The following is a 58,232-nucleotide window of genomic DNA, read 5'->3' as shown; positions in this document are numbered from 1 at the left end:
AAACTTTTTATGTGTTTTTCTTTTCTAAACACGAAGCAAATGATTTCCGTAGACTACGTTACTTTTTCTGCACCCTTTGCAAGAAAACAAGAATGAGTGACAGATACTTTGCAAAGAAAAAATAAAAGGCTAATACGAAGTAACTGAACCCGTGACTGAACGGGCATATTAACCACTAGACCAGGAGTCTTTCAAACTGGGTGCAAGATTTCAACGAAGCATCAAATGTAGTGAAGTAAAAGTATGAAAGTCTAATTTTAGTCAAATCTAAAGTAGAAGTCTAATCTTTTTTTTTAAATCTAGTAGCCTACATTTAAGAAACTTAAAAAAAAAGTATTTAATTGCAGAATATTTGAGATGATGGCAGTGTAATCTGCTGGTGTGAACTGATGCTCTTGGACTCAATGGTTGTTAAACTTTTTGAGTCCGACTCAAAGTTTGGTGAACACCTCGCGATCCAATATAGGCCTACTCAGATAAATTCAATACTCCCTAGGCTACTATGCTTTCAACCTATGGCTGCTGTACAGTAGACAAAACACCCACAACCCGACTGATTTTGTTTATTTAGCCTATGCCATATGTTTAATCGTTTCGCTTGTATCACAAATGGAAAAGGATCCTTGAAAAATGTTTCCTCCTCAGTAACATCGATGAACCAAAAAAGAGGTTAAGAGACATCATTAGGCTATCTATTTCTTTACTTATAGCCTACCGGTAACCGGTTGTAGGGTGGTCTATTATAGCTCGATTTGCTGAGAGGCTATAAGTAAAAATGCTGGATTCATTGCAGAGACGCAGGCTTCTATTTTGTTCCATTTCTTGGGGCTTGAACATTGAACTAAACGCTCGTTTTTTGCATGCTCCAGGTGCTTTGTCTTCAGATGTCTGTTTGGCTTGTTTTTATTTAAGCATTCGTTCGGCAACATTTCATAGTACAGCCCATATTGCGACTTCACAGCAATAGGATCGCAGATAAAAATGAAACCCAAATTTAAAAAAAATAGTTCAGAAATCCTGAATTGTGAACATACAGAAAGCTATAATTTACATTTGCTGTGATTTATTAAAAGAAGTTACATGAATGCCGGCAAACTGCTTATTAAAGCAATAATTTATTTTGATGAGGAACCAAATAAATAGGCTCTGTATGATATAATAATCCAGTCGATTTTGGGATTGAAACGACTTGATAAAAGAAAACACAAAGTTCATTAATAAATTAATTTGCAACCGTCATATTTTCACAGATTTGAATCATCCCTGCACGACCCATTGTTTCACCCTTTGGGACCCATGTTTGCGACCCATGTTAGGGAACCGCTGTTTCAGAGCATAATATTGTTTACTATCAGCACCTAATATGAGAGCTTTGTGGTTTTGCTACATTATGAATCCAAATTTGCTTCTGTTTTGACTTTTGTTGCTAGTGAAGATATTTTAGAATACAGTAAGATACATTAAATGTTTCTCATCGACTTGGTAGGAATGGCTGCTGGACTCGAAGACCGTCATGGTCACTTCGCAGCTTCCGGTTGTGCTTTTGGAGCATTTTCTTGCTTGAAAGATGCTGTGTAGCCTACATTTAACTACACAGAAAATTCATAATTTTCTACGCTCCTGTACTGCACCTTCCGCAACTATTGTGATCAAGTAGCACTCCTTGCCGCTGTAGAATTGAAATATGCATGTAGATTTGCGTTATATTACGTTACGTTCTCTTATGCGCACCACAGCGATCCTTTAGTTGGCCCGCGTTTGAGCTCGAAGCGTGAAGCTGTTTCTTCTTTCTTCACTTAGTTAAATGATGCTGTAAAAGAGTGTGAAATTTTTATTTAAAACATTTCGGGGGAAGGGTGGCAATTTCTCTCCCTGACTATGTTTATGTGTACGAGGTGTGAATGTTGTCGACTTCTCTTTCTCGAACAACCATCTGGGCAATTGTCGCGCTGGTTCAACACAAACAAGGGAAAATCGAAGCATTTCAGTAAAACGTAATCAATCGCAAACTTTTACTCAACTTATTTTACATATTTTGTATGTCTTGAAATGGTGTTACAAAGTTTATGATTGGAATTAAGATTGGATGATGGAAGACTGTCTTTTATCTATCATCCGAACCTCCTATCTTTGATATTTTTTATTTTCTATCTCAAAATTTGTCTTGTAGCCACTCTTTCACTCCATTTCATTCCATTCCTTGCACAAAGGAAGTCCACGCAAATCAAAAAAAAGTTTTAAGAGCCCGTGTTAAAAAAAAGTTAAAAAAGCCAGCACTAGACCAAGGCAACAGAAAAGTTTTACCCTGTGAAACACCGCACCTTATTGCAAACTAAACTTATCGCCAGCCTTAGTTTCTGAACAGTCAATATGCGATCTTCTACTCGACAGCAACAGCCTTGTTTTCTATGATAAAACACTGACAAACACACGTTTTTATGTTAATAGCTGAACTAAACGGCACTGAAAACTTCTTTTCTAGTTTTTTACATGTCAATGAGATGTTCTAAACCAGGGAGCTAGGGCTATGTCCTGACTTGAAAACGATCTGAGATCTACCATCAGCACTAGCTTATAGAGCCGAAAGCGATAACCACTCGGACACTAAGCTAGTTACTGATTTGTGATATAGCCTACTGTAGAAGGGTGTCCGGTAATTTCATCGCAGTAATTTCATCGTGGTAATATCATCGTGGTAATTTCATCGCATGGTAATTACATCGCAGTATATCACATCGTCAGGTAATTACATCGCAGTGTGAGAGCTGCGTAAGCTACCAGCTGCTGAGCGACGGGAGCACCGCCGGCGGGGCTGCGCCCTGAAAGGGCCGGTTCCGGCAAGAGCACAGTCGTCGGGACCCGAAAGATGGTGAACTACGCCTGGGCAGGCTGAAGCCGGAGGAAACTCTGGTGGAGGGCCGTAGCGATTCTGACGTGCAAATCGATCGTCCTACCTGGGCGTAGGGGCGAAAGACTAATCGAACCGTCTAGTAGCTGGTTCCCTCCGAAGTTAGGGTTAGGGTGGGTGGACGTTAGGGTTAGGGTGGACGTTGACGAAGACGATTAAATTACTGACGATGTGGTGTCTTGCGATGTAATTACAATGCGATGACAATGTATGCGATGTAATTACCATGTGATGAAATTACTGCGATGAAATTACCACGATGAAATTACCGCGATGAGATTACAGTGAATCCTGTAGAAGTAAAGTAAACCACATTCAGGTTTACTTTATTCTGACGACAATCTCCTGAAGAGCGTCAAACCAAAAGAGCTACGAGCTACGAAAAACTGTTAGCCTACCTTGTTATATTCACGCTACATTTTGCAAATATAGGCTATCGCACTTTAAAACATTTTCAACGAACACATTCGACAATAACGTATTCTTTCGCATTCAAGCGATTATTTTGATCCTGAATTGTTTTAGCTCTGTGCTATATCCTTTCAACATGTTTTTTTTTTAATGTAAAACTTAATTAAAAACCCAAAACAAAATTCGTTATTAAACTTTTCATCAAATCTTCGTATGATTTAACTGATGATCCGATTAGGATGCGTAGTGTGATAAAATATTTAAAACAAAGTAGACAGTATCACACTAACTCACAAAAATCAATTTATTTATAGAGCTTTCGCCACACAAGTGTGGCTTTTTCAGTATGAAGAAGTACTGATACTTCATACGACTACTATACATAGCCTACTGATACAAAATAAAATACTAAAGAAGTACTGAAGAAATACTATAGAGTATAGTCTATTTAGAATATATTGAAGAAGCCACGTTTGTGTGGCGAAAGCTCTATTAATAAATTGATTTTTCTGATTTATTGTGATACTGTTTAGCCTACTTTGTTTTTAACTTAAAAACCTTTGCATTTCTGATGCAGACAAGATTCTGTTCATTTGCAACATGCCTGTTTCGATTATTTTCTACATGTATTCAAAGTTTGTGTCGTGTGTGTTAAAGGGTTAATTTACATATTTCTACTTTTCGTTATGCATATATAGGCTATGAAGTGGACGTTCAGCTGTTCATTAGTTCATTCATTTCCTGTTTATTAATAGGCTACATTGGCAGTCATCCATTTTTCACTGTCATTTGTCGACTACGTTACTAATTGTCTTGCTGATTGGCGGTCCGACTGTCAATTTGATCAAAAAATAAATGTTACAATTCCTTCTAGTTCTTACACGTAGAGAGACTTTGGAAAGATTGATGACGTAGTTTATTGGGATAAGCAAACGTTAAACAGTCAGATAAATGGTCGAATAGTTCTGCTTGTGTGATGATAGTTGAAAATTCTTAAACTGACAAATTGTTAACCACTTCCAGCAGATAAAGAAATCAATTTCTGAACAGCAAACGACTTCGTTGATTTTAAAATAAATATACACTACTACTTGCAATAGGCACTTTACAATTGGCAATAACTTTCACTTTTACAATCTGGTTCCACTTTTACAATTCCCGAGAATTAGTGGTTTTTCGATTGCTCGTTTTCCGGTTTTGTCAAACAAAAATTCCCGTTTTTTTATTTTTAGCGTAGTATCACCACGACACGTTCGACACAATGGTTGCAAAATGCTGTTTTTTGGAGAAGCTTAGCAAGTGAAAAAGCAAACCTCAGGCGGCGGTGTAGCCCAGTTACCATATTGCATTTACACTGTGTAGACCATTTGAAATGATTCACTGCTTGAAATGATTCACTGCTGGACTAAAAACAGAACGCAAATTGAAGAAACTGCATTTATTTCTCCGCACCACCTTAATGTTGAGATCCAAAAAGGATAGCTTATACATTTTATACATAAATCTTTTCCGGTTTTCCAGGATTAGTTCAAACTTGAATTTCGGAAACCCTGGAAACCCTGGCCAACAGCTACAATGGAACAAGTAAATGTTAAGTTTAAGAGTTAAGGCAATGAAAATGGTAAAAAATGCAAATAAAAGGTTTGCTACAATTTTTTTTTTTTCAATTATGTATTTTTCATTGCATGCTTCCTAAGTTTTTTAAATACTAACTTCGCTGAATCGCTAAACTGCTAGTAAGCCTCAATTACAAAAATTTGCCAAACAAATTCAAGGAACCGAAACAGGTTTTGTACCGTTAATGGAAGTTTACAGATTTTTTTTATTTGTAACAATTTGTAAAGTTTAAATCAAATTGTGAATTAGATTAGTGATGTACAGTAGCGGATCAAAAAAAAAAAAAAAACTGAGGGGAGGTGCGCCAGAATGTTAACGATTAAAAAATTCCATTATATCTATGTATACTGCTGGAAACAATCAATTTCTATGCCGCTAGTGATAGGCCAATGAAATATGATCGAGCTATATATTGGAAATCATTTGGGAATCCTATAGGCTTCCTTGCCTTCCCGTCTACTTAATCTAAATCTTCAATCACCAAGCGTAAGCGCGGATACGACACACAAACACATCGAGCGAAGCAAGCGAGTACATTTTTCAAAAACAGAGAAAAATTACATGCTTTTTTTCGTTTTTAAACAGACACGCGATCAAATGCCCTCCTGGACCTGCTACTGGTGCCGTATACAAGGGTGGGGGGGGGGAGTAGGGGTGTTAAACTAAGGCTACCATATGTCCTCTTTTAGGAGGATTTGTGCTCTTTTTTCATAAAAAATAGTTGTCCTCCGAGGACACTTGAAAATGCTCAAATGTCCTCTTTTTTGCATTGCTATCATTTTCAATAAGGTTTTATTTTTATGTGACCTTGGCGAAAGCTAAATAAGGCTCAGCAACGATACCAAAAGGAAAAGTATGTTTCTGTGAGCTGTGGCAGAAGTAGGCTATCCTTATTTAAGAAAAGTGTTTAGTCTATTGACTTTGAGGTTGACAATACATTGCTTGTTGTGGATATGGTGGATACATTTATTTCTGTGGCTAACGAAGGCAATGTAACTCGATGACCATGTCAGATGTATTTCTATTGTTCGACACTTGTGCATGGCTTTGGAGCAGGCGTAAATGTTAAACTGCTCCAGATCCGGAGATCTCTTTTATCATAAATTAGCTACAGCTCCGGAGCTCATTGATACCACTGCTCCGGCTCCAGCTGCGGCTCCATTACGTCAAAAACTGAGGTCGAAGGATGAACGTCAGTCAGTGGTCAGTACCATCGGCTGCAGCTATGAACATGTAACTGCTCTGCTGTCAAATCCCCAGCAACGTGGTTTGTTAGAAAAGATGGCACCAAAGAGGCAACAATTCTTAATTTTGTGAAGAGTTGCTGATAAATTATGTGAATTCAGCCAATGGTAGTAGCATAGCATCTTATGAAATACATCGGAGCCGGAGCTATTTTTTAAATAAATAGGTCCAGCTCCTGCTCCTTTTGAATTTCACGTAGAGCTCCGGCTCCAGCTCCATTGAAAATGCACGGCTCCTGGGCTGCAAAGCCCTGCTCTTAAATTGCCTATTTGGATAAATAGACCACTAATTTCATTTTCCGAGTTCACATCCTTTGATTGGATGCTTTTGCTGTCTTACACCAAAGAATAGGATAACGCTTTTGAGCGTTGTGTGAAAGTATCTATCAGATACTTTAAATCTTCATTTTATTGCAGTCTATCAGAAAAATGTTGGCATTGATGATGTTAAACTGTTCAACCAATACCAAAGCTAGTGCAAAGGCGTCATAAACCTGATAGCTAGCTGGCATTTGTTTAAATGATGGCACATTAAAAATGGACAGAATAGTTCAAATATTGCAGAACTATAGATTTTTTTGATGACTTGTTAAAAATCGACCAATTCTTCATCTGCAATAAGCTATGGCTCAAAATGCAAATGTAAAACACATGTTATCTGTGGAGAAAATCAAATGAACAGCAAAATATTCATTGACTGAATTTGACTAAATCCACTGGCATTTTACTTGCTTACTAAATACTAAACAGTAAACATGTCTTCTTTTTCGGTGATGAAAATATGAAAAATTATATGCTTTTTTTTTGTTTTTAAAGGGACACGCAATCAAATGCCCTCCTGGATCCTCTACTGGTGGCGTATACAAGGAGGGGAGTAGGGGTTAACCCTTACTCTACCTGTTTTATTGCTTATAATGGCTTTATTCATTGCGTTTATTCTTCTTCTTCCTATTCTTTTTCACAAACGCAAGTTATTAGTTGTTGAAACGTTTATTCTATGAAAATGTTCACCTTACCAAACCTACGCTCTGCTTTTTGTTCGAGCAGAGACGTCATTCGGCTTACAGTCTGATGATTGATGAAGCTTGTCCCATAGGCCACTATAACTTCGAATTGATTGTAAAAACTTCGTATTGTTTCGCCAAAAATAAACTAAAACGTTTGAACGCTCCCAGGCGCGAGGAACCAGCGAAGATGGCTCGAACAGTTCACAAGCTTACGAGTGGTGGTCCACGCAAGACTGCGAATATTTGAATTTATGTCATCACCTGATTGTGGTTATAGTTTGTAGTTATAATATCTAATTATCCAATGATATTGATTTGCATTATTTTTGTTTTGTCTACATGCTAGCCAAGGTAATGCACAATACGGCAATAGTCATTGTTTTTCTGTTGTTTTTCTTATTTTGTCCGCTCATCATATAAACTTTGTTTAATAGGCAATAAACTTATCAAATATTAATACTTTTGTCAAAAACATAACAAATACCACTTTAATGAAACGATCAAGTGAAAACAGTCGGTACAAAACAAACATTCTCATGCAGTAACACTAGATTGGTCAATATAATGTAGACAGCATAGTTAGCCTTTCAGTTGGACGGGCAGATTTTTAGTTTCGCATCCCGTAGTGTCAAGATATCCCTGATATCAAACTATCCATGCTTCATCCGAGCTAGATTTTATGTAAACCCTTAATGCAAATATAACTGCATGGCAGCTAAAGTTGTGTCCAGACATCTAGTGCAGTTATATAGCCTATTGCACAACCAAGGCAGTCAAATAATAATTGCAATCCGACACAAACTACGACAACGGTTGATATAATAGCAACCGTCACTAACTTACTGCAATACTTATTACTTGAATAGTTAAAAGTAAACGTTACCAATACCAGCTATCTTGAACAAGTTGCTAACTTATTGACCAAGAGCTCCATTTTTAATTTTAAACTTGTAATTTTGATCTTCAGGATCTCATTGCTTTAGTGATCTGATCTTTATTTTCAAGATCATTAACCTATCTTAATATGAGCTGTTTTCGTAAGCGGAAAGCACGTCACGGGCTATCTTAGCCCCATGCTAATTAATCGCTAATAACGGGAGCTATGAAAATCACAGAGCCAAAATATTTTACAAGATAATAGCCATGTGTATTGTGCATATAGAAACTAAATTTTTACCCAACAAATTTGTTGAAATAAATTGTTTGAGATGAAAAAAACGTCAGAAAGTCGGTTTTTATTCAAATTTCCCAAAAATAGCTTCAAAATTGAAATTTTTTTCAATTATTACATAGAGTAATGCTAAACTAAACAAAATTACTTTTTCTCATAAATATTAGACATTTTTGGGCGTTTTCACATTTCAAAGCAATTGTACTAACCTTTGTATTGCACTAACATTAACATATATATAACTAGCATTGCACAAAAATGTCTAGCCACCTGAGACGAAATGCTTATTGTGAAGGGCAGGAAGGTAGAAAAATGACCAGTTTAGGTTTAGAAAATTTGAAAAGAATAAAAACTAAAAGTCAAAAAATTTCACATTTTTAACACATTTTCTTCTGTGAAATATTTCACTACTGGAGTGGGGTGTCCTCATAAAACCACGTGTCGCTACAGATAGGGTTAAAAATTGTGATCTTGCTAATCTCTGCAAGCAATAACCGCGTTTAACTCTAGCAGTCTACCACATTACAAGGAGATAGGTTGTGATTTAGGCTACATCATTTGTATAATTTCCGGGTCTTTTGGAAAAGTAACGAGCCCCTAAATTCATCCCGTGCTCGGCCCGAAAGTACTCTCTGGACACCCCTGTCAACGCTACTGCTCATGGGTAAATCAAACCGAGCTTGCCCTGCAGCACCAGCACTCCCCAGTGTGGTATTTTAAAGTGTTCTTAAGCGCCGAAATTATTTGTTCCAAAAACAAAATAAATATGATATTCGCACTTTCCCACGTTTACGCTTTCTAACAAAGGGGCTTATCCAAACACAACAACAGAAGTAACTGCTATTGCAACTCGTACGCATGCTTTAACAATGTAGTGTGGTGTTTTAAAGTTGTATTATTATTTACTGTGACTTAGCTATGTTATTTTGTACAATCTGTACATCCAAAAGCGGCTCAACCGGGTTTACCATGTTTACAGTATGTGATGTGGCGTGCACATGGATAATCAATCTTTAGCTTTTTTGGGCCATGCTGTCAACAAGTCGAGACACCTTTAGCAAAACTTAATAATTTCATTTTATTGCAGTCTGTGTAACATCACTCTGTGAATATGAAATTGTGCAAGTCAATTCAAAATTTTTCTATCTGTAAATTTGGTGGTCTGTTAGATCACAGCAAAAAAACGTATATTTTCTCTTTTGTTTACAATGCCCGAAAAAAACAAATCCACTTACTACTGTATATTAGATTCTGCCAGTTTTCAGACTTAACCCTTTATCCTGTGACGTATTTTGGCCAGTTGACTTGCGGACGGGGGGGTCGGTTCGACACTATCACTTTAAGCTCGTGTAACTCAAAAACTACGCAAGATAGATCAATCAAATTTTCACATGGTGTAGATAATTTATCTGACAACATAACATCGAAACTCTTTTGCAATTTGTTCAACAGCGCAACTTGAAAAATCAAATAATTTGATGGTTGGTCATATTTTTTTATTTGACTTGAGAAATTGCTTCTTAATTAACTTATAATTGAGTGTGACGGGTTAATTCCATTGTGTAGATTTTAATCTCTTACGCGGAGACGTCGTCCACGCTTCAATGAAATCGTAATTGGCGTCCGACTCGCGTTTGTTTGTTGTTTTGCCGGAGGCATTGCAAAAAAAATTTGCTTTGTTTCAACATTTGCAGAGAATGAGACATAATCACCGCAAAAAACTATTTCAAGTTCTTTTTGAGCCACATGTTTATAGTCTACACTTTTTCAAACGTACTGTCATTACTTGATATTGGAACTAAATCAAGCAAATTTTTTTTCACATTCACACTGTCGAATTTGGTTATGTATGATCAAGAAACACTTTGCATTTCACAGCACATCTCAGGAAGCTATTTATTCGTTTTTAACATTATTTCAACGTCTAAAGAGGTTGAATCGATGTAAAAAGTGTCTGATTTGCTGTCTGGGTAGCGGTTGAATACAGAAAAGTAAGGTAGCCTAATGGTGTCACGTGGTATTTGAACAACAACCTATCCAAAGGTAGTGACTTCCTTCGATAGGAGCTTGTTCCATTTTAGGCCATCATGCACTCCAAAAACAAAGAGCGTCTAAAACTCCTGACTGATAAACTATGTCACGATGCATTCCAAAGTGATATGTTTCAATACTTACCAACAATGATCACTTTGAAGGAAACAATTTTGCAAACAGCTGTGACAAAATGTAGTGATAATAATCGTTTAGTCAAATCGTGTTGGTAGGTTATAGAAGAGGTCGTTTGCCAAATGGAACTCCCGTTCTGCGTAACAAACTCAAAGTCGTGACATAACGATACAAAAAATAGAAAAAAAATCTTTTTCAGGCCGAGTGCTATTGTCGTAAAAAAACAAAAAATCACTAAAGTGTTGACTTTTTCCTTGGGCAAAATTGAAGGTTGTTGATATTTTAAAAATGCACGTTTGTGTCAAAATGATTGAAGTGTTTTTTTTCATGTTGTTAACTAGATTTGCAAAATAACGTTTTCTACATTTTTTGTCTATTTTGTTGGACATGCATTTTGTGTCAAGTTATTTATTACGCATGAGAAGATTTCTTTCTTTTCAAATTTTGAAATAGCATTTTAGATGCAGTTTGCGGTTGATGGCGTTACTGCAAAAGCCATCTTTTGTAATTGACACACATCCAAAAACAAAAGACGCATAAACTACTGCTGGCTGATAGACCACGTCACAATACATCATAATGATGTTTTTCCGAACCGAAGACCCAGAAAACCAATCTCGTCATATATTAGTTTAGACGTCTGCAGACGTTGAACCAATGACAAAAAGTGATTTGCTGATTTGAAACAAAGTGATTGCTGTTTCCAATGTGCAAACATTTTGATAAAAAGTAATCAAGTTTTGGCTACAGCTTTCTGGTCCATTTAGGCTACTCTGGTCAATCGACTCACGTTGCAAATAACTTGTTTTGTGTAAGGTCTTGCTTGTGAAAAAATCGAAGTAAAAACACAAAAAAGAAGTAAGCTATATTTACAAAGTGTTATATTCTTGAATGAACCATAGTTTTTAAAAAAAATAGTTTGAACAGGTTTCATCTGATAGAAACTATAATTGATATCATCGCGAAGGATCAAATAGCTGCGAAAATCACTTCAAGCAATTCTTTGGGGTGATTTTCATTATGCAAACCAAGGTGAACCTCAATACACATATTTTTATGCCAAACGATAAAAATCGTTCTTTCTTTTTTTCAAGGATAAGGAAAACGATCAGTATAAAATATAATTCAATTCAACATATTTTCCTTATTTTGTCAGATATGCATTTTGTGTAACAATGCTTTAGAAAAATTGCTGAGTATGGTATAGCGTTTGAGATGCAGTCAGAGAATACAACTGTATGGTTGATGGTGTTATTACAAAAGCCAATCTTTTGTCAGGGAAATGTATTCGAAAACAAAAAGACACAAAAGCGCTGACTGATAGATTACGTTGCGATACGTTACTAAAACGAGGCATTGATTTCAGATTCTTTCAACTCAACAGACAACTTTGCTCCAAATGACACAAACGTCCAAATTTATGGAGAAAAAGATATAGGCCGACACCGTTTTGTGAAAATAAGTTTTTGTAGACCAACATTTGAATGAAAAGTTTGAAATTATTGAGTTGGTCCTAATAGTGTTTCTGCTGAGATATATCAAAACTTTTCAATCCTCGTATAAAAAAATAATTTTGTAATCTCTCGAGCAACTGCAAAATTACCATTTAGGTAAAGATTCAGTGATGATACAATATGCACAATGCTTGTCAAAGCACAATAATTTAGCTGCGTGTGTTTTTCCACAAAAGCCAAGCAGTTTAGATAGTCTGTGTCAAGTTCTTTTCAGTATCCTTCAATCTCTCGTTTTCATAAAACATTTTCACAACATCCATAAACATTCATGTGAATATAAGTGCACAGGTACATGCAAAAGTTTATTGGCGGGTCAAGAACGCACTCCTTGCTTTCCGACAAGAAATCAAGAAACTTACCACATCAGTATGTTTGTTTTATGAGATAAACAGAGTTTTGTCAAGAACTTTCCTACTGCTTTTTGTTAGAAGTTAGAAACAAAATGTATTCGCCATAGAAAACAACGTAAAATTACATTTTTTTCAGCATAGCTTATCGGATGCTCTCTGATAATTTCAAAGCAACTCAGATGTAATTAAAAGATTAATCAAAGCAACTCAAAACTCGAGTTTGCAAACAAAAGGCGGAATCATTACGGTTGAATGCTTTACAACAAAACCAAATCATGAGATATCTGCGTCGCAGTTCCACGCACGGCGGCGCTCAGTAATCCTATTAATCCGTATAATTTGAAAACAAAAGGGCTAGCTAAAATATCAGAGTATGTTATGAAAATCATGCCATATCTCTAAAACTATAGACAATAGCAACGTCATTTAAAGTGGAATAAATACTTGAATAATTTTTAGGAAAAGTCAAGAAATTTCAAAGCTGTGGATTGCGTAGTTCTTTAATGATATTGCTTTGAAAAGTACCAAGTCCCAACCGACCCCCCTCCCACAGGAAATAGGGTTAAAAGGAGTCTACGCGTCATTTAAAATGGCGTCCATGTTTTTAAAGTTGTATTATTTTCAACTTCCAACGCATCAGAAATAACCTGTGTTGTCGGATTTCTTCAAATTGATGGATAATCGTAAAGTGAAGCCATTTATAGCCTACATTAGCGTCTTCAAACTTTGAATCAATGTAAAGATGAAAGATTTTGCTGTTTGTGCTGGAAACCAACCCTGCTGCTTATTTGACACAAAAATGCCTCTCCAGGGACTTTTAAGTTGAAATACACTTTTAAACCTACAGGATGTAACAGATTTAAAAGGACTGGAGACATTTATTGCAGTGAATTTGAGGCCATGAAAGCTCAGTTCATCATGCTGAGGCGTGTGTCATATACGATCAATAAAAAAACAGTAAAACAATCAAGAAGCGTAGAACGAGTCTTCGCTCAATAAACTTACAGAAAAAATGGAGGGCCCGTATTGGATGTTTGCACCGAGGCCCCAACTGACGACATTACGGCCTTAAAAGGCTCAAAAACCCTTAAAAAGCTAAAAGATGTTATTTTCTCATAATTCAAGTAGTTTTTTAGTTTACTCTAGTAAGATATGATTTCAAATAATGGCTTAGATTTGTTTTGTTGTGTAAACTTTAAAGGGTAACCCTTGGTTTTTCAAACTATTTTCTCAAATGATAAAACATAAACTCACATAAATATGTAGTCGCAAAAAGGATTATAGCAGCCATGGCTCTCTTTACCAAAAGAGGATATGCTTGCATCAATGAACTCCAAAAATCGCCAATACTTTTCGAATTGAAAGACAATTTTAATGAATACCGTAATAAACGTACGCAACAAAAAACAGTAGGCTACAATACGATAACAATTATCAGGAAACAACAAACTAGAAATCATCAGCGTTGTTTGAACTTAATCATTTTTCTGTTGAAAAATGTATTCCATTTTTGACATTATACACTAAGATTTCCTTTGGGCCTTCATAAACCCCCTAAAACTAGTCCGCGTACCCCTTGGGGGTCCATGGACCCCAGTTTAAGAACCCCTGATCTAGATGCTTTGCAAATGAAATCTACAGACATGTTGCTAAGGAATAAAAATTGACTGCATCAGAAATGCAAGGTCTTTTAATTTTGTTTCACATAAATAAAATAAAAGAAACTCGTTGAAAAAATATAATATTTTCAAGGGCTTTCCAGATGTGCTTGTGAAAATAAAACTACATTTTAGATAGTTAGGCTACATTATCTGTACTTCAAAATGGGAAAGCTAACAAGCTTCTATGTCGCGTTTAACGACAATGCCAATTCTATATACTACCCGGGACAAGTTATTTCTGGATCTCTATTCGTTGTGCTCAGTGCTCCTATGGATATGCGAGGTTAGAAAAAAGTATCTTATTAGTGTCAATATTTCTCATCTGCATTAATCTTTCATTTTTGTAAACCTACACATGAGTGGTGGTAGCATTGCAATGTACGAAATACATTTTCGGCTGAAAGTATCTTATACCTATTTTTATTTCTAGTTACAACTTTATCAACCTTATACTTAGTGTGTTTAAATTTGTGTAAAGATTATTTCTTCTGACGTATTTTATTTACGCTTTTATTTCATGTCACCTTCTTTTTGCTTGTTGAGGAAACAATTCAGGAAACACCTCAGTGCTAGAGTTTCAGTGCTAGAGTTTGTGAGGTCCAAATGCCCTATTGGTCAAATAACTGTACAATGATGTATGATGTGTGTTAGATAGGGCTGGCATATGTCCTCTTTTAAGAAGATTTGTCCTCTTTTTTTACATTTTCAGTTTTGTTGCTCATATTTTCAACAGGATTTCATTGTTATGTGACTTTTCCCCAATTTCCAACCATTTCTGTACCAATACTGTACAACATTCTGATAAATAGATTTTCAAAAAAACATTGACGTACTATTTAATCTTCTGTTTTAAACAATCTTAGACGTTCATTGAAACATACTACATTGCTTTGCGATTGTCTTTGGCAAAGTAGCCAAATAGTGGTCAGCGATGAGTACGAGTGGAACTGCAAATCCAATGCAACAATTGTGAGGAAATTTCCTCATTTGAGGAGATCTGATCAACAAATTTATGAAAATGAAAAATTGAGACAAAATAAAAAAATGGAGTAGGCTAAATCACAAAGAAATAAATAATTAAAAAACGCAAAAACTTGCAAAAGAGTTTGACATATTTACATTTTAAGCTTCTCACAGTTTTACAATGAATTATTGTTTTACCCAGATCCATTTTGTATTGATTCAGAGCCTGTAGACGTTGCTGATTACCGACATAGGCTAATAGTTTGGCTAATTTGTCAAGTGAAGCAAATCGAAAAAATATCCAATGTTGGCCAACACTGTGCATAACATTAATCGTGGCGTGGATGCTTACAACTTATGTGGGTGCAAACGTACAATGGATTTTATCTGTGATCTAGCCACAATGGTACAAGGAAGGAATCAGCCTTTTAGTCGAGTCTGTCCTTAGCATCTCATTAACAGCTGTATGCAACTTCAATTATATTTCAAGCATGTAGCCTAATTTTATGATTTTGTTAAAGCTGATCCTTTTTTTTCTGAAAAAAGTTAAGGCATGGCTAGGCTACCTGCAGATATTGCTTGATTTGTCACATTTTTATTACATTATAACATCACATTTTTATTTTGTCGCAACAAATCGGATTGCGAAAAACAAATTTGTCTGGGTTTTTTGTGTCTGTTTTTTGCTGTAATTTTTCCCGCATACGCCTATAATTATCCAAAAGGATGTAAAAAATTCTTCATACGTAACATTCCACTTCTATTTTACCCGCTGGCGAAACGTGTCCTCTTTTTAGGCGATGAAAATATGGTAGGCCTATTGTTAGAGGTTTGTCACATGTGCACGCTGATGAGTAAAACCTACACCAGTGAAACATTTTGTGCTTGAAGCGACCAATAACAGTACGGAAACGATTTAAAGTCATCCATTATTTTTTTGGTAGCTCAAAGGCAGGGGATAGGCCTACTTTAGTATCCCCTGTGACAATGCTTAGGGTATCGGGTCTTGAAGTGCCTTTTCAGCCGTCTCTCCATGATCGCATGTCATTTTAGTGAACTTCATGAACCGCCACAATGTGTCTGGAGTAAAAAGGCCCCTTTTGTCATGCAACTTTGGTATATGAATACTGTTTGTCAAATTGGCATTTGTGATTGTTGTTCAGCAATTAAAATTCGCTTTCGCGGACAAGCTTATGTGCATTGGAGTGAAAGCCAGGGCGGAGAAAACCCGACAACCATAGCCGTACGAGCCAGGGGGGCAGGGGGGGCAGCCGCCCCCCTGTTGTTTCAAAACGTCGCGAATCCGGGCAAAATCTTAAAATTATTAGGGCAAAAATTGCTATATAAAAAGCTACAAAGTTGCATGAATTAAGAAAAACTATAAATTAATATATTTTACCTATCAAACTAAGTACAGCCTCTTATTTGCACAAAAAATGTGCCGCAAAATTTTCATTTGGCACACCCGTATTGATGTATTGTATTGCATGGTGATCAAACTATAGTACGAAATGCATTTAACCAACTGCATCATGCCAATTTGGGCAGCCACCAAAATATGTCTCTAATACTTTTGTGAAATTGCCCAAATCAAAACACAAAATTTGCTATAAAGCTAATTTTATTAATTTTCACAAATGCATCGTGTTGATTTGGGCAGCTAAAAACATGAAATTATTTGATGAAACTGTCTGTTTATGTTCTGTTTATGCAACTGCCCAAATTAGCGTGAGGCAGTTTCCCTAAAATGAACAAATTTATTAATTTTTCCCATTTACATAACTGTATCGTTTAGATTTGGGCAACAAAAATATGAAATTATCTCATCATAGTCTAGGCCTATTTATAAAACTGCCCAAATTGGCATGATGCAGTTGCCTCGGCATCAAAATTTACAAAGTCTTTAATTTTTTTCATAATAGCCTATCCATAAATGCATCATCTTGATTTGGGCAACTACAAAATAGGAATTTATATAAATCTGGTGAATAGCCTACTTTTACAAAACAATTCGGGTGGGAAGGTCACAGTACTTTTTCAACCATAAATGGACATAGCTAAGCAACACCACAACATTTAACAAAAACATGTTATACCTGTTAAAAGTACTGTAATGTTAAGGTATTGCTTAGCTTTGTTTGGTTACTTTCATAAAAGGTTCTGCTACTATTCGGCGAGTTCCCTATTCGGTGAGAGCCTTTTTCGGCGAGTTTCCTATTCGGCGATTTTTTGAAAATCTAACGACGCCTTCTGCAAATCCGATGATTGAATATTATTCAATATTCAGACATTGAATCAATGTAAATACATACTGTTAGGCTAATTGGTTTCTTTGAATCCTACGTCACCGTCTGTATGCAAACTTAGAACATATTAAACTTAGTTATTTTTGTCATCAAATTACCTGGCCTAACCATATTTTTAGAAGTAGTGCTGCCAGACCTTTTTATTTTTGTACTAAAATTCGTATCATCAAAACTACTTTAATTGATTGAACAAAGTTTATTTGAACAGAAGTAGTACGGTATGTCTGTGTTTGATTACATTTAATTACTTTTTTCTGAATCCGCATGGTCACCCTGAGCCGGTTTCCTGCAATGTTTATTTTTCTGAGTCTTTTATGACATCACAACTGAATATTTAAGTGGCCTTGTTTATTATTTGTGATGTGTAAAACAATATTTGTTACTCTTACTTACCATGCTCTTCAAAGATGAATTCAGTTGTTCTATCTTGATTACTTTGGTAAGAAATTCTAGCTAGCTGGTGATCAGTGGCGTAGCCGGGGGGGGGGCTGGGTATTGCAAAGAGCGAGTTTTGCCATTACCAAATATTCAAATATCTCAGCCAGGAATTAGCAACAAGGAAACATTGAGAATTGTAGCTTTATTTCCGAAAAATACTGAAGAAAACATGATCTTATCCTTTTGCTATGCCACCGGACAGCACCATTTTACAGGAATATTCATAACCACATTTTTGTTGAAAATACTCTCAGAATGCACCAAATTCAAAGTAATTTTTCAAAATTTTCTGGGGGAAGCCCCCCAGACCCCCCGCTGCTGGGTATCGTAATAAGCAAAACACGCCCTCAAACCCCCCCCCCCTTTCAAAATTACTGGCTACGCCACTGCTGGTGATCTTGTTATGTTGCTTTTTCACTGTTATCATGCACCGCATACATTATATTTGGGCAATTTCTATAAAAGCGTGCACATTTGGGCAAATTACTTTCTGCCCCCCCAAAATGGTTTGGTCTCGTACGGCTATGCCGACAACCCATCATTACAGGGCAAAAGAAAAATATTTTGATAAAGATATGTACGTATTTGGAAAAGGTAACTTGTTTGTTACCAGTGACGATCGGTGAGGGAAAGCAAGGAAAGCAGTGCTTACCTGAGCGAAAACTATGCAAAATATAATGACTGAATTCTAGGTTTAACTTCTTATTATTTTTATCAAGTCTATTTTAACTTGAAAATTACTGTGTTCGTGACTAGAATTACTCGTAACTCTTGTGAGTATCTAAGTCCTCACCAAACCGCATTTCTTGCCTATAAATGCCAATTAACGCAAACGCTTTTGTCAGAAACCATCACTGAAGCTCCAGGGAAATCAACTTTCAAAAGTGCTTACCTTACATTGAAAAACGCCTTCGTTTTATCCAATCCTCAATCGTTTTGCAAAACGACACCAGCTGCTTAGCCAATCAGATGTGTTATCTGGTGTTATGGTTAAACTTGCTTTCCCAGTGACGTCAATGCGTATCTCATAGCGGCTGCTTTTGGTTTCAGGCGAAAGGAATACAGCCTCTACGCATGAGTGATTTTCGGGCTTGTAACTATAGGCTACTGAGTACGCTGAAAATAAAGCTGGTTCTCTTACCAAAAAAAACATAGATTCTACAATAAGACATGCAATTCCAAAGGGTACATTAACCAACCAGTACTGAAACAGCACAAGTGTTTTTTAAATTCTTTGGGTCAATAGACTGACATCACAAGTTCAGAGCAAACATACTTGTGTTCTTCAAGAATGGACTAGCTTAATTTATAGGCTAATTATTTGCTCTTTACTAGTGCACCAGTCCAATGCATGTTGTAAATGCTTACAGATGACATTGACAATAAGTTTTTGTGCTCAGTCTAAAAAAGCAGCCAACATTCTAGACTAGTCCCAGTTTGATTGATTGATTGAATCTTTATCCTCGGGCTGGGAAAGTCCGAAGATTTTGTTTTGGAAATGCTCTCAGAGCGCACCAAATTGGAAGTGTTTTTCAAAATTTTCTGGGGGAGGCCCCCCAGACCCCCCGCTGGAAGTGTTGCCTTCGGCAACACGCCTTCGGGCTTCGCCCGACGGTTACGCCCCTCGTGCCTACTACCTTGCTGCAACATATTTCCAAGTTGCTTTCCCAATGGTTTAAGCCACCGAACGTCACTGTTTGTTACTCAACCTATGATAAAAGTTAAAAGTTAAAATTTTGGTTATTTTTGCCAATTTTTGCGTCTAAATCGTAAAGCAAAACTGTTTGAAAGAAGTCTGTGACGAAATATGCTATTACATAAACATCATAATTATGTATTTCTCAACACTATGGCTATTATCTAAAGGAGTCTATGATTACAATATAATTCACAAATTGACAATACATGACAAGATGACACCATAATAGACAATGTCTATCACTAGTTGGAAAGCTTTTCTTGCCTCTTGAGGCATCCCAAAGACTTTTCTTTGTCACTTACATTGAGGACATCAACTTTCAATAAAATGTTAGCTAAAGGTAACTAACAAATTTATATTTTAACATTTGACCGAAATTTATCATTATTGCAAAATGCATTTCAATGCTGCAAATTCAAAACCCAACGTTCTCACAGAACATAAGTCAAGCTTTCTGTTAACAAACGCCACTCACACAGAATCTAGCTCAACACATCTGTATTTCTAATGCGACATAACTATGTAACCTGTATTGCTTTTCCCTTGATTCTTACGATAGCTATTATTGATGAAAAGGCTCTACCGGTATATTATGAAGTAAGCGGGGAATTGAAAAACACAGGCATTTCGAAAATAGACTTGCAAAGCGAACGGACTGAACTTTAGAACAAGAAGGTTAAATTCACGACTGGGGAATGTCGCTCTTCTGACACCGGTCGCAATAAATTATACTGATTAGAGATATTTTTCAATCCCCGAATAGCAAATTTGTAACACTGATTAATAAAAAATGTTTAATCCTATTTAATTCGGTTGCTTTTTTGTAGGAAGTCATACCCCTAGACTAGACAGCCAGAAGCCTAAATTATCCTTCTTTATTATCCTTTTTTAATTAGAGACTTAGAGTCACTCAATATTCCCTAAATTATCTTTTTTATTTTTATTTTCATAAACACATTACGACAGTTAGAATAGGCAAAACCCTACACTGGGGGCTCGTCCAAAGGCAAAGTGTAGGCCTAACATGTTTTAAAGGATTGATGAGTTCGTGCATTTTTAAGCTGGAAATAGAAGTTGTGGCAGAGCTTACTTGCCAAATCTTTCACGGCTGATCTTTCTGCTTTTTCTCCAAATCTTTCTGCTTTGGGGAGAATTTTTCTTGAACTTTTTCTTGGGTGTCACCAGAGTGGTGCGCGAATTGTTAATTAAGTTTTTATTCATTTTCCAATCCAACTTACGTTCGGGGGTCACCAATGTGGCAATATTTATATTACATGGTTGTTAAATGTTTTATGGGTTGATTGATTGTCTGACTGTCTGAAAAAGATTCTATTTAGTTTGACTGCACTAAACCTTTTTTCACAAAACTGTTGTTTTTATCATATTATTGAGTTAATCAGACGTTAGGGGAAGGTGGGGTTAGTTGAGTCAGTGGGTTGGTTGAGTCACCATTGTTTTCTAACTAACCAAGCATGACTTCGTGAAGATTAATTGCTTGAAATAATAAGCATTATGGGTAACTGCGTCCATCTTGTTTTAGCAGCTGTGTAAGTTATACAGGTTATACAGTCAGCAAAATGCCATTTTTTGGACTAAAAAGTAAATATTTTCAGCTCAAAGTTGATTAGGATGCTGAAGCTATGATAGGCGTAAGCGAAGATAGCGTCGAAGTTTCATATAGTTTATAGCTATCTTATGCACAGTGCATTTGTGTAAAACTGATAAAGCTTTACGTATAGATAATACTTTCAATAATTGTCACGAGGAAGGATTGGGGTTGGTTGAGTCAATAGCTGCGGGACTAGTTGAGGCAGTGACTCAACTAACCCTACCTCAAGTTGCAGGCTGCTGAAATCTTACTTCTGAATTTTATTGCTAAACGCGCATTATTAATTCAGTTACTTGGACAAAATGAGCTATTATTTGATTATTACTTTTCTGTTTAGCTTTAAAATATTTTCAAATTAAGTCTTAAAAATTATAAAAAAAACTGGTCGTGGACAATGGCTTATGGAGACTTTTGAAGCTGGTTTGAAGTTAGTGCAAGATGGTATGTCGTTAAGAAAGGCAGCAGAAAGAGTTGGTGTGGACAAAGAAACGTTTCGTAGATGTTTGAAGAAGATAAATGAAACTGGAGCTGATGCTTCTAAAGTAAAGATGGGATGCTCAAACAAGGCATGAAACAAGTTGGGTCTATTGTTTTTAGGGATAGAGGAGATTTGGTGACTATGATCGGCACCATCAATACTCTTGGAATTGCTCGATTCGTTATTGCTGCACTTGATGCAACTCGTGCTGTCCTATGGTGGAAGTGGTAGTTCTACATGTTGCCAATGCAACAGTTGGGCACATTTGGCGTGCACCGACAACAGTGCTGTTTTTACATGTCCACTTGTGATTAATTTAGGGGTAGGGAACTTACGGCCGGCGGGCCAAATGTGGTTCGCAAAGCAATATAATGTGGCCTGTGGGAGCATGAAAAGTATTAGATTTCATGTCGCTTTTGATAATACTTGTGAAATTTGGGTCTGGGCGATATGAAGACCTTTTTTTTAGAGAAATGGCATGAAGTCGGCGAAATCGAGAGAAATTTGGGCCTGGCTGCGGTGAAGACCTTTTTTTAAATTTCTTTTAGAGAAATGGCATGAAGTCGGGCAAATTCGAAGAAAATTTGTGACTGGTTGCTGTGAAAACTCTTTTTTTATGAAAAGTTTGTGGAAGCGGGCGAATTTGGAGGAGCCATGTGGCCCGCCTGGTATTTTTAATATTTCTTGTGGCCCATAGTACAAAGTATAGGTTATTCCCCACTTCTGGATATAGTAAACGTTTATTGATGGCATAGATCAGATGGGGACGGTGCCCAATAGCCCCAAAAAATTATGCATCTCATGAATGCCATTGCGCCTCAACTAACTCCACCCACTGACTCAACTAACCCTGCATGCGGGGTTGGTTGAGTCAAACGATGCTCTGTGTTCAAGGTAATAAAAATGACAATTAAACGTGAGATAGCATTTTGATAAATGAGTAGTAGCAAGCATACTTCGTTACCTTTGTTTCACTTAGACTTTGATAGGTGTATCTACAATAGGTAAAAAATTATAAGGAAAAATCTGAAACATGACTCAACTAACCCCACCTTCCCCTAATCATTTTTGTTTGAACGATTTTTATTTCTGCATTTTATTCCTCAGCCATTTTTCTCATCATCATACAGGGATTTTATTCCCCATCCATATTTCCTCCTTCATTTCTGATTGGCTGATTTTATTCCTCCCTTCCGGATATCTTTCATTTTGGTCTTGAAAGAAATAGAAGCTGTCTGGGGTCCGTGATTGTGACGTTGTGTTGCTCCTTGTAATAATCTAGATAACTTTCTTCTTTGGTCTTGAGAGCAACCAAGTCAAGAAGGTATTCTGTAAGGTTTGTTTCAGTAGGGACAAGTAGCCTAATTGTAACTAACTAATTGTGTATTTTATTTTTTAAATGATTCGCAATGCTTAATCAAGAATGACGCAGCAACGTAGCAGCTGCAACCCATAAATCCTCCTGAGCATGAGGTGAAACTGCATCCCTCCTGGACAAGAGGTAAAATTGTACCCAACTCATGGATCCTCTTGAGCATGAGGTGAAACTGCATCCCTCATGGACAAGAGGTAAAACTGTACCCAACCCATTAGTTAAGCCACTGCTGTCTTGCCTACACAAGCCAAAGGGCTTCCAGGGAACTTAAGACATCGCCTTATCTCTTATGATAAACGACTGTTACCCCTGTAACCGCAATTAATGTAGCCTATTACAGTCCTGCAATTATTGTATATCGTAGCCTACTAAGCCAAAATGGCTCCCAGGGAACTTAAGACATCGCCTTATCTCTTATGATAAACGACTGTTATCCCTGCAATCACGTTATCGACTACTTGTTAACTTATGTGTGCGTCCAATCTCCTCATCCCACGAATGGAGGGGGGTCATGTGTCTTCCCCTAGCAATTGTTAGCCTACAATTGTCAATTTTCTTTGTAAAAAACATATCTTATAACCACACACCTATATATTATTGCATCATGTATAACCGAGTTATTGTAATATTATTTATCTGTTATTTTGCCGTAAGGAGGGAAGTGCGTAACATGTACCATGCTTTTAACTAACAAATTTATATTTTAACATTTGACCGAAATTTATCATTATTGCAAAATGCATTTCAATGCTGCAAATTCAAAACCTAACGTTCTCACAGAACATAAGTCAAGCTTTCTGTTAACAAACGCCACTCACACAGAATCCAGCTCAACACATCTGTATTTCTAATGCGACATAACTATGTATCCTGTATTGCTTTTCCCTTGATTCTTACGATAGCTATTATTGATGAAAAGGCTCTACCGGTATATTATGAAGTAAGCGGGGAATTGAAAAACACAGGCATTTCGAAAATAGACTTGCAAAGCGAACGGACTGAACTTTAGAACAAGAAGGTTAAATTCACGACTGGGGAATGTCGCTCTTCTGACACCGGTCGCAATAAATTATACTGATTAGAGATATTTTTCAATCCCCGAATAGCAAATTTGTAACACAGATTAATAAAAAATGTTTAATCCTATTTAATTCGGTTGCTTTTTTGTAGGAAGTCATACCCCTAGACTAGACAGCCAGAAGCCTAAATTATCCTTCTTTATTATCCTTTTTTAATTAGAGACTTAGAGTCACTCAATATTCCCTAAATTATCCTTTTTATTTTTATTTTCATAAACAAATTACGACAGTTAGAATAGGCAAAACCCTACACTGGGGGCTCGTCCAAAGGCAAAGTGTAGGCCTAACATGTTTTAAAGGATTGATGAGTTCGTGCATTTTTAAGCTGGAAATAGAAGTTGTGGCAGAGCTTACTTGCCAAATCTTTCACGGCTGATCTTTCTGCTTTTTCTCCAAATCTTTCTGTTTTGGGGAGAATTTTTCTTGAAGTTTTTCTTGGGTGTCACCAGAGTGGTGCGCGAATTGTTAATTAAGTTTTTATTCATTTTCCAATCCAACTTACGTTCGGGGGTCACCAATGTGGCAATATTTATATTACATGGTTGTTAAATGTTTTATGGGTTGATTGATTGTCTGACTGTCTGAAAAAGATTCTATTTAGTTTGACTGCACTAAACCTTTTTTCACAAAACTGTTGTTTTTATCATATTATTGAGTTAATCAGACGTTAATCATTTTTGTTTGAACGATTTTTATTTCTGCATTTTATTCCTCAGCCATTTTTCTCATCATCAATCAGGGATTTTATTCCCCATCCATATTTCCTCCTTCATTTCTGATTGGCTGATTTTATTCCTCCCTTCCGGATATCTTTCATCTTGGTCTTGAAAGAAATAGAAGCTGTCTGGGGTCCGTGATTCTAACGTTGTATTGCTCCTTGTAATAATCTAGAAAACTTTCTTCTTTGGTCTTGAGAGCAACCAAGTCAAGAAGGTATTCTGTAAGGTTTGTTTCAGTAGGGACTAGTAGTCTAATTGTAACTAACTAATTGTGTATTTTATTTTTAAAATGATTCGTAATGCTTAATCAAGAATGACGCAGCAACGTAGCAGCTGCAACCCATAAATCCTCCTGAGCATGAGGTGAAACTGCATCCCTCCTGGACAAGAGGTAAAATTGTACCCAACTCATGGATCCTCCTGAGCATGAGGTGAAACTGCATTCCTCATGGACAAGAGGTAAAACTGTACCCAACCCATTAGTTAAGCCACTGCTGTCTTGCCTACACAAGCCAAAGGGCTTCCAGGGAACATACGACATCGCCTTATCTCTTATGATAAACGACTGTTACCCCTGTAACCGCAATTAATGTAGCCTATTACAGTCCTGCAATTATTGTATATCGTAGCCTACTAAGCCAAAATGGCTCCCAGGAAACTTAAGACATCGCCTTATCTCTTATGATAAACGACTGTTACCCCTGTAACCGCAATTACTGTAGCCTATTACAGTCCTGCAATTATTGTATATCGTAGCCTACTAAGCCAAAATGGCTCCCAGGGAACTTAAGACATCGCCTTATCTCTTATGATAAACGACTGTTATCCCTGCAATCACGTTATCGACTACTTGTTAACTTATGTGTGCGTCCAATCTCCTCATCCCACGAATGGAGGGGGGTCATGTGTCTTCCCCTAACAATTGTTAGCCTACAATTGTCAATTTTCTTTGTAAAAAACATATCTTATAACCACACACCTATATATTATTGCATCATGTATAACCGAGTTATTGTAATATTATTTATCTGTTATTTTGCCGTAAGGAGGGAAGTGTGTAACATGTACCATGTTTTTAACTAACAAATTTATATTTTAACATTTGACCGAAATTTATCATTATTGCAAAATGCATTTCAATGCTGCAAATTCAAAACCTAACGTTCTCACAGAACATAAGTCAAGCTTCCTGTTAACAAACGCCACTCACACAGAATCTAGCTCAACACATCTGTATTTCTAATGCGACATAACTATGTAACCTGAATTGCTTTTCCCTTGATTCTTACGATAGCTATTATTGATGAAAAGGCTCTACCGGTATATTATGAAGTAAGCGGGGAATTGAAAAACACAAGCATTTCGAAAATAGACTTGCAAAGCGAACGGACTGAACTTAGAACAAGAAAGTTAAATTCACGACTGGGGAATGTCGCTCTTCTGACACCGGTCGCAATAAATAATATTGATTAGAGATATTTTTCAATCCCCGAATAGCAAATTTGTAACACTGATTAATAAAAAATGTTTAATCCTATTTAATTCGTTTGCTTTTTTGTAGGAAGTCATACCCCTAGACTAGACATCCAGAAGCCTAAATTATCCTTCTTTATTATCCGTTTTTAATTAGAGACTTAGAGTCACTCAATATTCCCTAAATCATCCTTTTTATTTCCTTTTTATAAACAAAAAATACGACAATTAGACAGCCAAACCCTACGCTGGGGTCGTAAGATAGGTAAAAACCCTACAAAATCACCAAGATATTTCCCAAAATAAATAAAAAGAACTTCAAAGAACTTACGCAGTGTAGAGAAAACATCTTCCACAATAGATGCAGTAGGTGCACAATATCATATTTCGTCACAGACTTCTTTCAAACGGTTTTGCTTTACAATTTAGACGCAAAAATGGGAAAAAATGACCAAAATTCCGTAACTTGACCTTAAAATATAATATTTTGACCTTGAAAATGACCTCAGATGGTGTTGAAAGTAACACTATTGAACTAGCCATCCTCAAAAACCCTAATTTGGAATCCAGGATTGTGTTTCTAGTTTCTCTAGAAGTCATTTTAGCCAAGACTCAAGTTAATCACTCAGACTCAAGTTACAAACCCCGAGCATGGGAGGTTCCAGTCCTTTACTTAAGGAGTCTATCATTCTACTTGTCATTAAATTAAAGTGTCCATTTAAATCATGCTAAAGTTTGCATCCATCAGTCACGTCCCAGCAGACTTCACAGTAGGCCTATTGGGCCAATATTGGTACAATATTGGCTTTACAAGCAACTTGTATTGACACTGTACAGGATTAAGCTCTCAAAGAAGCTTTCTCAGTCAGAGGATAAAAACTCAACCAATCAAAGCATAGCGTTATTTTACAATTTTTTGTTTTTCTGTAGGTTCCGGTGGACACACAGAAGAAGCCAAGCAAATCCCTGTTGGCCAAAACGTTTATCCATTCAGCTTCCAACTCCCAACAAACTTACCATCTTCATTTGAAGGTGAACAATGAGCATAGAAGCAAACTGTGTTAACCTTAAAATTGTGATCAAAGAATTTTTTGCAGCAGCAAAGCATATTTTAAATTATTTTAAAAATTATGTTTAAAAATTATTAAAAAAAGTTTAAAAATTGTGGCAACATGTTTTTGACTGTACTTGGCGTCCTTATCAACCTTACCTGAACTGAATAAATATTCGATAAGCATTCTGGGTCCAGACTTTGCAACGCAGAATGAAAACAATAACTGCATGAAAAATGTTCACCATTCAGTGGAAAGAATTGATGGAGCGAAAGAATCGTTCATTACAAGAGAAATGCTCCTCGTACGTTTGGATGACTTTACTGAGAAGCCCCAAGTAAATTATTATCATTTCTACATTGAAACAACGTTGCAGACGTTAAAAAGATAAAAAAAAACATCTTTTAAATGTGAAAAAATTTGCATGCCATCATCATCGCATAATTTGAGGAATTGTAGCGTTTTGTAAATTATTAGTTCTGTTCACTTCGTTTAATACTTGTTACCACTTTCACGCATTAACCTCTTCCCAGACAGCAAATCAGTCATTTTTACATTGATTCAACGTCTGCAGACGTTAAATCAATGTAAAAGTGACGGATTTTGCTGTCTAAGTTATCCTTCCAAACGATAACTTGTTAACTAGTTTTTGGATCTTGAAAAGTTTTCAAAAAATTATTTTCTCATGCCACAAGAGAACGTGGATTTGGTATATTTTACACTTGTAAAATAAAGAAGATGATCAAAAAAAATGGTTGCTTTGTGAAAGCGATTTTAAAAACCAAACATATTCAGCAACACTTCCAAAACCCACAACCATTTTAAAGATTCTCAAGCGATGCAGGTGATTGATGTCAAAACATTTGGTTCCACACAGGCTGACGATGATAACTTACTTAGTTTATTACTTGACAAAGTTTTCAGTGGATAACCTCACAACCAACTTACAGGTACTGTTGGCCATGTCAGATATTCCATCAAAGCAACAATTATTGAAAGACCATGGAAGTTTAACCACAACACAAAAGTAGCATTCACAGTTCTTGGCATGCTGGATCTTAACCTTAATGCTAACTTGAGGGTATGCAATTGTTTTGCGCTCAGTATGTACTGTATTTATGTATGTTTAAAAACGTATAATTTAAGTAGTCGATTTGGTATTACTTCTTGTCACTTCTTCATTTTCAGGTTAACTTTCTGATGTCTTTGTAATATTACGTTATTTCAACGCAATCTTCTTTCTTAAATAACATCTCGCTTGCGCTTTCTGTGTTCTTTATAGTGTATTAATAATTTTAAGAATAGCCTACACCCCATATTTCAATTTGACTTGGTGTTGCTGCAGTTGAGACCACTTGGTTGTGTGACTCATGTTGACTGAGATAGAACACGACAAACAATCTTATCACAGAAAATCTATTACGTTAGTGCTAAAAAAATATCAAATTTTTCAATGCTATTGGAACTGAGTCCTTCAACACTTACTTTTTTTTTCAACAGTTGCCGATATCAAGCAATGATTCAAAAACATTATGCTATCTGTGTTGCACCAGTGGACCTATAGAAGCGCAAGTTCATCTTGACAAATCCGGTTTTGTGTCTGGAGAGTTTATAATGGTCAATGCAAGTGTTAAAAATGCCAGGTAAATGAGTTTTCTCACTTTATTTTTAAATGGATAAAGCTAATTCCTTCCAGTTTTAAAAAAAAGTTAAAAAAGCGCCAAAACACACGTCTCAACCCAAAAGCCTGAATACTTTCAAGCATGGGTTGTTATGATCACGTATTTTTATTGTGTTTAACCTTTTATTTGCTTGAATATTAAATTGCACGAAATTTAGATATGAGTATTAACTTTACACATGTTTTAGCTTAGATGACTTTGCAAAATTAAATCATTCTTCCATAACGTATAGTTTCAACTATTTATCTTTTAGTTCGTCTGGCATGTCTAGCACCAAGGCTGCACTCGAACAGCAAGTCACTTATCAAATCCCGGGTAATTCATGTACGGCAAAAAAGAAAGTGGCCTCTGTTAAGGGACCAGGATGTAGAAGAGGAGGTTCGATTGAATGGAGGAATGAAAGATTGCAGGTGTTGCTTAGCTTTTGTTATCTTTCGTTTATTTACTTTCGCAACAAATATTTGTGACCAATTTTTTACAAAACTAAATAAGTAAAAATGCATAATTTGAAAAAACTTAAGTATTCTTATTCCGTCCATATCGTAAAATTTCGTTAAGAAGAGGTCAAACTAGAATCTTAGCAAAATATTTGCAGTGTGATTTGACCCGTGCGATTCTTTGCTGCTTTCCAGTCTGGTCGAGATTTTGCACAAAACCGCTGGTTAGCTGGAATAATCTTTAGGAAAAAAGCGACGTATCTGCTTATTTCGTACACGATTTTAACCGATATTTTTATTTCATTCACACTCCGTGTTACGTGTTATTTTGGCGTTGAATTAAACGCCCTTTTTCTTACTTAGATTCCTGCATTTCCACCATCCTTCCTTCAATACTGCGGCTTAATCATAATCACCTACAAGTTGAAGGTTAGTAGACAGTGATTGCTTGAATCGATCGTAAACTTATAGTTTAATATTGACAGCTTCTCCTTTTTCTCTATTGATAAAAACCACAAATCGACATTTGGTTTAAAGAGAGGCCAAGTCCAGCAAAACTTTATTTCGCGTAATCATAAGAATACCACAAAAATTTCAATATAAAGTTACATTTCACAAATTGTTTAGACTGAATTGTCTTATTGAATTGTTTAAGATGCTAAAGTTATTGCATGAAGGAAGTTTAACATCAAGCTACTTGAAATTTTCTGGTTTGGTCAAAGCTATTTCGCTTTCAGTTACAAGGAAATATGAAAGTAAGTTTTGACTTTTCACGTTTGACTTTGAGTTCAAACTTCGACGAATTTTTCAACAGTTTTACGTGGTTGTTCCAAGCGGCCAAAACCAAGGTCAGCGTCCCAATCACATTGGGCACCATTCCTCTACGAGAGCCATCCTCCAACAATGCGGCGCTTCACGATGTCATTGCGCCCCCAATCGAGCCAACGACTTCTACAATGGCTGCCTCTCCCAGGGATGTCCAAACACAATGATCAACCTCCAATTACTCAACGTAAGATTTTTTTTATCAAGCTTACAGTATAAGCTTTATAGTCAAAACTTATATGCTCCAATTTAGGTTTTGCAATGAAATCATTTTACTTCATATCAGTTGTGACATCATACAGCGCAATACGATTACTGATCTAACACAACAAACAACTCAAAGCAGCAAAAGACTTCATAGTTACCAAGACAGTTGCTCCTCATGTGGTCCCAAATGAAGCAATTTTTTTTGTTTTAAACGTTTCATTTCAAATTGTTCTATTTTGTTGATAGCTCCTCCTCCATCTTATGCATTCGTGGTTGGTGGAGGTGTGAGCATCAGAGATGGATGATAATGATCATTGGATGGGACAGATATCCTTCTCTCCACTGTATGCCTACTACGATTGAAGTCAATCTGCTTTAACAAAGTTGAAGTGAAGATCAAATGGAAAACCGTTTATGAGTGCTTCCGCAATGCATTGCAATAGTTACTTTCTAAAACGTGTTAATTTTGTGAAATCATATTTTACCTGTTAATGCTTGATGTCGCATCATGTTGCTGAGCAGTAGTAAGTTTTACATGCGGAAAGCATGATGTCATGATTGAAAAAATTTGTTTTTGCTTGTTGCTTGGTATATAGGTTATTTTGTACATTTTCTTGATCTGCTTTGGTTTAAGGTAAAACAACTTATAACCATTTAAATTGCGATTCTGCGATGAGTTTTAATCCCAGAGTGGTTGTTAAAAGGCAAGTAGCCTAACACTTTGCGGGTAAATAGCTACTCTTTTGCACCATTTAAAACTAAGTTGTTTCCTGGTAACCATGTCAATTTTTTTGATGTCATTCAATTTTCTGAAATTCTATATCATTGAGTGCATAACATTTTGCCACGTTAAATGTTGCTAATTTCTCATTATTTTGTTTTTGGAAACCGATAGCAAAATTCATTTGCAGGGTAGTTACTGACCCAATCGTCGTCGTGTGCATCATTGTCGATGCGGTATTTTTTAAACCAAGCGAACTAGTTTTGTAATACCAGCTCAGTTCAGTTTATTTTTTGTTTTGTTGGCGAAAAAGAAAGACACAAAAAGCAAAACACAATAAACACAAATAATTCGCACAACAAGGATGGCAGCGAAAGATCAAAAGGTCACCAAAGTCAGCTGCCACCCAAACATTTAAACAAAAAACCCAAAATTAAGAAGATTAACACATATATAATTAAAAATAATATATAGCACAATAACAGCACTTTACATAATACATTAACAATGGAATAACACAGGGCAACATAAAAAAAACTGTGTAGAGAAATAAGCGGATAATACGTTTCAGGAGTGATCTTTGTACAATTCTTTAATAAACATTTATATTTAAATTTAAAAACATTATAAGACTTTTCTTTTATTTCTTTTGGTACTTGATTCCATAGTTTCACTCCATTAAAACATAGCATCTTCTTACCAGAGTTTAACGTTGTAGATGGCAAATATAAATCATTCTTTTGGTTCTGACGGGTTTTATGATGGTGAATTTTGTTTACAAAAATAAAGCAGCCAGCAAAGGCCCGGGGCAGCATTTTATGCACATATTTGTACATAAATTGTGCATACTCTAATTTAATAATATCGTCAATTCTGAGCACATTAAATTGGTGATAAAGAACATTTGTATTTGTTGGCCTCGGCAAAAAGCTTGGCAAAAAGTTGGGCAAAAAGCTCCTCCATTATGATGTAGCGTTTTGAAGTGCTTAGGTTGTGATACACCTAGGAAACATTTTGGCGGCCGGCCGGGGCTTCAGGCCTTTAGTAATATCTGCTTCATAATCAATGTTCTAACCTAGCGGATGTTGGTACACCACTCTCACCAGGCAGTAAAGCGGTTATCAACCGCTCTTTCAAGAAGGTGTTTAATAGCAATGCTTAGGGTTCTTCGGAAAGGTCCACTTTTGGGTAGATTTCAAATTTGGCAATGTTTTCCATCCGCCCGATTTATTATTGCTTTTAAGAGATTAAGGTTTTTAGGTTGACTTCCTTGATCCCATTTTCAATCTTAGATAGGCTATATAGGCTACATTAAGGACCAATATATTAGGCAACATGTGCATTTTTGCATTACTACAATACCACAAAGATACGACAGGTTAGATTTACTCAAGAATTTGACTATAACCATACCCACAGCTTGCATACACATTTCCGAGCCGGAACCATTGTTGTCTCCGTCTTCGGAGTTTGGCTGGAGCCAGAGTCGACATTAGAATTGCTAGTGCCTATTTGATATATCGTAAAAATTAAACAGATCAGGGGCGTTGACAGGGGGGTCTAGGTAGTACTTTTGGACCCGGTCCCGGAATATTTAAGGGGCCCGGATTTAAAAATTTCCCGCGACTTCAAACATTACCAAGATCTTAATATAATCAGATCTAAAGGAAATGCCATCAGAAGTTAAAACAGCCATTTCAGCCATCAGATGGTAAAGTACCGGGCCTCTTCTGGGTACCGGGCCTCCTTCAGCTTTCTGGTGGTACTGTAAAATAGCCACTTCAGCCACCAAACAGTAAAATAAGAATTCAGTCAAGTATAGTGATTTCCCTAACCACGAATATTACCCGAAACACGAATTTTAAAATGAACAGTCTAATATTTGTTCAAACTTAAACTGAAACGGCACAGTTAAGAAGATTGCTATCTCTATTTCTGGACTAATATTAGACCAAAACCGCTTTTCACATTGCAACAATCAGCAAATGTTTGACCTAGGCCCAAACACCTTTCCCAAATAAAATTGAAAACTTTCTGACTGTCTGCACTAACTTTGCTGTAAATTCTTTTCTGGTGAGCCTAGAATGACGATTGAAACATCAATGGAATCGGGAAGTAATACTCTAGCGCCATGTGACAAATAAAAGTTCAGAAAGGCAACCGCTAGGTAGAGGTAGTAAGTTTTGCGGTTCAAGAAATTTTAAGATTGCGCAAGATTTGTTAAATGACTATGCTTACACGACATCAATAAAAGTTTGTACACAACTTTTATATTCATAACATTGTCGCTGAAGGGGGCCCGAAAAAAAATTGGTACCGGGCCCGAGAAATCCTGTGAACGGCCCTGAAACAGATATAATATTCGCTGTTGTCTACGTGTAAGCCTTCCAAGAAAGTGGCCAATCCATGCACCACGACTGAACCGACGGCATGGTTTCTTGTACGGTATTGCAAAGCGTTTTAAAGTTTCTGATCTGGCAACTTTTATTTTGCTCTTTTTGCAGTGTCAGTTATTTTGAAAAGAGCACAATAAAAGCACTTAAACGTACAAAAGCGAATCGAAAATGAACAAAAACTGAGGGGAGAGCACCAGAATTTTAACCATTAAAACATTCCAATATATTTATATACACTGTTGGAAACAACCAATTTCTATGCCGCTAGCGATAAGAATATGAAGTATGATCGAGCTATCTATTGGAAATCATATGGGAAACCTATGAGGTTCCTTGCCTTCTCTTGTCTGCTTAATCTAAATCTTCAACCATCAGGCGTAAACCTGGATATGACACATACACACATCGAGCCAGCGAAGCAAGCGAAAACATTTTGCAAAAACAGAGAAAAATTAAGTGCTTTTTTTTCGTTTTTAAAAGGACACGTAACTAGATGCCCTCCTGGATCTGTTACTGGTGGCGTATACAAGGAGGGGAGTAGGGGTTTGAACCCTTACTCTCCCTGTTTTATTGTTTATAATGGCTTTATTCATTGCGTTTATTCTTATTCTTTCTTCACCAACGCAAGTTATTAGTTGTATTTGTATAAACCGAGTTTATTGAACACGTATTTTTGTTGTGATATAATAATAACTATAGCCAAAAATAAATATAGCAAATTTGTCCGCCCCGATAGCCAAGTTGGTTAGCAGCACTGACTTCTGGAACAACGAAGCTTCAAGATCAAGCGGCGCTGGTTCGACTCTCGGGGTGTGCGCTTGAGCAACGTGTTCTAAAGACTGCTCTACATTCAGCGGCATCTAATGAATGGAATAATTCCCCGGCAACAAGATTCCAACAATCAGAAACTTCACTCTGCCAATCTCGGTGACCGTGCCTGCGTCAGTGATTCAAAACCTCTACAAATATGCGAAACTGCCAGGATTAAGCTCTGCAAGAAGCTTTTTCAGTCCGAGGATAAAGGTTCAATCAATCAATCATATTATCGGTGACGGAACAAAAAAGTAAAAAATTGAGTATCTGGTCTTAAAATTTCCAAATTTTTGCTTGCTTTAAGCCAACTTTGTTTTTTATAAGCCTTATTGGTCTGTTTGAACCAAAACTAGGCTATTGTGAATCCAGGCTAACTACTTGCTTGAATAACTAGTCTATTATTCCTTAGTTGCTAGCCTAATTTTAGTAGGCAACAGTTTCTACCGTTTGTTGAGCAACTTTCGTTCGATGTCGAAACCAGAGGGGAGTAAAAGAATCCAGTAAAAGTTGAAACTATGTAGTATCAAAAATAAAAGCTTAGAATACGAACCAGAAAAAATCTGACAAAAGATGGTGTAGTTCAAAGGTGTTCTTTAAAAAATAACAAAAAGCATGAAACTAAGTGACAATTTGGTAACTTTTTCAGTATTTTACATTACAGGAGGCTAATCATACGCAAAACAAATTTGCATACAAACTCTTGCTTCCTTTTTGCTGCAATTTTAAATTTTCAACACTGCGTCAATGTTTCGCTTTTCCTTTAGTTTCAAGTCTCATCAGAGTCTCAAAGATTGCTTAACAGAAACAGATCACAATCACGCCCATATAACTAAGTTTTGAGAATGGTTGTTTCATTTCTATCAAACTATCCATGCTTCATCCGAGGTAGATTTTATGTAAACCCTTAATGCAAATATAACTGCATGGCAGCTAAAATTATGCGCAGACATCCCTAGCGCAGTTATATAGCTTATTGCACGACCAAGGCAGTCAAACAATAATTGCAATCCGACACAAACTACGACAACGGTTGATATAATAGCAACCATCACTAACTTACTGCAATACTTACTACTTGAATAGTTAAAAGTAAACGTTAGCAATACCAGCTATCTTGAGCAAATTGCTAACTTATTGACCAAGAGCTCCATTTTTAATTTTAAACCTGTAATTTAGATCTTCAGGATCTTATTGCTTTAGTGATCTGATCTTTATTTTCAAGATCATTAAAAATTGTGAACTTGCTATTCTCTGTTGACAAGCAATAACCGCGTTTAACTCTATCAGTCTACCACATTACAAGGAGCTAGGTTGTGATTTATATCATTTGTATAATACTTAATAAAAAATACTTAACCCTTAGAAGGTTGGGCTTCTAGAGTTTTGCTCAGTTTGGGGAGGGGGCTTTCGATTCTTCTTATGCTTTAGGAGTGATATCTCTGTTATTTTTTAAGGCACGGTTTCAAAATTTGGGATTCACTTTGTAAAATTATTCACGCTGAGCATATTCGAAAATTAAAACTATGTGAATTTTAGAATTGCGCATATACGTTGAAATGTTGATGTGACTTATGATTGTAATTGTAGCGTGAGTTTACACATTATTTTTTGGTAGAGTAATGAAAAACATGCATTGCAATGTTGTGATTAAAATTTTTTTACATAATTTTACATAAACAGTTAAGATTAACGAGACATGGACCAAATTAATTACTTTCATCCAGCTGATGGGAAAATTTTGAACAATAGAATATGAAATATTTCAGAGAACGTGCTGAGAAATGCATTAAATCTCTCAATTTATCCCCTTTATTCGCTCAAAATTTCAGTTCAATAGAGGTGAATAAAAGTTAGGAAAAGTCAAGAAATCTCGTAGTTGCAGCCTCAGTGATTTTAGAGATACAACTGTTGATAAAAAAAAGTTGAATTGACAGCCCCCCCCCCAACCTTCAAAGGGTTAAACGTCTTTTAGAAAACTTCTTTGCGTTTGAAAGATTTCCAGCAGTCTTCACATCTCTTAATTCACGCATGTTGTCAAGAAGCGATCCTTTTTGTTTTTCTTATTTCTCGAGCTCGGGTTAAAAAAATTCAGCCTGACACACATTAACTCTTTGTCCAAGTGAATCTCACATTTGCTCTCGAGTCTCAACCCATGCATGTTTTTGAGAATCATACTTTTTTCTTTGTCTCTTTTATTACTCGAGCTCGGGCTAAAAAACTTTAGCTGAAACGGATTAAATCTTACTATTAAACATATTATAATTTAAAATATTTATATTAATTATAAGCATGTGATCTTCGAAAACGTGCGAAAGCAAAAAAGCACTGTTTGAATTAAGTTTCTAATTTGTTCGTGATCTTTGATACTTTCATGCTACTTCCAACAACTCACGAAGTTTTTATTTCTTTTGTAAGTTTGCAAAGGTAGCGACAAAAAATTAATGCTCAGTGAAAAAATGTATTGCCTACTGAAAAATTTCTTAGATGAACACTGTTCATCGCGTATCAACCAGGCTATAAAGCCATTAGCAACACCAGAGCTCACATCAACAGGAAGAAAAATGTTATTAAAAAGAAAATCCAGTTATTTATTGCAGAAAATTGTAGACGTTAATTGTATTAAACTTTAGAAAGTATTATATGCTTCATACGGAAATACATTTCAAAATATGAAGGTTTCAGTTTCAGGTCTTAGGCTGCTTGACCATGAGCGAAGAACTCAGAAAGGTATGCTTTCAAACGCTTAGCGATTATTGCGTTGGCCTAAGCAGGATTATAAGTTGCCCACTAGCGAAAACAAAACATACTGCTGTGCACAAAAGCAAACTACAAAGGATGCACAAGATTCGTTTATTTTATATCTAAACTGAATTACGTTTTGAAACCATTTCCAGACAGATGTCTTTTTGGTATCAGTGACTTCTGCAAAGGTTTACGGAAGCTTCTGGTTTAAAAAGCTATGTGACAATAAAAAATAATATGACTTTAAAACATTGCGCAACATTGTTAACCCATTTATGCCTAGCGTCCTATATGTAGGACACCTAATCAAATCAAAAGTTTTCTTCGCACGTTCAGTTTATAGATTTAGATGATGTCAAAATACGTTTATGAGTGTTTTTGCAGCATATATCACAACTTTTTTCGAAAATTGCTTGTTTTGTTGAGACTTGACATCATTTTCAATTTTCCCTATTTTGCTAAGTCTGAAATTTTGAAGATGCATGTCGAATTGTATCAATAAATCCGCATATGCAAATAAGCTTCCAAAAATATTTATCATTGTCTTTATTCGTTATGTATCAACATATTTTACAGCAAATGTTTTAATTTAATTGGCAGCAAAATTTTCGAGAAAATTGGTTCAAAAGATTGGTGTCCTATATAGGTCGCCACAGGCACACGTGTTAGCAAAATGAAGCAAAAGCGACAATCAATTCCCACGCATCAAGTGGTATCAAACACCGATTCCCTATGATTTCTACGCTGTATAACAAAGTAGTTGTGTTTGTTTTTAGAACAATAACATAATTATCGTAATTTACTGAAATTTTTGATAATTTTTTAGTTTTCTCTTTGCGTTTTTACATGGAGGGCATCTTGACGTAGGCGAATTCGGCCTCAAAGCGATTTCGATCCGCTAAATGACTTGCTTCAGTGATGTGTTGCTTTGTTAATTTTCATCTTCGTATTTTGTGAACTTTCGTCTCAATAAAATGCTCGATGGCAAGAGAGTTCCCAATTATCACTTTGAGCGATAACGATTAGGCCTACGCATTACGCACAAGAAACTTACGAAATTTGATAGCGGATTTGCCTAGCGTCCTATATGTAGGACGGTCTTTTTCTCGTCCGGTACTAATATAATTAAGAAAAAATTAATTGTGAAATGTTTTTTAGGTCATGGTTATGCAATAGGCTACTTAAATTTTCAAAAATTTTTTTTAAGTACTTTCACTTTCAGCACAAATGGGTTAAAACAAGCAGAGAATAGGCTATGCAATAGTAGTCACTTCAGTCATTGAACCTGGATGGGGCTCTTCTATGGAAAGCGTAAACGTAGGAAAGTGCAAATATCATATCTTTCTCATTTTTAAAACAAATTCTTTCGGCGCACAAAAACACTTCAGAATACTATACTGAGGACTTTGGTGTTGCAGGACGAGCTCAGCTTAGTTTTCTAAAGATCAAATAGGCAATGGTGCATACGGCGACGATAGTTGGCGGTTATTATACATCTACATAAACTTTCGTATTGAATTCTACAAACAAACTCATGTGCACAAACGACAAAATGATTACAAAAAAGGTAACATAAAAAAAGAAAAAAATATTCAACATTCTGTTATCACGAAACTGTTTAGTTCTAAATAGAGCAAAAAAAGGCAGCTATTTAGGCGATAATATGTTACTTACCTTTTCAAGAACACTCGTTACCGTACAGGTACGCGACTTAATGATTAAAATCTGTTTTAACTAAAATCAAAACAGATCAAAGAAACTATACAAAATAACCTAAGAAAGAAAAAAAATTTTCGTCATGACGTCACGATTTCTGCATGCCAAACGCAACCACTGCTCAACAACATGACTCGACATAAAGGGTCAACAGGTAAGATATAATGTTACACAATTAGTATGGCTTATGGTAAGTAACCTAACTGTTGAAATGCATGGCAGAATCGCGCATAAACGCTTTTTCATTTGATTTTCATTTTGAGTAAGTGAAAGCAGATTGACTCCAATCGTAGTAAGCATACTGCGGAGAAAAGGATGTCTCTCCCATCAAGTGATTATTATCATCTTCATCTTTGATGCTCACACCTCCACCAGCTGCGGACGCGTAAGATGGAGGAGGAGCTATCAATAAAATGGAAGAATTTTTAACATCTTTTAATGACAAATTGGAAGCAGCTTACAGGGCATCTGTGCTGGCTTTTGCTGCTTCCACCTGTCTGTTCTGTTGCATAAAGTAATTGCATTGCACTGTAGGTCTACGTGGTCGCAATCAACGTGAAGTGAATAATTCCATTGAAACTAAAATCTTTTTCGGTTTTTGTTGTACATTGATATAACATAAAGCTTTGACAATAAGATTATAGTTTTGACTATAGAACGTAGCCTACTGTACAATTTGACAAAATTTCTTACGTTGATAAGCTGGAGGTTGATCGTTGGGTTGAGGCATCCCTGGGAGAGAGGCAGCCATTGAAGAAGTCGTTGGTTCGAATGGGGGCGGAGTGACATCGGGAAGCGCCGCATTGTTAGAGGATGGCTCTCGAAAAGGAATGGTACCCAATGTGATTGGAACAGTAACTTGAAGATTGATGCCGCTTGGCACAACCACGCAAAACTGAAAAAGGATACATAGCAGTTTGAACTCTTGAATCAAAATTTACCTCATCTTTTAGTTTAACTTTATCTGAAAGCGGAATACCTTTGACCGAAACAGCAAATTCCAAGTTGCCTGCTGTCAAATTTACTCATAGAACAACTCAAGTACCAAGACAATTTATTACAAACGATTATATTCGTGAAATATAACTTAGTATTGCAATTTGATTTACAGTAGGTTATCATGTTCTTATGATTACACCAATTGGACAACTTTGCTCAACCTAGCCTCTCCATGAGCCATATGTCTGGCAGAAGTGTACAAGAGGCGTAGTTTTGGAGTATTTAAGAGCCGAAGTCTCAGTCTTTGGTAAAACTCGGAGTGGAGTTAGAGTCTGAAATTTTTGGTGGAAACAGAAGCCTGATTGGAGCCGGAGGCTGATTTTTTGCCAATTGATACTTTCAACATGCAAATATTTACTCTGTAGCTTAGTTGGCACAGTTTTCATGTTTGTGTACTTTCATGGTTTTATTTTCCAAGCAGTAATTTTTTTATTTAAAATTTGCTTTTATTTTTACCACAAGTTATAAGAAAGATAAAAGTGTTATTATACACAGAAGGGGATAAAAACGTTGGATTGTGGTTTATGTCTTTTGTTTGGAGTCGGATTGGAGTTTGGAATCAATATTCTTAAAATATTTTGGAAAGGAGTGGATTTGGAGTCCCAAACTTTGGAGTCGAAGTGGAGCAAGAATCCACAACAACCTGACTACGTACACCTCTGATGTCTAGTGATGGTATCAATAACTGCAGCATCCAGCGCTGTATTCGTAAAAAAAGCACAGCAAGGGTATACTGTCAGATTTTGCAAAATGATAAATAATACACAATTTACAAAATAGTCTTTATTCTACCATAACATGAATTATCAACATCAAAATTATACGAGTACGGAATTAAGTTCATGGTACACCCAGGTACCATTGGTCCTCAAATGGTTAAGTAGTTAGTTGTCAAGAATCAGTAAGGATAGCATAAGCACTCTCTTTGGAAAACCAGAGGGTATACCATAATTGCTCGAAAAAGCAGAGAGTATACTGCGTATACCGCCGTATACCCTCAAATACAGCACTGGCAGCATCAATCATCAATCTTTCAACAAAGAATTATCTTTATGATCAATTCAAACAGTCGTTGTGTACTAACCTTCAACCTGTAATTAATGATGATGATGTTGCAGTATCGAAGCAAAGATGGTGGAAGTGCTGGAATCTGAGCAGGAAAGAAGGCGTTTACTTCTGGGCTGCACTACGGAACACTTAATAGTGTGATTGAAAACAAAAATATCGATTAAAAGCAAACACGAAATGAGCAGATGCAGTATTTCGTTTTTCAAAAAATTCCTAGAGATTCCAATATTGGCCAGTTAACCAGCAATTTCACACAAAATCTCAACCCAACTAGATAAGAACAAAAAGCGATAGGCTACGATAAAATCGTAAATACGTTGCTAAGAATATGGTTTGATCAATCTTGACGGAATCTTTATGGTACGGTTGGGATAAAAGTACTTGGCCTAGGGAACGTTCAAATATTACGTAACTCCTTCGAGGGGGAGGGGGGTTTATGCAAAGCGTTACGTTAGCGTCACATCGGGGGGAAGGGTTCAAGCAAAACGTTACGTAACGCTTTCGAGTACGGAATGGTATTTTTTGTGCTGAATTTGTTGTGAAAAAGCGTTACATGGGGGAGGGGGGTTAAAAAAACGTTACGTTGGCGTTACATGGGGGAGGGGGGTCAAAAATTCGGAAAAAAGGGTTACATAAAATATTTGAACGTTCCCCTATTCTTTTTATATTAGATCTTTTTACTTATCCTTATTTTAAAAACATCTCCACATGATCTTTACAAGACCGTGTTTGTTGAGAATGTGATGCAAGACCTGTAGTTTTTCATTCCTCCATTCAATAGACTGTCCTCTCTTGCATCCTAATCCCTCAACGGAGGCCACTTTGTTTGTGACTATACGCGATTTGCTCTTGGCTCGAAACATGACTTGCTGTACGAGTGTAGCTTTGGTACTACGCATATCGGACGAGCTGAAAGATAAACATTTAAGTATAGACGGCATTGAAGAGTGATTTAATAATGCAAAATTAATAGGCTACACTCCTATTTTGTACAATTTAATTTTCAAAAAGACCAAAATTTAAACAAAATTAAAATAAATTTTCACAATACTCCATGCTTGAAGAATTCAAGTATCTGCGTTAGGACTTGTGCATAGACTGTTTTTTAGACGCAATGGATGCACTTTTAAATTTTCTGTTTGTAATATTATTCAAATGTCATTCGTAGAATGTACAATTATTCAAATTATTACTAGTGGATGGAATAATTTCCCGGCAACAACACTTCAGCAATCGAAAACCTCACTCTGTCAATCTCGGTAACCGGCCCTGCGTCAAAACCTTTTACAAGCATGCGAAACTACCTGGAATAACCTATCAAGGCTTTGTCAGCCGGGATCAAGCTACAAAACAAACCAATTAATTATTTTCATATAAATTGTAATCTTTTGGCTATGATTTGAGCCACAACTCACGAATCAGTAAATCGTACATCCACTACGTTTGATTCGGTGGGTGACAGTAGCCTTCATTTATTATTTTTTTGTATTACTGAAGCTCTGGTTTTATCATGTAACGATTGTAATATTGAACAAACAAACTTTAAAATCAAGCGGCGCTGGTTTGACTATCGGGATGAGCGCTTGAGCATTGAGCAGCGCATATCAAGGACAACTTTCGATTCAGCGGTATCTAATGGATGGAATAACTCACAAACAACAACACTTCAACAATCAGAAACTTTACTTTGTCAAACTCAGTAAACAGCCTGCGTCGATGGTTCAAAGCCTATAGGCTACAAGTACTGCATGTTATGCAAAATGCCAGAATTAAGCTTCCAAAGAAGCTTTCTCATTCAGAAGATTTCCTTCATCAACCAATACACCATCAAAAGTATAAAGTTGTGTTTATTGATTGAAAGCTGTTTTAGAGCTAAATGGTTTGATAAATATAATTAATCTCGCTCTAAGTTGGGCACGATCGAAATTTCGGTTCAAGTGCATCCCGATTAAGAAGATTATGACTTGTGTCTGTGGCACTTTTTTAACTTTCTCTTAAAACTGGAGTTAATTAGCTTTGTTTATTTAAGAAGTGCGAAAACTCATTTACCTGCCATTTTCAACACTTGCATTGATCATTATGAACTCTCCTGACACATAACCGGATTTTTCGAGATGAACTTGCGCTTCTATAGGTCCACTGGCACAACACAGACAGCATAATGTTTTTGAATCATTGCTTGATACAGGCGACTGTTGAAAAAAGTAAGTCTTGAATGACTTAGTTTCATTTGCATCGACTAAACCTGATCTTTTCAACAAGTTTTGTTTTAGCAACAAAGTAACCTATTAGCTTTTCTATAGTAGGATCTTTGGTAAGGCTCGAGAGCAGTGGTGCCGAAGTAGGGGGATGGGGGGGATATATCCCCCCCAATATTTTGGCAGCATCTCCCCCAATAATTCAGAAAAAAATAGTTGCTATGAAGTTGTAGGCTTACTTCGATTTAGTTGTTTGTAAGCATCTCGAATTGCTGTTGTTTTTCTTTTATTGATGTTTAATCACAGTTCTAAATTGTCTTGGATTTGACGCTAGACAATGAAGGACCTTCATTGAATGTATTAAGCACGAGTTGGACCAGGCCACTGGGCACGGCACTACAGTAATGAAGAAACTGCAGAAACATATTTGGGACTTGTGCTGATTTTGAAGCCTTTGGCACTTATAGAGCAATATAGTATCACGTTGCAAGAAAAGCTTGACATTGACTCTTGTGAAGAGCTGTTTCAGACCGTAAAAATCACTCGAGAGAAATATCGTGATTTGGAGTTTGAGAACAATAATTACAAAAATGCAGTTTCACTTTCGGAAAAATTTGCTGCTAATTTTATTTGCAAGCACCACGGCAAAGAAGAGTCCCTGAAAGATTGGGTGGAGGCTGGATGGCAGCTACTACAGACACTCAACTGCATTAAGTTATAAAATACTTTACAATCAGTTCATGGACAGAGTTATGTCTGAACTGACCGAGAGGTTTGAAAGTAGCCTGAATTCTGATTTGGCAAAGTATAAAGAACTTGCACGAATTTTCAAGACCGACTTAGTTTCTGAAATGGTCAAAAATTATCCAGAGCTGAATAGACAATCGATGAGTTATCAAACTGATTCATTCAGCAAGGCAACAGGACCAAAATCTCTGTACGATGCTAAAAGAGCTAACCAGGCATTGTCCGAGTTGGAAAAACCTCTCTATTCTCAAATACTCCAGCTGATTAAGAACCGTTCAGCTCTTTTTTGCCCGTTAAGCTCTGCTGCTTGTGAGAGGTCGTTTTCCAATCTTCGTAGATTGAAAACCTGACTGAGAAATAGGTTACTTTGGGACAGGAAAGGTTAAATGCTAGCATTGTTTGCAACATTGACCAAAATATTCTTAATGACATCAGCATAAATGACAGTGCTAATGTATTTTCAATGCGCACTACCGTAAAACGCAATTCGGTTGCAACAAGTTCTTGTGATGTGTTTGAAAGTTAGCATTTTTGTCATAAATTTGCAAATGTTCTTCTGTAGCTTCGATTGTTTTCAGTCTCCTGACTAGTGACTTTGTCCTATATAGCGCACTAAGTGTAGTGATTCTAGTGAAGGAGAGGGCAAAAAGAAAAGTAGCCTTTAACTTCTGTTGTTTTTTTTTGGAAAAACTAAGTATTCATTGGAAGGTCATAGGTTCGAATCCAGCTGGAGGTACCAATTTTTCTTTGCTTGTTTCTTAATCTTGCAGCAGTCATTCACAAGAGCACAGGTAGCGCTTTTATCTCCACTATTTCTTGTCTGTATATTATGCTGTTAGCAGCTAATTTACCGAGGTCCGGTGATTGTTTAATAAACCTAATACCACAACCACTAAAATTGTGTATAAAAGTATGCATCCCCCCCCAATGTTCAAAATTGTCTAAAATTTTATAAAATTTTGATTTATCCCCCCCAATCCTCAACTAACTTCGGCACCACTGCTCGAGAGAGATGTTAATTCAGAGAAGAGAGTGCGTTGAAGTAATGCAATATAACAAAGACATGCGGTAAGGACAGTGATCTAAAAATGCAGAGGAAAGCAGACTGTGGGAAAAAATTTACTATTTTAATGATACCTTGTCAAACATAGCCTACATACACAACATACACAACTAAGAGAAAAACAATTACATACCCTCAAATCAGCATTAAGGTTGAGGTCCAACATGTCAAGAACTGTGAATGCTACTTTTGTGTTGTGGTTGAACTTCCATGGTTTTTCAATTGTAGCTTTGATAAAGTATCTGACATGACCAATGGCACCTGCAAGTTGATTGTAAGTTTAACCATGTAAAACCATAAACTCAGCAAGTTATCATCGTCAGCATGTTTCATACTGATCGACAATATCAGTCACCTGCATTGTTTTGGAATCTTTGAAATGGTTTTGCGTTCAGGTAGCCTTGCTAAACATGTTTCGTTTTTAAATCGCTTTCATGAAGAAATTCTCTATGACCATCTCGTTTGGCCTATTTCACAAATGCAGAATAGGATATACCAAACCTCGTTCTCTTGCAGCATGTTTTCGGACAATCTTAAAGGCAACCAAAACTAGCAAACACGGAATCATGATAGGTTAGTGAAGGAAAGTCATAAAAACTGACATGAGAGGGTGGAGTTAAACAAAAAATTTCACACATAAACAAAATGATTGTGTGATTGTAGAAATGGTCATTTGCTTGTGGGGCTACTCAGTAAACTCATCCAAATATACGAGAAGCATTTCTCCTACAATGAACAAATCTTCAGGTCCAATAATTCTCCGGTTAAACGGTGAACATTTTTCATGCAGATGTTTTTATTTTACGTTGCAAAGTCTGGACTTGGAATGTTTATCGAAAATTTAATTAGTTTAAGATATATTGATAAGGTTTTAAAGTATACGATCAAAAACTCAACATTATACTAAAAGTAGGCTACTGTAGGCTATATGAGACGGAAAATGCTGCCATAATATTTGAACTCTAAAGATATGCTTTGTTTCTACGAAAACTTTCTTTCATCACAATGGTAAGATTAGCACATTTCGCGTCTATGCTCATTGTTCACCTTCAAATGAAGATGGTAAGTTGATTGGGAGTTGGAAGCTGAATGGATAAACGTTTTGGCCAACAGGGATTTGCTTGGCTTCTTCTGTGTGTCCACCGGAACCTACGAAAAATATTGATTTGTTAAATCCGTGATGCCGATAAAAAACTGGGAAACAGAAACAATCGTGGCCTGAATGACTAAGCACACAATACGAAAATACTAAAATTTTGATTTAAAAAAGCAACAAAACGCCCCTTAATCAATCAATGAAGATGTTGGGCAATGTAACAATTTGTATATGATGCTGGAGTAAGATTTGGCTGCGACAATTTTTAGTGATTGTTTTAAAGTCAATGTTCAGTTCAAGCTGATGTCGCAAAGAAGGCCTGCTGGCAAGATGAATGCTCAGGAATGACGAGTATATAACAATCCTTACTTACTATTTTTTTAAATTTTTGACTTTAATTTCAATACTATAATTTATAAACCTATTTACCAAATGATACAGATCGCCATTTTTATCAGTTGCAAGCGTTTTACGTGTGTATATACCATGACGTTCGTCCGCCGGTTAGCTCAGTGGATACGCGATCGGCTCAAGATCATGCAGCGCTGGTTCGACTCTCGGGGTGTGCGCTGGAGCAACACATTTCAAGACTGCTCTCCATTCAGCGGCATCAAGTGAATGGAATAATTTCCTAGCAACAACACTTCAACAATCGGAAAACTTCACTTTGTCAATCTCGGTAACTGGCCCTGCGTCAAGAGCCTCCACAAATATGCGAAACTACCAGGAATAATCTATCAAGGCTTTCTCATTCCAAGGATAAAGATTCAAAACCAAACGTTTCAAAACAATAGAAAGTTGGCAATGAAAAGGTTTTATTAAAATGGGTTTATTGGATCATGTAAAAGGTTTATGCTGCTACTTGACCACAATCAAATCGCTGACCACATTCGTTAGTGTTAATATTGCCGATGGAGTTAATCTTTACACTGATTCGAACTATTAACATTAAATGGGCGCTTTGATTTAATGGCAACTGGATTACTATAATTAGAAGAAAATATGGAACAAAAATAGTAAAAAATAGATATTGTTATTATAAGTTTTATTATAGGTTGGATATCAAGTTACCTTTTCCAAGAACGTAAATGTCTTCATCAAAATATTTCTCCTTTGCTTTGTAATGGCGAGTTGTCTGGTGCCTTCCAGAGCCCTGGCTTTCACTCCAATGCACATAAGCTTGCCCGTGGAACTTTATTTTAATTGCTGAACAATGATCACAAATGCAAATTTGATAAACATTATTGTAGGCTATACCAAAATTATATGACATAAAAAGTTTGTCATATACAGGCTTAGACCTGGTGGTTGAATATTTAGATTAAGTGGACGGGAAGGCAAGGAAGCCAATCTTTATGTCTACCTTCAGGCATGCCTTTAAGTGTCTCACCAAAGACAGATCTGCATGCTCATAAGCGGTGTCGAACCGGCGCCTTTCGATTGCCATTCCAGCACTCTCACCACTCGGCTATGCAGCCGACAGAAGATGGTGTTCTTAACGCATTAAGGAAGCTAGTTCTTCTTCTCGACAGTCTTTTTATTAACATTTTTTCCAACCAATTTATTGCAACCTGGCTAGGCGTGAGTGGTGTTTTCAACAACCAGCTTAAGCTGGAAGTGGAACCAAGTGTGTATTATTGGAGAGCCAACAGCCAACACCTCATCTGCGCCGCCATCCCAAGGTTAATAAAGTTTTTGTAAATTACAACCACAAATGTTGGTAGGCCACTCTCAGCCGTAAATGTATTCTATCAAGACCGCCTTTAACTACAAGCCTTGAAGCGAATTCAAAATAGCGGCGCTGAGAAGCTGGAGAAAACTTGTAATAAACTTAGTGGCGTATCAAAAGGTTACATCAACACTTCCTCGTAGCCTATATCAAAATTTACTCTTTGAGGTCACCCTTGGTATCTGCACAGAATATTAGACAACATGGTTGTGCGTCACGACTATTTTGTTGTTATGAAAAATTGAGGATGAAATCAGAAGCCTAGTATCTTTGCATAGGACTTTCTAAATTCAACATGGTAATTTCGGGCCATCTCTGAAAAAATAGCATCTCTAAAACAAATTTTCCTACAAATGTCAAGTGTTTGTTTTTAAAAGAAGGACACCTATGGTATTCGAGTGCAACAATGGGACATTCATAAAATATCCTGGGCCCTCACCAAACTTTCGGATACCTAAAACAATCCCGGGCACTCGTCCAAAACTTTACCCACTGGACAACCTATTCCACGCTAATGGTTATGACTTTCATCGAGTCTGGTTATACGCTTTCGCGTTCAACATGGCGGAATTGGTAACGAAACATGAAAGTAAAACAGAGATCTACGTACGAAAAGTGACGCAAATAGAGCAATTATTTAATCAACAGCAATTCAAGTTACACAAACCAAATAAATTAGTATTTTTGTTGCACACTTATCACAGTATAAAACGTTGAGCAATAAAACGCTGAAAGCAAAACTCGCTTAGGGTAGAAGATTACCTTGTGCTTACCCTGCTCATGAGTTGCTTATACACAAACGTAAGATCCGTAATGTACAGTAGGCTTTAACTGCATAGAGATGAGAACTATTGTCATTGAAAAAAAGATGCTTTGTCACTTACCTCGCATTTCCATAGGAGCACTGAGCACAACGAGTAGAGATCCAGAAATAACTTGTCCCGGGTTGTATATAGAGTTGGCATTGTCGTTAAAGGCAATATAGAAGCTTGTTAGCTTTCCCATTTTATAACTACATGTAGCTACCTAACCTATAGATAGATTTTCATAGACACAATAGAAAAGCACAATCAATGATCAATCCGTAAAGTTATTGTCAAACTTGGCATTTTAAAATAAAAAATACTTCAACGTTGTTTAGACGTATCAAAAATGAAAGTATTATCCAGGACGAATTAAAATGGTCAAATAAAAAGTCGATAAATTAATGCTTTTTTGTTTGTTGCGTAGTTTGAAGAAGTTCGTTGGCGGAGCAGAAATTATTTAAGCTTAGTCCACACACAACATGTTGATTAACCCATAACATTTATAAAGGTTTCATGGTGATTATAGTTTGCAAGTTGACACTTGGCTTTTTCATTGGTAAAAAAACCTTGGTTAGTCAGAGGTTTTAGCCAAGCTTTAAGCTGCGTAACTTGTCACCAATATTTCTTGCACATCTTTTTAAATTCTAAGAATTAGCCTATTCAGATAATTTTGCATTTTATGGCCATCCAATTCAACATAGTGATTAAATGTTGCAATTTGTAGATTGACCAAGCAAAATTAATAAGATTTTGTAATGGTACGTTTGTCCTTATGGCTTATACAAAACAAATAACACATCTATATGTTGTACCAAATGAGCATTCTACAGCACAGGCCTATCGCATATTTTGTACAACTTGTAACTTTTCTAGTTAACACTATGTTGCGGCTTTTTTTTTTAAACTTTTGCCAAAATAGTTAAAGACCATATGATTGCAGTGTTTGTTGTAGGCTACTAAACTAAGTCATTGTTACGCTGGACGTACTTGAAAACATTTAAACTTGTCAATCAGAATTTCAAACCAAAAATCACGAAGCACTTGAAGTAAAACAACGTAACTAACAAACAATTTTTCACTGGAAGGGCATCTACTTTCCTGATGTCATATTACTAATATGCAAATAACGTTTGTTTCATGTTATATATTTGTTTGCTTGTATTTTCTTGATATTGTTACGGCTCTCGCTACCTCTTTATCTTTTCTTGTGATTACTAGTAGATATCTCATAATAGAATGTAATGTAAGCAGCTTCAGTATTTGTTTCTTCAGTTTTTCTGTACTCAGCTGGTTACCGATATTAATTATTTCTTAGTCATTCTTCATTATTGGCTGATTTGTTTCACTTAGTTAATTGTAGGCCTATTTTTTTTTTGAATAATATCATTCATTCCAATTAGGTTGTCTGCTGTCTATGTTATTCTAAAATTACTTCTATGCCAATACTATAAAACTGAATATGTGGGGTTTTAAGAATGAAAAATGTTGCTCATTTAATTAATTGGCTATCTTGTCAGCTGACGGTCCTTTCGGTTCCTGCTATGCTCAACGTCATGTTAAACGTCATCACATATTTGCGTTCTTCCGGTGCAATACGTGACACGGCTTCACTAGCCTAAGCTTAGAGTTGGCTTGCTGTCTGTTTAGATAGGCTACTGAAATGAAACTTTTAAATTGGTTAATATGTGGCATTTTTAAGTTAGTTTTCCAAGTTTTGTTGATTTTCGACCGTTTGGTTGTATGTCATTCTAATTTCTTTTTTTTTGCAAAATTGTTTGCTTGCAGGAAGAGTTGTCTTCCACCAAAACCAAAAAATACGCATGCTGCTCTGCGATGACTTACAGCAGGGGTTCCCAACCTTTTTTACACCGTGGCCCCCTTTGAAAATTTTGAAAAATCAATGGCCCCCTTATTTTTTTCAACCTTTTGAAAAGATTAAGAAACGTCATTTTAATTAAAAAAAACTTGTTTATACAGTAACCGGTAATTAGAATGATAAAATGATATAAATACATCACACAATAAACATGATTGATAGTACATACATTAGTTATTAATATTACATATGCAGTTAATGTGACGGTTGAGCTTGTTTTTGCTCTGACAATGTCTTAATTGCTTGTTTGGTGGTGGAAAGAGCAAGGCGCATGCCATATTGAATATCCAAGACACTGCACAGCTTTGTTTTCAGAAGTAACATGGTTAAAAACCCACATTCACAACGATATGTTGATGGGAAAGGCAACAGCAATGGCATGACAATTTCATTAAGCTTAGGGTACGATTTGCTTAGTTTTGTCCAAAATGTGGTCAAACTATCTTTCTCAAAGCTCAATCGGGTTGCCGTCTCTTCTTGCAGGTTCAAGAGTTCGCTTTGTGTACCATCGTTTGTGTCTGAAATATTAGTAACAGGACAATGCAAAGGATCTTTTACTAGTGTAGCAGCTTGATCTGGTATGTCAGGGAAATACTTGCTGAATTCTGGCATCAAATCTCCCAAGTGGGCACTACGGTAATTAATTGTTTCAAGTCAGCAGACATATCCACATCTCTGCCAATCTGCCATCCAATACTTCTGATAACTTTGGAAACATTGCATAATTGCCCAATTCTATGCCAATTGCCAAGTTTTCTGATGAATCCTTTAAATAATAATGTCCTTTAATATAATGTCTTTTAATAATTTTAAAAATTTGGGCAAAATGTATACTAGTATTTTTATTAAATTTTAATTAATTTCTTCTTTTATATAGTGTTGGAGTGGACTTAGATATGATAAGTTAAAAAATTATTATTTTTTAAATTTTTCCATGGCCCCCTTGAAAAAGGCTCATGGCCCACTAGGGGGCCATGGCCCCCAGGTTGGGAACCCCTGACTTACAGGCTATCGCAAAATGACTTCGAATCTTTTTACGTAGAGCAAAATTTTCGCCAGGTTTGTAGCTGTACGTTTTACATCAGATCATACGACTAACAATAAGCATTATGACAAACAATGCAAAGATTGTAAAAAATGTGAAGAAGATTTTAATTTTTAAGTACATGTATAACAAAATAAAACAATGAAAACTATCAATACTACAAAAAAGTGCTCAATGCCAAGCAAAAAAGCAAAGCAGAGCAAATTAAATCAAATATAGTTATTACTATCTGAAGCCTTTACAAATTGTTTCACCTAACGGATCATCAGAAGGTCTTATTCAAATAGAATTGTTGTAGGCTACTAAACTAAGTCATTGTTACGCTGGACGTACTTGAAAACATTTAAACTTGTCAATCAGAATTTCAAACCAAAAATCACGAAGCACTTGAAGTAAAACAACGTAACTAACAAACAATTTTTCACTGGAAGGGCATCTACTTTCCTGATGTCATATTACTAATATGCAAATAACGTTTGTTTCATGTTATATATTTGTTTGCTTGTATTTTCTTGATATTGTTACGGCTCTCGCTACCTCTTTATCTTTTCTTGTGATTACCAGTAGATAAATTCAAAAAATTCAAATAGAAATCAAATATTCAAATAGATTCTATTTGAATTTGTAAAGGCTTCAGATAGTAATAACTATATTTGATGTATGACAAAATATTAAGAAAAGTCGGTTGTTTTTAATAAAAGGTTTGATTGTATACAAAATGTTTGTTTTTCTTGAAAATTTAGAAACGTCCTAAGTCTTTTTGCAGCAGCTGTAGTTGTTTATCAGACGTAAAAAAAATTTAATGCAAACTTTCAAGTGATGCTTCTGGCGAAATCCTAAGGTTTAAAAAAATTCAAACTACCACACTTTTCTGTGAAATCTTATCATGTGCTTCCTTATGCTTAGCATTAAAAGAAGTAATTTTTCTCAAGAAAACGTTAACTTACAAAAATCAAATATGTTAGTTTCAAATTCGATTTAAAGTACTGAAATTAATCGCTAATATTTATAAATGAATGATGAATAAAGTTTTTCACCCCACGGACAGCGTATTTGTAATCTGTAATTGCTTGCAGCAGATAGAGTGTTACATAAGATTACACTTGATATTGTGAGCGTTCTTCTCGAAACATTTCTTATAGAAAGCCCATTTGTAAAATCGTCCAAACATGGGTCGTAGGCAGGGTCTCCGAGAGAAATCAGGACTGGTCGGAAACAATACGAAAAATGCGCCTTCCCCCAAAAAAATAAGCAGCAAATTTGTATCATGTGTTGTATAACCGTCTTCAGCGGGACATAGCCTACTTTCCTCAGCGTGAAATTAAATTTTCATTTTTAACAACGTAGGCTATCGATATGGAAAAATTTTCTTTCGATACAAAAACCTTCAAAACTTACTACATTATAAGCCTACTTTCAGCAAAAATCCCATTGTTTCTAACTATTTTGTCCAGAAAAAGTATAAACACACCACACAGCCAAGAAAACTAGCTCAGCAAAGCATTATTCAATTTAATCTCTTTCAAACCTTTTGCAAAGCAAAGTTACTAATCACAGCATCAAATGATCAAGATTTTGCAACCGTCTGAATTGATGCACAACATGTAGCCTGTAGGTTGTTCAATCAGCTTTGAGCTACGGTATGGTGCAGCGCAAACGGTTCTTTACAAACTCCAGTGTGCTAAAACCACGTTCTCCACTAATTGCTGGAAACACTTCAACAGTCGGAAAACTTCACTCTGTCAATCTCGGTAACCGGCCCTGCGTCAAGAGCCTCTAGTCTACAAGTATGCGAAACTACCAGGAATGACCAATCAAGGCTTCGTCAGTCCGAGGATAAAGATTCAAAACCAACCAACCAACAATTAGGTTATTTAGATTTTAGACTATAACAGAGTAGGACCAAGTTAAAATATTTCACATTTATGTACAGTAGCCTACTGTACGTTGTATGTACATATTACTGTGTTATTAAGTTGGTACATTTTTCATGTTAGTAGTAAAAATGGGCAATCCTTAAAAGTGAAAACTCAAAAATCTACTTATTTTTTCTTTGCAATGTTATTTTAAGGGGGAAAGTTGCCTGACTTCCCCTCTCTCGGAGCCCTGTGTATAAATAGGTTAGTTGAGCACAGGGATAGTATCACGGTGTTTTTCTATCTCATACCACGAAGACTTGGGAAAGATTAATGACGCAGTTATTGGGATATCAAGGTAAAGCAGTCAAATAAATTGTCGAGTAATTCTACTAGTGAGATGATAAATGAAACTTCTTGAAGGACTTTAACGAATGGCTTAGCACTTCCAACAAATAATCAAAGTAACTGTGAATAGCAATAGATTCCAACTTCTGTGACTCTTTCATTTGACGTTAAAACGTAGGCTACTTCACTCACAGCTTCTCATACAACTCTAATCTCGACCACAACTTCTAATAGCACCAACTCTCATCTATACTCGTATTCAATAACTTCAACTTCAATTCAACTCTCAATCAATTTATTATCATCTCAATAATAATCTCCATTTCTATTTCAATTACGCAAATTACGCCACTATTTATATCAGGTTTCTTTTGACCAGTAAATTTCAGAAGGTACGATAATTTTATGTCATAAGAACTCATTGTCTGGTCAAGTTTTACTATTCGTAAACATCTTTGTGACGTCATAGAAACCTACTACCTGACAAATTATTTGATCTGGTTCGAGAACCTTCTAGTCTTGCACATATGCAGAATATTCTAGAAATACATTGCCTAATAAGGATTTCGCAATTAGAGGTCACGATAGGACAGTAACCGATAATAACATTTCGTAAGAATTTTACAATTAAAACAGTACGCTTGGTCAAGACACATTATGTAGCCTGTAGTAAGGCTTCGCATATTCATTGAGACAGATAGGTTTAGTACTTTAAGACTGTAGGCCTACTTGACACAAAGCACAAAAGCATAAGTTTGGAATCTTTATCCTCGGACCAGACTGACAAAGCCTTGATAGGTTATTCCTGGTAGTTTTTCGCATACGGTACTTGTAGGTAGAGGCTCTTGACGCAGGGCCGGTTACCGAGATTAACAAAGTGAAGTTTTCCGATTGTTGAAGTGTTATTGCCAGGAAATTATTCCATTCACTTGGTGCCGCTGAATGAAGAGCAGTCCTGAAATGGGTTGCTCAAGCGCACACCCCGAGAGTCGAGCTTGCACCGCGTGATCTTGAGCCAGGCGCGTAACCACTGAGCTATCTGGGCGGACTTATTTGGCACTGAAAACGAATAATGTACAAATGATGTACCTTTCAATACAACATTCGTTTACACTGCAATTTGAACGTCGTTGTGGAAAACGAGTTCTAGTTGAAACTTTATTCGCATGCTCTATTGTTTTCATCAAAAATCTTCAAAGATCATTTATTTTTGTCCAGTTTCAATTCAAAAGTAGCGGGTAGAGGAAGTACAGCTGAAGCAAATGTAGCGCCTCTCCACTAACGCTACATTGCAAAACAAGTACCGCCGCTTATGCAGCTACTATCCTAATAAAAATATAGCGCCACCGCTATTTCTACCAAAAATAGTGCCCCAATAGCGACGCTACTGCTTGCATCTTGAACTTCCTGTACGTAGCCTACTGATAGTTTTCAGTTTAAATCCGCGTAGTTTGTTACATTCACAAAATCACTCAACATCCATTCCGTTGCAACAGTGGTTTTAGCTGAAAGCTTGATAGTAATTACAATATAACCAACTTGGAAATTATTTTGTTGATGTTGCTTAAGAAAGGTTGTAAAATCAAAAGTTTGTAAAGATAGCTCTTATGTGGGTTTTTTTTGCATAATACCGTACTAATAATAGTTAATCTCCCTTTCTCCTTTTTCGCATTCTTTTATCGTATCCAGCAGGCTCGTGCCCGGCATGTGAGGACTTAGATTAATGGATGGGAAGGGAAAGAAGCCAATTTTCGTGTGCACCTTGTGCTGCCAAAGACACAATCACATGCTTTTGAGCGGTGTCGAACTGGTGCTTTTTCAGATGTCGTACCAGGGCTCTCACCACACGGCAGTGCAGTAGCCTCAGGGCTGGATTTCAGCGAGCGCTGCTCCGGAAGCTCGATCAAAAAATTGACTTCTCCGGAACGGCGTTCCGGAAGCTCAAATATTTTATACTCTTATTATGCTTTGCCCTGTTCAGTAAAAGTATATCCATAATTCTTGATGAGTCAAACACGTTAGATCGGGTATTCACTCTGATAATATATCTTCGTACCAATCTTGACGGAAGCGAACGTGTGAATGTATTTGTGGATCTTGTTGAGCTCGCTTGTCTTACGGCGAATGACATCTTTGATTCCCTGAAAGGCTGCCTAAAATCATATGGCATGTCTACAACATTTTTATCTTCTTGTTTGATTGGTGTTGTATGTGATGGCGCGGCTGTGATGATAGGTCGCAAAAATGGTGTAGCAAAATGGCTTCGTGATTAATTTCCAGACATTGTGGTGTGGTATTGTGCAACCATAGATTGGAACTATCGGTTCTTCATGCTGTAAAATCAGTCAGTAACTTGAATCGATTTCGATCTTTTATGGACAAACGTTATAGCCTTTACCACGCTTCTAACAATAGCAGGGAATTGGGTGAATGTGCAGCGGCTGTTGAAGTGCAGTTGTTGAAAATCGGAAGGGTAGGCCTACTGGACACACGTTGGGTAGCCTCGAGTTTCCGCAGTTAGTGCCGTCTGGAATGATTTCCCAGCACTTGTCGAATTTTTCAAAAAGGGGGTGGTATTAGCGACACAAGAGATTCTCGGGAACGCGCGAAATATCAAGGACTCTTGTCGAAGATAACATCCACGGATTTCTTGTTGGACTTGGCTTTGATGTACGAATACTCGCAAAAATTATCCGAAATAGCCTAAGCCTTGAACTGTAAAACAGAGCATGTAGGCTACTATTTGAGATGCAAATAATAAAATTAATAATCTTGCGAAATTATTTGAAAAACGAAGGAACGAACCCGGACGACATTATGGCATTGCTAAAGATGCTAAAGAAAACTTAGAGTTCAAAGGTGTAGAATTACATGTAAACAATTGCAGAAATAGCCCGCTGATCAATCCCTGCATCTTCTACACTGTAAATCAAAAAGTGTAGTTTTAACTACTTCTAGGGGTGGTCTAAAAATTCCACTTCTACTTTTTCATTCTCACCCCATAGCTTATTGGGAAAGATGGTCATTTCCACCCTACCAAAAGGTGGTATTTTCTACCCAACAGAGAAGGGTGTATAATCATTTACGAAATTCCATCCAAGATCGCTTGTTGAATTCAACAGACTTGTCACTTATTAACAACTGAAAAATACTTGATTCAACTATTTGGCCAGAGGACACAGTAATGACACACGGAGAAAACGAAATCATTGAAGTGGCAAAGAGATTGCGCTTTGATGAACGCGAAGCTGCTGTGAGAGGGCTTCGTGAATATACAACTACGAAAAGAAGATCCCAGAGTCTTCAAAATTTGATAACGTCACTATAATCCCTTCCAATTTCATCGAGCGAGTGTGAGCGCGGATTTTCACAAATGAACCTCATACTGATATCTGACCGTGCTTCTCTACACACTGCTGTAACTGTTTCAAGTTTACTCTTTATACGAATGATCCGTCTTCCACTGAGAAATTTTTAACCAGCGAAGTGTGTTGGATCCTGATTACGCCATGGACGTAACCCGGCAATTGAGACCCGAAGTCGCCAGAGGTTTTATGATTTTGAATACGATAAGTGTCTTAAAAATTGTAGGCTATAACTTGAAAATCAAAAATTAAAAGTGGAAAAAACTAAAAACAAATTTTTTTCTTTTTTTTCTAGGCTATAACTTGTATTTTTTTGTATTATTGTTTCACTAAAATATGAATATTTGCATTGAACAACGCTATACCATCTATGGACCATGATACTTACTTTAGCAACGTTTTAGGTACATCAAGTGTGTTGTTTCAAAGTCTTATAAAGACATATTTCTGAATTTCTTCTACGGCACCTAGCGCATTTGGAAAGTAAAAAACTAGCGCTCCGGAAGCTAATCTTCTGGAAATCCACCACTGATTGTAGCCTACTGTAGACGAAGACATTTTTGCAATGAAAACACCCAAAGAACAAGTTGTTACAACTCATATTTTTACAACCTGGAAACTACTGTAAAACAAATGAACAAAACCAAATACAAATCTACAACACAAATGGTTGCTGCTAGACAAGCATAAAACGGACAGGCAAACTCTAGCATAAATTTTGCAATACATTCACACTTGATGATCACCAGAACATGCTGTAGCCTAGAAACAAAACTCCAAACACAAAGTTTAACTTTATATTTTTCAAATACGGTGATGAACTGTTTTATTTGGCTCGACAGTAGCCAGATCAGAAACTTTAACGCTTTGCAATGCCGTACAAGAAATCATGCCGTCGGTTCAGGTGCATGGATGGGCCCTTTCTTGGAAGGCTTACACGTAGACAACAGCGAATATTATATCTGTTTAATTTTTACGATATGTCCAATAGGAACCGGCAATTCTAATGTCGGCTCTGGCTCCAGCCAAACTCCGAAGACGGAGACAATAGTGGTTCCGGCTCGGAAATGTGTATGCAAGCTGTGTGTGTGGCTATAGTCAAATTCTTGAGTAAATCTAACCTGTCGTATCTTTGTGGTATTGTAGTAATGCAAAAATGCACATGTTGCCTAATACATTGGTCCTTAATGTAGCCTATAGCTTATCTAAGATTGAAAATGGGATCAAGGAAGTGAACCAAAAAAACCTTAATCTCTT

At 36.4% G+C, this 58,232-nt stretch overlaps 2 protein-coding genes across 2 annotated transcripts; one reads left to right on the top strand and one right to left on the bottom strand.

Moving 5' to 3' along the window:
- Positions 1-14,211: 14,211 nt before the first annotated feature.
- LOC145767240 (arrestin domain-containing protein 17-like) lies at positions 14,212-30,696 on the top strand. The gene is made up of 10 exons (XM_082579032.1): positions 14,212-14,332; positions 16,176-16,217; positions 27,119-27,220; positions 28,191-28,321; positions 28,741-28,883; positions 29,176-29,332; positions 29,723-29,788; positions 30,015-30,114; positions 30,174-30,371; positions 30,638-30,696. Exons 1-10 carry the CDS (start codon positions 14,212-14,214, stop codon positions 30,694-30,696), a joined length of 1,119 nt encoding a protein of 372 aa, XP_082435158.1.
- Positions 30,697-39,032: 8,336 nt separating this feature from the next.
- LOC145767230 (arrestin domain-containing protein 3-like) lies at positions 39,033-48,684 on the bottom strand. Its single transcript, XM_082579021.1, has 9 exons — positions 48,564-48,684; positions 47,022-47,156; positions 45,902-46,003; positions 44,988-45,115; positions 42,896-43,038; positions 41,599-41,755; positions 40,863-40,928; positions 39,473-39,674; positions 39,033-39,181 (listed from the first exon to the last, which is right to left on the bottom strand). Exons 1-9 carry the CDS (start codon positions 48,682-48,684, stop codon positions 39,033-39,035), a joined length of 1,203 nt encoding a protein of 400 aa, XP_082435147.1.
- Positions 48,685-58,232: the final 9,548 nt, after the last annotated feature.

Source organism: Aplidium turbinatum, chromosome 1 (genome assembly GCF_918807975.1).
Source record: "Aplidium turbinatum chromosome 1, kaAplTurb1.1, whole genome shotgun sequence".
NCBI lineage: Eukaryota > Metazoa > Chordata > Ascidiacea > Aplousobranchia > Polyclinidae > Aplidium > Aplidium turbinatum.
The sequence above is the reverse complement of the archived record's forward strand: the minus strand, read 5'-3'. Positions and strand labels throughout refer to the sequence as shown.

What these genes read in the sequence shown, in the direction of transcription:
- LOC145767230 (XM_082579021.1), bottom strand. Translation starts at nt 48,684, where the DNA reads ATGGGAAAGCTAACAAGCTTCTATATTGCCTTTAACGACAATGCCAAC. An exon ending in GGAGGAATGAAAAACTACAG is followed by an intron (nt 40,929 to 41,598) that starts GTCTTGCATCAC and finishes TTTCCTGCTCAG; the next exon opens with ATTCCAGCACTTCCACCATC. An exon ending in TCATTAATTACAGGTTGAAG is followed by an intron (nt 39,675 to 40,862) that starts GTTAGTACACAA and finishes ATCCTTTTTCAG; the next exon opens with TTTTGCGTGGTTGTGCCAAG.
- LOC145767240 (XM_082579032.1), top strand. Translation starts at nt 14,212, where the DNA reads ATGGGAAAGCTAACAAGCTTCTATGTCGCGTTTAACGACAATGCCAAT. An exon ending in GGAGGAATGAAAGATTGCAG is followed by an intron (nt 29,333 to 29,722) that starts GTGTTGCTTAGC and finishes TTTCTTACTTAG; the next exon opens with ATTCCTGCATTTCCACCATC. An exon ending in TAATCACCTACAAGTTGAAG is followed by an intron (nt 29,789 to 30,014) that starts GTTAGTAGACAG and finishes GAATTGTTTAAG; the next exon opens with ATGCTAAAGTTATTGCATGA.